Here is a 71,735-nt window from a genome sequence, read left to right as displayed (position 1 = left end):
TGGAACACTGTTAATGTTCACATTACTACCTATTTTTAAATGTTTTAATATTAAAGAGATGTATACATTGTGTGCATATGAAAATTAGTGATTATAATTAACTCAAGGAAAGTGTGAAGGATGACTTCAAACACAGTTTTCCCTATGGCTACTTTTCAACATTCGCATCAGGGTCTTGATAAGAATTCAGTAATTTCCAAGCTAACAAATTATTCCATTTTCATTTCTTTAATCACAATGTGTATAATCAAATGTGAACATGAAATATTAGCAAGAATAATGTCTGTTGTCTCCAGTGAATTTTCCAACCTAAATTTCTACTTAGAGAAGATGGAGGTAAAGACCAATAAATTGAACTTAAGGCTATGACCTGGAAAGAACCAACCAGCTTTGTTCCCACAGTAACTGTACTTATCTTCTTTCCTAATTGGTCTCATTTTGTAAGATGTAAAGGTAGCATCTTGAATATTCTATATTATCCTAGGTGCTTCAAATATCAGGAGAGGCAGGGATGACATGGAGTAGACACGCTCCTTCCTATTCATTCTGCTAAGTACAGCTAAAAAAAACTCTGGATATTATACATAAAACAAAGATAAGAAGACTCTGAAAGGTGGAGAGAAGAGCATAGACAGTTAGGGACCTCACAACCCAAAGAATGACACAGCAGTAAATCCCCTTGTTTTCTTTTTGCCTCACCTATACCAGCCTGGGTACTGGTGAAGCTTGCAACCCGGAAACATCAAAGGTCACAGACCAAAAAGAACAAAAGCCTTTTTTCTCTAGCTAAGGACCAGAAAAGGGGCAGCAAGACAGAAAACTTTTAGACAATAACTGCTCTACTTCAAACGCCACAGAAAAAAAGCAGCCCCACCCAGAGCCGTCAGCAAAGGCAGAGTAGGGAGTTTAAACTTCCACTCTTGCCCAGCTGTAACGAGGTGCAGCCATCCCCACAATGTCACTGGAGGCCACCTGGGATGCCTGGACTCGTCCCCCCAGCCCAGCTATGATGAGGCATCCCCACCAGCCACTAGGGTTGTGTCAGAGAAGACCAAGACCTTCATTCCTGCTGGGTGATATTGAGACCTCCCCCTGCAGTGTCCGTGGGGGCCATGTGAGAAGGAGTTACAAGGTCCCCTTCCCTGCGTCAACCAGCGCGATGTCAGTGGAAGCCGGGTGGGGGGCCTGAACCCCTACCCTACCCAACTGTCACGAGAAGACCCTCCTTCCCTGGGCTGTCAACAGAGGCTGAGCCAGAAATAAGGCCTGGAAACCTTGGCAATAGCAAGTGGGTACTTTCACTTTCCCCTACTGGCCCTGTGTCAGAGGAGACCTACTAAAATAGAAGATTTAGACAAGATCCAGAGTCTCATAATAACCAAAATGTCCAGGATGCAATTGAAAATCATTTGTTATACCAAGAACCAGGAAAATCTCTACTTGAATGAGAAAAGACAATTGACACCAACACAGAGATGACTAAGAGGTTGGAATTATCTGACAAGAATCTAGCCTTCATAAAACTGCTTTAATGAGCAATTAAGCAAGCAATTTAACAGGTGCTTTAAACAAATGAAAAAATAGAAAGTCTCAGCAAAGAAATAGAAGATATAAAGAAGAACCAAATGGATATTTTATAACTGAAAATACAATAACCAAAATAAAAAGTTCAATGGATAGGCTTGTTATGGACTGAATTATGTCCCCCCTAAAATTTTGAAGTCCTAACTCCCAGCACTTCAGCATGTGACCTTATTTGGAAATAGAGTCATTGCAGATATAATTAGTTAAGATGAGATCATACTGTAGTAGGATGGGCCCCTAATCCAATATGACTGATGTACTTATAAGAAAAGGACAAAGATAGACAGAAAGACAGCCATATGAGAACAGAGGCAGAGACTGGAGTGATGCATCTACAAGCCAAGGAACACCAAGGATTATTGGCAAACACCAGAAGCTAGAAGAGACAAGGAAGAAATTCTCCCCTACAAGTTTCAGAGGTAGTATGGCTCTATCAACACCTTGATTTCAAACTTCTAGCCCAACTTCAAACTTAGGACAATAAATTTCTGTTATTTTAAACTACCCAGTTCATGGTAGTTTGTTATGGCAGCCCTAGGACACTAGTGCAGGGCTCAACAGTAGAACGGAAATGAGAAAGGAAAGAATCAGTGAACTTGAAGATAGAACAATAGAAATAACCCAATTTGAACAACAGAGAGAAAACAGTCAATTCAAATGTAAGTGGATTTCTTGTCAGAAACCATGGAGGCCAGAAGGAAGAGGCCTGAAAGAAAAGTGCTAAAAGAAAAGAACCATCAACTCAGAATCCCATACCCAGTGATAATATTCTTCAGGAAATAAAGGGAAAATCAAAACATTCTCAGATGAAAAAAAACTAAGATAACATATCACCAGCAAAACTACCCTAAAAGGATGGCTAAAGGAAGTTTTGAAATAGAAAGGAAATGATAAAAAGGAGGAATATCAGGAAGAAAGAAGAATGAAAAGTAAAAATATATGTAAATATAGTAGACTTTTCTTCTTTTGAGTTTGCTAGTGTGTTTGACAGTTGAAGCAAAAATTGTAATATTGCCTCATGTGGTTCTCAAATTCTATTGTCAGTGGGGGAGGATAAAGGAAAACACGGTTTCTTCAATTCACTGGAACTGGTAAAAATGTTGACTATGATAAGTTCTGCGTGTATAATGTAATACCTAGAGCAACCACTAAAAAAACGCTACACAAAGAAATACATTCAAAAATACTATAGATAAATCAAAATGGCATTCTAAAAAAAGGTATAAGTAACCAACAGGAAGGCAGAAAAAAAGAAAAAGAAAAGAGAAATAAAGAACAGAGGGGACAAACAGAAACCAAAAAGGCACAAACCAGTGTTGGCAAGAATGTGAAGAAAGTGTAAAATGGTGCAGCTACTTGGAAAACAGTTTGGCAGTTTCTTGAAAAGTTAAGTATAAATTTACCGTATGACCCAGCTATTCCACTCATACCCAAGAGAAATGAAAATATATGTTGACACAAATACCTGAACATGAATGTTTGTAGCAGAGCTATTGATGATAGTGAAAAAGTGGGGAAAACCCAAATGTCCACCAAGGGATGAATGGGTAAATAAAATGAGGTATAGGGACTTCCCTGGTGGCACAGTGGTTAAGAATCTGCCTGCCAATGCAGCGGACACGGGTTCGAGCCCTGGTCTGGGAAGATCCCACATGCCGCAGAACAACTAAGCCCGTGCGCCACAGCTACTGAAGCCCACGCGCCTAGAACCTGTGCTCCGCAACAAGAGAAGCCACCGCAATGAGAAGCCCACGCACCGCAACGCAGAGTAGCCCCTGCTCACCGCAACTAGAGAAAGCCCACATGCAGCAACGAAGACCCAACGCAGCCAAAAATAAATAAATAAATAAATTTATTTTAAAAAAATGTGATATAGCCATACAATGGAATACTATTTGACAATAAAAAGGAATGAAGTATTGATACATGCATGAACCTGGATGAACAACATGGATGAACCTCAAAAACATACTAAGTGAAAGAAGCCAGAGACAAAATGCCTATATTATAAAATTCTATTTTTATGAAATATCCAGAAAAGGCAAATATACATAGAAATTAGATTAGTGGTTTCCTGGGGCTGGGATGAGAACAAGGAGTGACTGAAAATGGGCTTGCAGGAGCTTTTGGGGGAGACGGAAATGTTCTAAAATTGATTGTGGTGATGGCGGTACAATTCTGTGACTATACCGAAAACCATTAAATCGTACACTTAAAACAGGTGAATTTTATGATATATAAATTAATCCTCAACAAAGCTGTTGAAAGGTATCAGGGGAGGCTCTCTTCTTTAGGTTGGAACTAATTTCTTTTTAATTGTGGTAAAATACACATAAAATTTGCCATCTTAACATTTTTAAGTATACAGTTCAGTGGCATTAAGTACATTCACATTGCTGTGCAGCCATCACCACCATCCATCTCCATAACTGTTTTCATCTTGCCAAAGTGAAACTCTGTACCCATAAAACAATAACTCCCCATTTTAATTTAAGGTTACATTTTATCCTTATGTGGACAGGTCAAGGAAATTAAGTATGTGGTCTCGTTTCAAGTGCAGGAAAAAACCTTCTGCAGCTACAGAATGGTTCCAGAATACTTTTAACAAAAGACAGATACTCTCATTTCACAACCAGAAATAACACTTTACTGGATTTTGAGTATTAAATGAAAAAACTCGATCCGTAGCACACCGTAGGAGCTAAAAGGCTAAAGGTTCTTCTTCACTTTCAGCAGCTTTCACAAACAAATTTAAACCAAATTTTAAAATAGACATTTTAATCTTTTCAACCCCTTGAAAATATGTGTGTTTATCAAGAAAAAGTGTATTTGTAATTATAAGTGTGATAGATTTTATATTTCTTGAGGACTGAGGCTATTACTCATCATTATATGCCCCCTGAGTTCCTAGCATAGTACCTCCAATATGGAAAGCATTCATTAAATGTTACTGATTTGGAAGGGTAAGCTGGGATGAAGAGAGTGGCATGGACTTATATATACTACCAAATGTAAAATAGATAGCTAGTGGGAAGCAGCCACATAGCACAGGGAGATCAGCTCGGTGCTTTGTGACCACCTAGAGGGATGGGATAGGGAGGGTGGGAGGGAGACGCAAGAGGGAGGAGATATGGGGATATATGTATATGTATAGCTGATTCACTTTGTTATAAAGCAGAAGCTAACACCATTGTAAAGCAATTCTATTCCAATAAAGATGTTAAAAAAATGTTATTGATTTGAATATACTGTTAAACTACTGTAAAATGGAATTTCTAGCCTGTTTGTTGGGAAAAATTAGGGACTAAATTGCAACTATCTTTAGGAGAAGTGGTGCATAGATCTAAATTCATCCTATCATTCATTCATTCAAAATTTTTTATCCAACATATCGATCATAAGCTCTGGCTAAGCTTATGATTAATTGACATTGATGCCACCATCACCTACCACCACCCCTGTATTTGGGCCTCTTCCCCAAAAATGGGAAATCACTGTGGACAGAGCCACCCCAATCGAAATCCTAGTTGGGGAGGAGGGGGAAGAGATATACACAAGCATCTACAATATAATGGGATTAGTACTAAAAATTATTTATGAGGAGCAACTAACCTGAATGGGGGTAGTCAGGGAAGGCTTCCTGGAGTAGGATGCCTAAACTTTGATCTGTGGAATGAGTAAGGGACAAAGGAAGGGGGCAAGGAAGGGTGTTCCAGGGAGAGGGCACTGTACAAGCCAAAGCTTGGGGTGTCTACACCCCTAGGGAACGCAGTGGGTTTGAGGAAATGACAGCAGTTTGGTTTGGCCAGAGGATAGAGAACAGGGAAATCTTGGCAAAGCTAAGGCTGGCTGGTAAGTAAGGGCCAGATCACATGTTCTCCACTGACTACAGCATGGAGGTAGATTGGAGGATGACCACACAGGAAGCAGAGAAGCAGTTAGAAGTCTGTGGGGTAAGGAAAAATGAGCAGCTCTGTTTGAAAAGCCTGCAGCAGAAGCAATTTCCCTGGAGAACAACAAGATCTAAGTTACCAATGTGTAGCCTTTCCTGGCAGTCAATCATATAAGGCAAAGAGGAAGAGAGGGGGAAGACTCCAAGAGACTTTAAGGGAAGGGGATGGAGCATCCACTTATGGGGGGAAAGGTAATAAAAAGGTGACAAACATCATCTAGTTCACAATTTTATCCAAGGCCACTTCTGGTTCCAGTGTAAGTTTAATATAGAATTTGTCCTTTTCCACAATGAGTACTTAGCAAAGCCTTTGAAAAGTATTTCAATGTCTCAAAATAATCCACTGGAGAGGCAGGCTCTTGGCATTTAACAATGCCACCGTTCAAAGATGCTCTTTCCTTGTCCTTTTCATGGCACTTGAGGACCTTTGGGTGGAATTCTCTCTGAGCAGTGTGAAAATATCAAAACAAAGCCCTACAGAAAAGGACAAGCGCTTCAACTGGGTGCCATCTCCCACCCCCACGCAGCCACTCTCAGATCTGCACCATCTTTCTCAGAGATGAGAAGCAGAAAGAGACTAAATTCTACAGTGATCACAATTGGGTTTCCCCAATCAGAACATTTATTCTCTGTTAGAGGGAATGCATAGTCTCAGTTCCAAAAATCACAAAAATGTGCCCGTTGGGTCAGCATAGTTGATATTCAAGCATTAATACCAGTAAAGAGCAAATAAATTGAAGGACATGACCAAAGTACTCAAGAAAATAAAATCAAAGTTGGTCATAAAGGGTCCTTAAAGGGAATTCATAGACACCCACCCTCTATGGGAGGGTGGAAGGTCTCTGAATCCAATTCCACTTCTGTAAAAGAAACTAAGAAATAATACCTTGGATATATAGGCCTGCCTGCATCTGTACCCGTAAACTCTGCCTTGCCTCCAACTGCAGTGTGTGAACTGTTTACGCCCTTATCTAAATCAGCCCTCTGCTGGCTAATCTCATCCACTCTGATCTACTCAGAGATACGGCCCTAGCAATTTTCTCCCTCTCTGTCTTCTGCATCATCAGTTTTCCTTTCACAACTGGATCACTGCTAGCCTGCAGAGATATCCACCACCTGAGGTATACCAAGGACGGGGGAGAGGGCAGTCAGTCCTGGGCACAGGCAATAATGGTACACACTGTCTGTAGAGAATTTAAATACATAAGGAAATTGACTAAAAGTCTCTCTCTCTCTCTCTCTCTCTCTCTCTCTTTTTTTTGACCATGCCACTTGCAGGATCTCAGTTCCCCAACCAGGGATTGAACCCATGCTCCCTGCAGTAGAAGCGCAGAGCCCTAACCACTGGACTGCCAGGGAATTCCCATAAAAATCTGCTTTCTATTATCACCATGTGTTGACAGTTCTAAGCAACGTCTGAGCTAAAATGCCCCCCTCCTCAATTTTTTTATTGGCATAGTGTTCTAAACAGTTGCTACAATTACTGTTGTTTTAATAATGCATATGTAAGCTTCAAATTGGCACAGTTTTTTTCCATTGGCACATTTTAATTTCTTAACATTTAATAAACACATTTAATAAACTTAACATTTAATAAACACTGTGTTCTACATAGAAGTTAATTTGGAAAACTCCCAGTTACACAGTTGGACCAGGACACATGTGGACTTAGATACACATATTTGTTTTGGGAATACATAATGGTCCAGAATTGTTCAAACTTGTTTCAGGCACAATTCTTGTCTCCATCCCGTTTGGTACTGCGTATTCCTGGGTTTGAACCATAGATTCAAAGTAAACAATGATCGTAAATATGAAGAAATAGAACTTGAGTTACTTCAGTTTTGTCATTCTATGTGACCACTTGGAGTTGCTATTTGTGTCTTTAAAAGAGTGTAGCAGAGTATGAATGGCAAGATGTAATAGTTTTGTTTGGTAAGTTTTGTTTGGTTACTTTACACATGAAATACTGTATTTGAATAATAATATTTTTTAAATTGACATTTATTCTTCTATTTTAATCATTAATTGTTTTAACACTAAAGAAGGAATCAAGAAAATAAAACATTACATCAACAGCTACTTATATTGTACTTTTTCCAAATGTTTTAATTTTATTAAAGTTCACTTATTAGTTACTAGAAAACTATTGACATAGAGTATTATTATACCAGACTATAACAAAGAATCAAAGTACAAACTCTTAGGTAAATATAAAAACTACTAAATAAATAGTTGTGTATGGGACTTCCCTGGTGGTCCAGTGGTAAAGAAACCACCTTCCAATGCAGGGGACGCAGATTCGATCTCTCGTTGGGGAACTAAGATCCCACATGCCACGGGGCAACTAAGCCTGTGCGCCACAACTACTGAGCCCGTGCTCCTCAACTAGAGAGCCTGCATGCCGCAAACTACAGAGCCCACACAGCACAACTAGAGAGACACCAGCACGTCGCAACCTAAGAACCCACATGCCGCAACAAAGGCCCGACGCAGCCAAAAACAAACAAACAAAAAATAGTTATGTATATTTTGTTCTCTAGGAACTTGGAGGAATTTGCAGGTGTTCACCACATCAACATGAAATGACATTGACCAGTAGAGTTCAATCAAGAAAATATTTAAAAGCAAAACAAGAGACAATTGAAGCAATGGCTGAATTTATATTGAAGTATATAATACCTTCAACACCACACATACAGTTAATGAAAACTGAAGAAATAGGCACACCTGAAGATATAGATGACACAAGATTCAGATGACATGGGATTGAAAGATGACAAGGAATCATTTTCTGTAAGTGCTGACAGTGAGAAAGAGGAGGAAATTTTTAGCAAGAGTCAACATCAGTAAGGTTAAAAAATAATAATAATGAAGGAGAGACACTAGTAAAGACCAAAGCCAAGACTTAGGTCTCAAGGGTGGAAGGGATGTTAAAAAAGATCTCATCCTCACCAGCTACTGTCCCAAAGTTCATATTTGCAGCAAAGCTCCCCCCAGAAGCCATCTACTCACGGTCTCCACATGCACTTGAGTTGTCTGTCAAGTTCACCGATGTTCTCCATGTTGCTAAATTCAATGGTCAACTCTTAGTCCTCATCTTATCCTATAAGCAGCATTTGAGGCAGCTGATTACACTTACTCTAGTGAGCTACTCTTCCCAAGTCTCCTTTATGGGATCATCCTCACTTTCCTGACCTCTGAACTTTAGAGAATCCAAAGGGTCAGTTCTCAGACCACTTCTACTCTTTATATTCACTCCTAGGTGATCTCATCCAGTCTCACATCTTTAAGTACTGATATCTCTAAAAGTCACATCCCTAGCCCAGACCTCTGTTCTTCCTTATATAGCCAGTTGTTACTTACTGTCTCCAACTGGGTATCTAATAGGCATCCCAGAGTTAACACATCCAAACCTGAATTTCTGACCTTTCTCCTCAAACTTTCTCCTAACAGTCTTCCCCTTCTCCGTAAAAGACAGCTCCATTTTGTAGCTGCTCAGCCAAAACTCTGGGAGTCATTTTTGGTTCCCTTCTTTCCCCCACTCTGGGAATCCAATCCAATCCATCAGCACACACTATTAGCTCTGTATTTCAAACGTGTTCTAAGTCCAACCATTTTTCATCTCCCATACTAGTCACCATCACCTCTCACCTGGGTTACTGCAGTAGCCTCCTAAGTGCTCTCTCTGCTTCTCTCATTGCCCCGCTTCTATGTCCATGGAACCATCTTAACATGTAATTCAGTTTATGTCACTCCTCCGCACAAACCCTTCTAGTGGTTTGCGTTTCACACAAAGTCCTTCCCATAGCCCATGGAGGCCTACTGATCTGCTTCCCTCACCTACCCACAACCTCTCTGATTCCTCCCCCAGCCATCCTCCTAGCTCACTCTGCCCTGGCCACCTTATAGCCACCTGCCTCCTTGGTGTTCCTCTGACAGGCTAAGCACACCTTGACTGCAGTGCCTTTGCACTAGGAGTTCCCTCTGCTGGACACACTCTTCTCACTTCTTTCAGACCTGAAAAGAATGTCATCTCATCAGACAGGACCTTCCTGACCAACCTATCTAAAAGGGCATTCTCTGCCACTCTGTTGCTTTTTTTTTTTTCCTACATAGCAATGATCACAGCCTGATACCTGTTTATTGTCTGACTTCCCCCACTATTACATATCCTTTACAAGAACAAGAACTTACTGTTTTTGTGATTATTTATCCCCAGTGCCTAGAAAAATGCAGGTACCTAGTAGACACGCAGTAAACATTAGAATTAGCAAGACAATTAATTGGAGCAATGGTCACATAACATTTTGAGGTGATTCAAAGTCACCACTTAAGGCACCCAATGTCTTAAACAAGCCTTCTGTACTTCAGAGTGTGGAAGACAGCTTCAAGAATGCCTCAAATGTTTAGCCACATTTTTGGAAACACATTGTTCTAACAGGCTTTATAAGGGAATGACATCATATACCCAGAAAGATTTCTGAGAGAAAGATAGAGCCCATCTTGAAAAGACAATGCTTATTACTGATTTCAGAGAACTAAACAGGGTAAAGTCTTATCCCTGAGACAAGGTGGCATGGAATATTCTCCTGAAAGCACATATTTGCTTGTTCTTACCTCAGAACCTGAAAGTACAATCCTGGGCTGGAGCTCTTTAGAGACCACATCGATCTTGATATATGTACCTGAAAGCTCAGAAGCTGAACGTGATAGATTCATTGTAATATGTTATACATCTTTCAAAGTAAGCAGATTTAGAGTTCATTAATTCTCATTAGAAAAAGTTTGTTTGACATGTGTTGAGAAGGAAGGCACTATTTTTCTATCTCTTTAGTACTTACAAATGTTTAGAGATAAGTATGGTATTTAAATCTTCGGGATGTGTAAAATTGTATTCAACAGCCTTTTTAGACAAGGCATTAGGAATACTTTAAAGTGTTTGTCTATTGCATTAATTTTAATTATACTCCACTGGATTCACAATGCTTTGAAAATGCTTTACAAAATGCCCCCAAGATCTTTTATTAATCATAATACAAGCACCATCAAATTCAAATGCTGTTTATCATTCTGGGTAGCAGCAGCTTGCCTGCGAGCGCCCTCTTCTGTTTCAAGATAATACCGCAAATTGTATTACAGGGAATTCACAGCAATTCTGGATAGTACAAAAATGGGCTTTTCAGGAAAATGTCAACACACACAATCATATTATTTAAATATGCTATCCTCCCACCTGAGGTTTGTACGGCTCTTCTGGAGCAGATAGATGAGGCAAAGATGAGGGAAATGTTGCAGTCCCCGAAGTAGAGTGGTGATTTGCATTTCTTCCCTAGGCAGTCTCATAGAAATGAACTTTAATCTTTTAAAACATGGGGCAACTCGTCTAATCTGTTCTCCTTACAGAAAGGACATGATTTTAAGGCATAAAATCACCTGGAGCTTTTATCTAAGGTAGTTTCTGTAACTCAACTATTTGCTTTCTGGCTAGCAATTCTGTCTTGCTTTAAAAATTGACAAATTCGTATTTAGATGCCAGGTCTAAGCAGGATCTTATTAACAATTATAGCAAAAATCTTTTGTTTCAGTATAAACTGGGGAAATATGCAGGCAATCAGGTTGAGCGCCATGAAATTGCCATCAAGAATGGTTAAATATTGTCAATTTCACGTGGTTCAATTAAATACACCCAGCCTTGTCCGTTAGGACCCTGGGTAAGAGCACAAAAGGTCCTGGGAGTAGAGTAGCTGCTGAGAATGGGGAGGGGCTGGAAGAGACCCAGCAAAATGTAGTGAAATCACCTTGTGTCTACACAAAGAGGGCGGGCAAGTCTACGTGAAGTTGAGACAAAACAGGAAAGAAATGATTGATGGAATTTGAGAAATTTTGTTATAAATAGGATTGGTTTGTTACTTAATCTTTTTGTTGTTCCTGCCCAATGAGACTCAAGCCCTGTTAATTTCAGTAGTGGCTGAAACAGTTCCAAATGATCTGGCCTCTATGAAGTTTCATTTCCTGATGCAGTTTTGAAATTTAACTTTAATATAGCTAGATAAGAATTGAATTTCAACACATGGCAGCTTCCTCATGCAAAGGGCAGGTGGAGAGGTTGTTAGGTTGGTTTTTATTAGAGCTGATTTATCTTCATATCTTTAATACCCCCCCAAAACACACACACTTTATCTGAAATAGATTCTGTAAAATTGCATAAAAATAATTTTCTAAACTTAATAAAATTTCTTTACATGCATATCATTTCTAGTTGCCAAAGTTTGAAAGTTCCTTAGAATTCTCCTGGTGATAAAGTTCGTCCCGTTGGGAAGAATTGTGAAAGACTAACTAGTTCATTTATCCAGGTTATCAACACCTTCATTGTCTTTAAGTTATTTTACAACTCTTTAAATTTTAGAAAACTGATAATAACATACATGATCTTTGTCCATACAAATGCAAATTAATTAGGGGAAACTGATTATTGATATTGGCCTATGTATAGATCCATTTTGCATCTATTTGTAAATTCTTTTCAGAATTCCTTATTTCCTGTATGTGTCTCTGCTCTTTGAATTCTCCTTAGAACCACTTGTAACATCTTACCAGTTTCCTCGTTAGTTAATGAGTTAAGTAAGATCTTGGGCACATACTCATATCATTTCTTTATGAGAGTAATGATTATATCCTCTTTTAAAAATCATCCTTTAACATCACAAATTGTAGTTTGATTGTGTTATTTTTCCAGGATGTGCCAAGACGCCATGTACACTGAGTCCTTAATAGTGAAGCAGGTATACATTTGCCTGACAGAGTCAATTGGTTAAAGTTATTGAAATTGATTTCATACCTTAAAAAAAATTGCCCCAGACCTTGCAAAAGAAGATATAAGTCCATTGCACAGCAAGAATCATTTGAAATACATCTTTAATTTTAAAAAATCAATATGCAATCTATAAAATACTTCGTTACATGATTATTAAGGCTCAATCTGTTTTATATTTGTATTGATGACATAAAATCATATTTTGAATAAGATATAATAATACTTAGTCATTATTAAGGAAGGCCTTCTGACCTAATTTATAAGAGAAAAAGGGCTATATCAAAAGCACAGACCCAGAATGAAGGGAACTAAAACCCTAGAACTGTTTAATATATAAATCAGGTCAAAAAATGCCAGCCTTTATTCATGCTAGGAAGGGTTTTTTTCCATACTTTTTTTAATGGATACACTATTTCTATCCCCATAAAAAAAGAAAATGTCCTTAAATTCAGATCTGTAAATTGATCAGGTAACCATCAAGCCATGAATTCATTTATGCAGTTAATAGGATCCTTTGACTGGTAAGGCAACCAGACCAAACCAATTAGAGCAGAACAATTCATCCCAAACTGGCCAACTCCTTGGAAGTCTGCCATTGTGTCAATTAAACAAACGACCCCCAAGGGAGACAAACTCATTAAGCATTGATCTAAATTACCTAAATTAAAATGCTAGAAAGGAGTAGTTCCTCCTTCATTCACTTCCTTCCTCCATTCCCTACCTTAAAAGCAGGAGTTTTTATTGTTGTGTTTCGAAGATCATCATTTACTTTCTGGCAAAGGATATTCTACTTCTTAATTTGTAAGTCTAAGTGGACCCTACCTGATTTTTCACTTAGAGCATCAGGATCACATTTGACCTTCTGCCATTTCTGAGGTCAGAAGAATTGTATTAAAAAGCCTCTCCACCTGACACAGAATGTTAATTTAACGTTAAGTAATGAATATTTAAGGATCCTAATAGATGTGCAAATGAACAATTATGCTGCAGCACCCCGCTGTTCCTGCCATCAACCTTTGCATTGCTGCAGAAACTCACCTGGGCTTCAGTCAGCCTTTTGTTACATTTCCAGCACTGAATCTTGAGATGTTCCTGAAGGCTGGAGGGCTGGTGAATAAATGACCCCAGCAGTGAGGTACCCACACATACTGGCAACCTGTGAAGCCTAAGGGGTGACTAATTGAACCCTGGGCTGAAATTACTTTGAGGTGTAAATATTCATCAAGTTCATCTGAATCAGACTCTGAGTTCTTTATGGACAGGATGCCATAAAACAGATCTGAAAGGACCAGCGGTAATTAACCCAGCTACCGTCCCTGGTATCATGGAGCAGCATCAGGTTCGGCCCGCCTCCATATTTGTTCTGAGCAGATTGAAGTCACTCCAGAATGTGCCACACCAGACGATGAGGCAGGATGGTGGAATTTTTTTTAAATGACGCGCACATAGATTTGCCCTTCTGTACATCAACAGTGAGTCTCAAGCATATGATATTATGAGCAATACATCAGCTGAAGTTAAAAAGAGCAATACCAATTCATTTTAACAGTCAACTTTTGCATTCTTTGCCTTTACAGTAAAATAATGAAAAGCATTAAATCTGCTGATTGATGCAGATCATAAATGTTTGTTTTAATCTGCATTTTTAACAGATTAAAATGAATGTGATGTAACATTAAATAAAATGTATGAGACAAACTCTGTGGGCCAACAAATAATGTTGTTTGGAAGAACAGTATTATATCAGTTTTGACTCAAAACAAATCTAGTAAATAAAGAAAAATACCTCCTAATCATATTTAAGGATCAACATAAATTGAAGGTACATTAATACCACATGTTTTTTCCACATGTTTTTCTGACTAAAAAAATACCTAGAATATAGATTTCCTAAATTTAAAAGTCTGACCTTTCACTGTGAACACTGAAAGGAAATTATAAACAGAATTATAACTGCTAATGCCATTGGCTTTTCATTAAAAAACAAACATTTACCTGACTTTGAAGAATGGAAATATCACATCTTAGAAACATAGATAAAATAATCTAGTGTCTTTCACTTCGCTCATCTTTTAAAGAAAATTACTCTAAATTAAGCAGAATTAGCATAAATAGCATGATAGCAGAACTAACATAAAATAATCGTAATATGATTTAGACTTCTACTCAAGAGAAGCTTGTGTTAATTACAAAAAAAAAAAATACTTTATCAAAATACATTCTTAGAGTCTGCACTTCTGGGAAACAATATTCATGAACTTTAAAAATTCATTTTTAACATACATAAATATTTTAACTAGTGTCCAATAATACTGGGATTCCATTTTGAAAGGAATCTCTCCAAGCAAAGGGCAATATGTCTTAGTGACTTGTACTAAAATATGTATATCAACAGAACTAGCTTCTTTGCAGCACACACCAGAATACAAATGTATTTTGAAACTAATGATACCGTGGGTGAAAGACAGGTACCAAATACAGCTGATGGTTACTCACCAGTGTGGTAATAGGACAGGAAGATAAATAATTCAGAGTCAGAGACAGTCCCACATCTCCATGTTAGCCTGTGGTTTCAACATCATCCTACAACTAGCCACGTTTCAGAGAAGAGCAAGAGGGAAAATTAAGTAATTTGGTTTATGTCTCCTTTGATTGCCTCGTCCTCTAGTACTAGTGCTAGCTCAATAAGAAGAGGTAGGGGCTGGAGGATAATAAATATGGCCCCAGGTAACCCAGAGGGCAAAACAATCAGCCACCAAGTAATCAAAAATCAAAAATGCTTTGGCCAAGTGGCTGTCAGGTCACAATGACAGCGCCTTTGAGTTTCACTAGGAAACAAAAACATCATGAAAATTATAGACACAGTTTAGATCACACCCCCAGGGCACAAACATATCAAAAGCATAAAGTACAGACGGTTCGGTTGCAGGTCTAAACTTCTCTAAACGTAACCACTGGACCTGTCATTTCCACTCTACAGTAGCAGAACTTGGTGTGGTTTCTGTGAATTCCATATTTGGAAAGTGGGTCGTCATCACTGACTCTTGCTACTCCTACTGAGTTACGCAGTCACCAGCTTTATCTGGGTCTTCTCCATCAATTTTAATCCACTTCTTTTCTATTTCAACCTGTCACGCAAAAGCAAAACAGGGGCAGCATTAACAAATGCAACACAGCATAACATCGCTTCAGTCCTCGTTTGTAAATGAGGCAAGGACTGCAGCCACCACATCCTCTGGACACAAACACAGCCCGTCTACCCTGTCATGCCCGTTCCCAAGTGAAGCACACTGCTCTCCTTTGGGACAACAGAGTCTCCCAAATCCTTCCCTTCTAGGGTCACATCTTGAAGAGGACAAACTTTCTTCTAAGTCAGACACAGGTTTTATAAAATGTATACAGACTACATATACTGATAAGACATTTACAAATCTGGCTAGACATGTGATCAAAGATGCCCCCGAGTATCATATATCCAGCCTCTGGCCCACCTGAGATTTAGAGCACACCCCAAATCATCTCTCTAACTAAAACTAGTTTACAACAGTAAACCAGCTGGGCCAAACCATCTGCCTGCCCCTCATCTTTTTCATCTCACCTCAAACGGTACCTCCTCACAGAGGCCCTCCAGGACCACTCTAGATAAGGAAGCCCTCCATCCCTCTCTATCCTGTGACCCTCTTTTACTCTCTTCTTAGAATTTGTCACTACTTAAAATTATGTTATTTGCTTGTTTACTAATTATTTTTTGTTCCACCACTAGAAGGTAGGCTTTATGAGGACAGGGAGTTGTCTTTTTTTTTTTTTTTTTTTTTTTAATGAGGACAGGGAGTTGTCTTTTGTTCACCTTCGTGTTCCCAGCATCTACAGCAGCAGCTGGCACTTTGAAATTGCTCAATAAATACTTATTAAATGGAAGATAACATTTTGAAACTGACTGCCACCAATGCTATTAAAGCTAAAGAGACTTTGGTATATAATTTTGAGCGGTCCTCTACAACTATGTGAAACTGGCACACCCCATGAACAGCAAACAGTATAAATGACATCTCCATGTGCACCTGACACACATTTCAGTCACACATAATACTTAGATGCCTAGTGTTACAGGTCAGGTTCCCCAAGAAGCAGATGCTGAGATGGAGACTGGTGTGCAGAAAGTTTACTGGGGAGGGCTGCTGGGGTGGACACCTGACGAGGAGGGGAGGGGGCAGAACAGGAAGAGGGAGAGGTCGGGCCGCAAAACAGTCACAGTAAAGGCTTCAGCCCATCCCCAGGGAGGGCTGAAGCTAGCAAGGCCCTGCAGGCTTATTCCAACTTGAGGTAAAAGGGTCTTTAGACCCCTGATCCACCAGTTACTGGACACAGGCTGCCCCAGGAAGGGGGTGTGACCTGGAGCATGGCATCCTTCTTCATCCAGGGCAATTCCCAGCTGCCGAGGGAATAAGTCCTTCAGTTCTGAAGGGGCTGCACAGAACAGCACCCATTCGTCATTCATCTTACCAATAGAATAAAAATCACTGGACCCAAACATACAGGTTTCTGAACAGATAGTCCAAAATAAAGAAAAATCCAGACTTGGTTACTATATTATAGAACCACCAGTTGGTGCTAATGATGTCTTATATAATCACACCATTTCAAGATACTATGGGGGACTTCCCTTGTGGCGCAGTAGTTAAGAATCTGCCTGCTCATGCAGGGGACATGGGTTCGAGCCCTGGTCCGGGAAAGATCCCACATGCCACGGAGCAACTAAGCCCGTGCGCCACAACTACTGAGCCTGCACTCTAGAGCCCGCGAGCCACAACTACTGAGCCTGCGGGCCTAGAGGCCGTGCTCCGCAACAAGAGAAGCCACCGCAGTGAGAAGCCTGCGCACCGCAACGAAGAGGAGCCCCCGCTCGCCGCAACTAGAGAAAGCCCACGCGCAGCAACAAAGACCCAATGCAGCCAAAAATAAATAAATTAATTTTTAAAAAAAAGATACTATTGGAAATGTGTGGCAGAGGTTATCTCTATATCTAAGTCTGAAGACGAGAAGGAAAAGCAAGTTTAGGAACAAACTTGTGCAAGTGTATGTCACTCTTTAATTCATCTGGCACAAGAATGCAGATGAGCTGATGGTGAACGTTTAAAATTGTGGTGATAGAGTAACTCAGTATTTCCCAAAGAGTGCTCCACAGAATACTATTCCAGAAGATATTGATAGGTGTTTTACAGGAGACAAGATTCCATAATTGATGAGTTGTGAGAAACTGAGTTAAGTTTAACAAGTTTCTTTATTGCAGAAGTTCTCAGAGCCTTTGTTCAACATTAATTTAGTGTACGATGTTCCCCAACTTATTTTTTTCTTGGATCATTATATGGGACATATGTTCCATAGAACACATCTTGGGAAATGCTGTTCTAACAAAATCCTTATTATAAATATGCTTCTGAAATGTGAACTTATTTTTAATGCTCCGTTTTTCATTGAGAGCTAAGTACCCAGCACTGTGTCCTCAGGCTCCCAATGTTCTCTAGAACTGAGGGGAAGAATTAGGCTCACTGGTGACCATCACTCTTTTCTAGGTCAAATACACACATACACACACACAGTCACTTAAGAGGGCAAAGCAAATATCTAAAGCCAAATCAGGTCAAAGCTTCGGAAGCCCCAACTTGAACTCCAGGGCTTTGGGATGTACCTGGATGTTGTAGCAGGCTCGCTGATGAACATGTTTCTGTGGCTGGACATCACTCTCCACCCCCAGAGACCTGACCTCTGTCCTTGAGGCACAGGTGTCAAGAATCCCAAACTGAACAGTAGCAAATGGATACCAATCAGAGGGAATTTCTTGGTCTGATCCAAGTTCTAGTTTGTATGACAAACAATGGGGATGATCAGGACCTTGAAGAAAAAAATCAAATGGTCAGTCAAAGTATTTCAACGGCCATTGAACATTTCTCTTGAGCATAAGAGGCATGCATCCCTCTCTTTAATAAGCATTTCCATTAGCACTATGGTTGTGTGAATTCCATTAAATGACATACCATCAAAATTCACAATTTTGCACTAACTGGAGGGAAGTCTACCTGCATTTTTTAAGTACTGGCTTTAAAATGAAGTACAACTTCATCATTATATAGTTATATATGTTAACTCCCAAAATGTTTTCAATGAGAAGTATGCTGTTGCTTTCTTTAAAAAGAAAGTTTAATATTTCATTTAATTATTCAAATAAAACAATGACCAACAATACAGCGATCAGAAAAATTTAGAATTATATCAAGTTCATATGTGAGTGCCTTCTATTGGGTGATTCTAATTCAGAATAATAAAAGTATGCTAAGTTTTTTAAATTAAAAGGTGAGTAATATTTATATTAAGCATCATTATTTGGCTATAATGTGCATAAGATCTGTAGAGAAAGAAAACTTTCTCTTAAGTAGACTGAATAAGATCTTACAATAATTCTTAATTTATTCATTTTCTTACCACTCTATTTATTGATAGATAATGCAAAGGTAAATTTCAGCCTAAATTAGGTCACATTATAAAGAATTATGATTTTTTTAAAAAGTTAAACTTAATGAATTTTTTTACATTTCAGAAAATATTCTAGGCTAAGAATTCTTTTTTTAGTAGAATGGATTATTTTTTAGTACACTAATTCCCACTCACCCTCCTTAAAGCTTTGACTGGCACAAATGTACCGTGTAAATATGGGCATACTTTCAATGTTTCAATGAAATATCTGTTTTCACTTCACTTTGCCATATATTGAGCATCTACTCTATGCCAAGCCAGGCTCTGTGCCAGACCTAGGGATATCAGATATACACAAAAGCTTTAAGAGGGGTCAGGTACTGTGTGTGTGTGTTTATGTGTGTGGGTTACAATGGAGTAAAAAATATTTTCAATGTAAACACTGTAGTAACTCTATAAATGTTCCATGATTCTGTTGCCTTAGTCCACAGCATCTACATATCCCATGCAGCTATCTTTACTTAAATTAAATGTATGAGATGACAATAATGTCAAAAGCCAGATTAAATTACTACACCACTGACACGACTCAAGAAAGAACATTTCCATCAGAATATAGCTTTAGGCACAAAAACAAGAGTTTAAAGGATTTCACTTAATTCTTAAAAGATAAATTGCCTTTCATTCCTTACAACCTGTTTCTTGTAGAGAGACTAATAGAATTCTAAGGCTGTAAAAGGACTTGAGAACTCATCCATCAATTAACCAACAGATGCTCATTAGCGTTTCCTCTCACTTGTAGGGGAGGACAACAGCGGCCTCAGAGGTGCTCTAAGCTACCCAGATCACTGCAGGCAAGTGATAACTTTATTCACACACACACAAAGCCAGGGGAGATTCCACAATCCATTAGCCTTTCTGGCCTTCTGTCTGTAGGATACCTAAGTTTATTTAAACTTAATTCAGGCACTCTTCAGTCCTTTACGGCATAGTGGTTAAGCACATAAACACTGGACTCAGATGGCCCAGGGTCAGATCCCAGCTCTGCTACTTAAAAGGTGGGTGACCCTTGGCAAGTTATTTGATCTCTCTGAGCCTCAGTTTCCCCATCTGAAAACGGGGGTGATGATGATGATAACAACACAAACCTTATGGGATTGCTGTGAGGATTAAGCTAGTTGGCACACATAAGCGCTCTAGGGACGTGGTATACTGTAGTGGTATAGATAGAAGTGCACAGTGCTATTCAATTATAAATTCAGTATTGTTATTTAATTACCATAATTTTGCTAATGAAAGCACCATGAATTCTACACTTTTAGAGCTGAAAATGATATTGCAGATGATCTAATTGATATTAGATGTGAATATTGATATGCACATTTTAAAGAAAAACTCTTTTGGAACTTTTGCAATGAAAATCACCCAAGCTGAAGACCTAGTACTCCAAAAATAGGTTTAGAAACAAAACCTTTCTACCCACTTTTCTAAAAAACTGGTAAAAGAAGAACGTTTTTCCTTTCAAGTTTTCTGGCATATTTTTCCTGGCTTTTAAAACTCTAAATACTCTACAACGTTCAATAACTCACACTCCCTTTGGACTTTGATATCCATGAAGAGAAGTATCATGTCCGTCCTTAGCACAAGCCTGGCACATTTGGGGCTCAAAGGCTATTTGTGGAATTTACAAGTGAATGAATAAAAGATAGAGGAAAATCATGTTCTTTATCTCAGTACTGACCACCAGGGGGCACTCTCGGGCTTCGGTAATTAGTCCCTCATCACTTTCTAAGGACCAGGAATGCAATCACGAAATCTATTTAGGTCTAGTAGACACCGGCTCCCTCTTGCACCAAAATATTTCACATCTGAAACTGAATTGGTGAGAGCTGGAGGGAATGAATGGTAGAAGGATGACACAAGTAGCGGAGGAGGAGAGAACAACCAATGTGAAGAGAGTGCAAAGAAAAAAGTAAAGGCGAGTCATATTTAAAAATTGGTAAAATTGGGAAAGTGGAGATAGATACATTTGTTAATTGACCCTCCACCATGCTCACTTCTCTAATTCTACGCTACCATATGTACCCTCTATGGCTAATCGGTGTTTTCAAATGTCCTCATTCTCTCGTCCCTCTCCTTCCTCCCTTTTCCTCTCTCCCCCTCCCCTTCCTTTTCCACCACCTTCCCTTCCTCCTCCTCCCCCCCTCATTTTCCTCCTCCTCCCTCCCCTCCTCCTCCTCCTCCTCTTTCCCACCCCCAGCAAAATCTGTGCACAAGAAACTGTCCTCTGTTGTCATTCACACCTCAGCCTGAATGAACTATCTGGGGCCAACCTTTGTTGTAAAACGAAAGGCTCACCCACTGTTAAAGGAATATTAAGCATTGACGTGCTGGTAGAAGAGACATTTAAGGAGCCAGCATCCCTTCCCACCTCCCCTGAAATCACATATAAGTTATTTCACCAATAGGAAAATTCAATTCCGATCTCACAAATCCCTAGGAAAGGGGCATAAAAAAATTTTTTTTAATTAGTACATATACTTCATATATTTTTTTAGTTTCCTTTTTAAAAAAAATTTTTTTTCTAACAGGTTTTTCAGAAACTAGCTTGAAAGGGTAACGTGTTAAAGACCCTCTTTTAAAATCCTCTGTTCTCTAAATACCCGTGATTTTAAAATCATATAGAAACATCGAGATACTCTAAGTCCTTGCTCCTCTACGTGAGGTCCGTGGCCAGCCGCGCTGGCATCACCGGAGCACGTGTGGGTGACACAGTACGGGGGAGCCCCACCTGCTGATTCAGAGTCCATATTTTAACAAGGTGATTCATATGCACACAAAAGTTTGAGAAGCACTGCCTTAGGATAAAGATTTCCGCTCTGCCCCAACCTTACTCTTTCTGTGCTTCTTCTCAAGAAGCAAAATGCCAGGCAGCCTCTTACTCTTTGCATTATCCTCCCCCCACCCCTATCGTGGAGAAGCCTCGGTGACGGGGCCACGTGATCCCAGAAGTGTCTGGGCCCCAGCCTGGCTCAGAGCTTCCCCCTGCCTCCCCAGACTCCAGACACAGCCTCACTGCCTTTTCCCGGGCCTCCTCTTGGTGCACAGACCTGATTTGAACAAAGCAGCTTTGATCCCAAAGAATTTGGTCAGTGAATTCTCACCATGTAATTGTCTGGAATGCTTGTAAAATGCCATTCTGTGTGAGCCTGGTGCTATGACAGTCTTCCACAAGAATTCCCAAAGGCCAAGACCAAGTCCAGCCAGCCTCTCTGGGAATGCACACTCTTCGAATTGTTCTCAGTGAGCTCAACTGTTGGTAAATATGGATGGGAGGGCAATAACAGGGCTCTAGAAGACACAGGGATACACAGAGCAGGGAGGAATGATGCCTAGGAGGCCGTGACAGGTCTCCCAGCAGAGGTACGAGGCCAGCTTCATGGGAGAGCCTCTTACAAGCACCAATAGCTGGGCCTCACCCCCGGAGTCTGATTGGTAGGGATGATGCCTAAATATGGGTATTTTAAATATTAAAGCTCTAACGATTTTAAGGACTCTAACATGCAGCCAGGGCTGGGAAACAGATTTTAAAAGGAGTGAGGAGAGGTTATCTCAGCTAATGGCACCATCGCCCACCCAGACCTGCTCCCAGCCCCTCCCTTTCCCCCAGGCCCACAGACCATCTGTCACTGTCTCGGGGTCACCTCTTCTGAATTCACTCACCCACCGCTCACCTCTGTCTCAGTGCTCCCACTGCCCTCCACCTTGCTCAGCCTCTCTCCCCTCCTACCAGCCTCCCTGTACTATAATCTACTCCTGAATCTTTCCTCTGCAACGTACGCCTGACTTTCTAAAACAAGGTAGGATTCTGTCACAGTCATGCCTGAAAACATTCCGGAGGCCCTGCTGACAAACTCCACACCCCACAGCATGGCTCACGACCCTCTTGGCAGGCTGGTTTCTTTTCCAACTATCCCCTCGGTCCCATAACTCAGGTAAGATCCCCCATTGACACGCCTGTGTTTCTGCTGTTTCTATCCTTGATGGAGTCCCACTGATTCTCACAGGCCAAGCTGAAGCATCACCTCTCCAGCAGAGCCTTCCCTACTGCCCCCTGCAGTTGAGGACTCCTTTCTCTGGGACCCCTATTAGATAACATCTGTACACGTTCCAGAATAGGAGAGAGCAGATTTCCACAGCTCATTTGGATAGTTGCTTCTGCGTCTGCCTCGCCTACTAGACTTATGTTTCCAGACAGCAGGGATCATGTTTGCATCTGTATCCCCCAAGCACCCAGCACGGAGCCTGTACCTAGAGGAAATTCAGTGGGTGTTTGTGGAATGGACGTGTGAATGAGTGAGCCCTCTTACTAAATTCTTGTTGACTGAATCAATTAACTCTACCATTAATTCTGAGAAAATGCACTGTTATGAACAGGATTATTTTCACAAGAAGCTTTGTATGTTGTTCTCCTTCCAAAATTAGAAAAGAAGGATTGGTATGGGTTCTCAGTTTGAAAATAAAAAAAAAAAGTGTGGTTGCCCCGGAGGGTCTAGCTGGAGTGCCTGCTCCGAGGTAGAGCTGGAGTGGGCTCCTTGCGAACCTGTCCCCCTGGCCCTCTGACCCCAGCTGGACAAGCCAGCAGGCTGAGCCCTCTGTGCTCCTCTCTCAGAGGCATAAGCATTGCTGCAAATCCATGCAAAAGGTGCATCTGACCTTTTGTTCTGGGCCCAGAACAGGAGTCAGGTTATCACCCAGACCTCAGAGGACATCTGGGGACCAAGGAGGTTACAGTTCGCGTTCCAGCCTGCCTCCCCCTTTCCCTTTGTGTTCAGCAAAATGAAAGGCAACAATATTCTGATTTTTATAACGTCTCTCACCTAAAAGTAGCACAAATAACTTTGAGAATAGATCCCTTGGAACCACACACTCAAAACCTCAAAATCTGTTTTCCTGGGGGGAGATAATCTGAGACTGGTTTGAACTTGCTCCTCCAGCAACGTTATCAAGAAGGCAGGAAGCATTACCGCTGTGGATGATATCCTGGAAGATATTCCCATCATGCTAGAGTTGACCAGGAGGTGCCGTTAGAAGTCACGCCTGTGACCACGCTATCCTATCACTGCCTCTCCCCGCCCTGGGCCTGGGCTCTCCTGGCTGTTCCTTGGAACTAGAAGGTAACCACCAACTACCGTGAGTCAGGAGAACACTGTGGAGGGGAATTTGGCATGAATGGAGAAAAGCAGGGAGTGTCAGGAAAGGCTACTGAATGGGGGCTTCCCTTCAGCACAGGGGCCTAGGACTCCTTAGCTGCCAGCTGTGTCTCTCACCTGCTGGGCCCTGTCTGTAGCTCAAGATACAATCAGTCGACAGATGTTAAGCCAGAAAATTGCAGGGCACAGACAAGGTGGCATGCTGCCCCTTAGGTCCACTGTAGTCTGGGGCTAGCTCTTCCTGCCCCAAAACATCACGAGACCTGCAGAGCAGTTTCCCTCAACCTGGGTCATACATTAGGTTCACCTGGGGAGCTCTCAAAACATATGGGTGCCTGGGGCCCTCCCCCAGAGATTCTGATTTAATTGGCATAGAGTAGAGCTTGAACATCAAGCTTATTTAAAAGCTCTCAGGCTATTCTGACGGCCAGTTTTGAGAAACACTGCTGTAGGTCCACCCTGAATAAAAATGCTTCCTCTGCAGTCCACAGCGTGGAGGGCCCTAGGATGTAATTAAATTCTCCTGAAGGATTAGACCAGCTGTGAGCTATTTGGAAACAGGGATCAATCTTACTTCTCTTTAGCCCCAGCATCTGATGTGGCACTTGGAATACAGTAAGTGCTCAATAAAGGTTTGCCTAAATGATGAATGCATCAACTCAGATGCCCCAAATCTGCCCCCAACTTAGCTCCATAGCCCAGTGTTCTGCCAGAAATAACTGAACTAAAACAGGCAGCAGCCCTAATTTCAAATTTTGTTTTTTTGCTTTATTATGTTACACCCACTACTAACTTACTACTTTAAAATAAATGCAAAAAAAATAAAAATAAAAATAAATGCAGTGCTAGGGCTGTCTCTTCAAAGTTCTAAACTTCTAGATTCATTGTTTGCTTTGCAAAATAAAAAAAAGTAACTGAATTTTAATGCTTAATTAAAATTAAAACAACTTGTCAAGATGGTCAAATTGGTCAATTCAGCAAAAGAAATTAACTTGGGTAAAAATGAAAGGTAGTCTTATTTCAAGAAGCAGGGAACAAAACCTAAGGAGGAAGTGGTACTGGCTGAGAATACAAAAAAGTTCAGGTATATTCAAGGATGACAGATCTTAAAAGGTCAGTTAGGGAATCTAAGCTATATGAACAATAATTTTAATATTTGAGGCTGACGGTTGATGTCAAGAGGTCCAACTAGAAATTTTCCCTTGGTACCGCCATCCATAATAAAATCCTAGCCTCAGATGGTATTTCTTATGATATCTTAAAAAAATTTTAGGCTAAACTTATCTGGTAGAAATAGGCATAAGGGGACAAAATAAACCAGCTGTTTGACTAAATGTTCCATCTCCCACCCAGCGATGTAAGCATGGCCTCAGCTGACTGACTTTACCCCATCTGCCTCAGCCTGGTTTCAACCCAAGGAGGAGAGTGAAAACATTTAAGTGACTTCACATGAAAATCAGCTTGGCGTGTTGAATATTTACTTGAATTTTTATCAGGAAGCCGGTCTATCTTCCATACGACGGCCCGGTAGGCACTCTCATATTTTGCTGACCCCACAGTGACCTGTATGACAGGTTCAGATTCAGGTTCATGTAAACTCCCCAGACACGCCCGGCGGTTCATTTTGGCTTTCAGGGACTTCTGCCTCTGGAGGTTCATGGTCCAGAGGGCCTTGATCCACTGCGATGGAACAGGAAAGTGTATCATTATGTTGTCACAGGACCTCAAGGATGGTCTCTGGACCAACGGGGCCATGTTGACAAAGGCCTGAAGCTCCACATACGCCCCCTGGACAACCACTACAGACTTCAGGGAAAAGGGAAGATCTTCCCCGCTATACAAAGTCTTGAAACGCATCAGCTCAAACCGGCAGGCATCCAGAGGTACAAACTTAATGATTCTTGATTGCTCAAATTCTTGTGCTTTCACACACTTATGAAAATGATAGTCAAGAATATCAATCCCCTTCTTTTCTGGGTCTTTTTCAAAATAGCATTCATTTCGTTTCTGCAGCTCAAGGTCATTCAAGGTTAAAAAGCATTCTGTGTTCCCATTCACAAAGCAGAGGCAACAGATTTGAGTTATCACAGCACTTTCAACCAATTTTCCTTCTTCTTTAGTGATTTTACCCCAAAAGTTGTCCACAATTTCAAGGAAAATTTCTTGTTCCTCATAGTTCTTCTTTGGTTTTGAAACAGCTGGCAGCTTCATCAGCTCCTCCTCCACACTGGTCAGAAAGTCAAGGAAGTCATGGTACTCTGTGGATCCCAACTTCAGCATTTGTTCTATGTCTGGTTCGTGAACTACTTCTGTCTTAGAATGGTATTTCCTTTTTTCTGTGTAAGACACATGTTCAATCTTCACAGTATGGATTTTTCCTGTCACACTAAAGTTCTCAACTTTGGGTTCAGAAAGCCTGCAGTATGGATTGAGCTGTAACTCTTTAAATGGTTTTTCTAACCCCTTCTCATAATACATTTGCAAAATTCCTCCAGGTAAGACTTTTAGAAAAATTGGCCCCCACTGACGGGAAGACATCATGTTCTTCTTCTCAGGAATTCTCAACATGAAAGACCATCCGGCTTTTGGCTGACTCCTGAAGAGCATGTGGGGGACAAAGGAAGAGGCAGCATCTTCAGCATACAGATACTGCGTAGACAAATTTCCAAATGAGTCTTGGTTCTCAGCTGATTGGAGATGTTCAAGTTTCTCACAGATGTAGTTGAGTGAACATTGATTTAAGCCTTTTTGATCAATAGGCATCTCTTTGTCTCTTGATGGGACCATCTTTCTGCTTCCTGGAGGGTCAAAGGTGAGCTGGGAAGCACTGCCTTCATCTTTCCAAAATGGACTTGAAAAGGCACAGTCCTCCTGAAAATACTGAAACTGGGGAGTATCACTTTGGAACCCTAGGCCTTCAGCCTGGTGAGGGCTCATTTCATCTGGAAGACCCATTTTGGGAGCTGGATGTATACATGAGTGGTCACTGAGTAAGGAAGCATGGGATAAACAGGTTGGTTTAGTAGGCAATAAGGAAGATCCTGCTCCAGGTATAAGTGGACTGTTTGAAGATGATTCTGGAATAGGATAAAGCACATGAGTCCCTGCCTTGGGGATGCCAGGAAAACCTGGGAAGTCTTTGGTAGGTGTAGAAAGAGGAGAGTTACTTGGAGGTCCTGGACTGAAATAAAAGTCTATGATTGGAGAGGAGAGAGGGGTACTGCTGGTGGAGGAATATCCACTGGGAAATTCCTTAGTACCAGAAAGGTTCAGTTTAAGTCCATTTGGCCTACAAATGCCTTGATTCTCCAGAGGGAAATTCTTTGACTTTTGAGAAGACTGAAAAGCAGGGTCATCATCAAATGTGACCCAATTGCCTGGGTTTGTGGAGCACATCTTTGGGATCAGATTGTGGTCTTGCCAATGAATCAGATATGTTGTCTCTGTTAAAGGAGAAAGAGAAAATAAGAATATAAAATGAGGGGGAAAAATTCAAGTTACTAGAGGTCATTTGTTCTGAGAAACACTTGGATTTAAAAGTATCCAGATTTATAAATTAACTGAGTTTAAAGAAATGCTTAAAAACTGTAACACTTTTGATGGCTGAATGGATTACAAAAACAAGATCTAACCATATGCTGGTTATAAGAGACCCATTTTAGATTTAAGGACACACATAGACTGAATGTGAAAAGATGGAAAAAGATATTCTATACAAATAGAAACCAAAAGAGAGCAGGGGTAGCCATGCTAATACAGGACAAAATAGACTTTAAGTCAAAAACTGTCACAAGAGACAAAAAAGGGCATTATATAATAAAAAAAGGGTCAACTCATCAGCAAGATATAACAATTATGAGTATCAGAGCACCCAAATATATGAAGCAAACATTAAAAAACTGAACAGAGAAAAAGATAGCAACACAATACTAGTAGGAGATTTCAATACCCCAATTTCAATAATGGATAGGACATCCAGATGGAAGATCAATAAGGAAACAGAGGACTTTTACAACATTATAGATCAAATGAACCTACCAGACATATACAAAATATTCCACACAACAGCATCAGAATACATTCTTCTCAAGCACATGCATAACATTCTTCAGGATAGATCATATGTTAGTTTACAAAAAAAGTATCAAAAATTTAAGAAGACTGAAATCATATCAAGTATCTTTTCCAACCACAATAGAATGAAACTGGAAATCAGGAGCAGAAAAAAACTGGAAAATTCACAAGCATGTGGAAATTAAGCAATACACTCTTCAACAACCAATGGGTCAAAGAAGAAACCAAAAAGGAAATTAGAAAATATCTTAATACAGAGAGGGCAGACAGCAGAAGCAAGAAGAACCACAATCCTTCAGCCTGTGGAACAAAAACGACATTCACAGAAAGACAGACAAAATGAAAAGGCAGAGGGCTATGTACCAAATGAAGGAACAAGATAAAACCCCAGAAAAGCAATTAAATGAAGTGGAGATAGGCAACCTACCAGAAAAAGAATTCAGAATAATGATAGTGAAGATGATCCAGGACCTCAGAAAAAGAATGGAGGCAAAGATCAAGAAGATGCAAGAAATGTTTAACAAAGACCTAGAAGAATTAAAGAACAAACACACAGAGATGAACAATACAATAACTGAAATGAAAACTACACTAGAAGCAATCACTAGCAGAATAACAGAGGCAGAAGAACGGATAAGTGACCTGGAAGACAGAATGGTGGAATTCACTGCTGTGGAACAGAATAAAGAAAAAACAATGAAAAGAAATGAAGACAGCCTAAGAGGCCTCTGGGACAACAGTAAACGCACCAACATTCACATTATAGGGGTCCAAGAAGGAGAAGAGAGACAGAAAGGCCCCAAGAAAATATTTGAAGAGATTATAGTCAAAAACTTCCCTAACATGAGAAAGGAAATAGTCACCCAAGTCCAGGAAGCGCAGACAATTCCAGGCAGGATAAACCCAAGGAGAAACATGCTGAGACAGACAGTAATCAAAGTGACAAAAATTAAAGACAAAGAAAAATTATTAAAAGCAACAAGGAAAAACTGACAAATAACATAAAAGGGAACTCCCAAAAGGTTAACAGCTGATTTCTCAGCAGAAACTCTACAAGCCAGAATGGAGTGGCACGATATATTTAAAGTGATGAAAGGGAAGAACTTACAACCAAGATTACTCTACCCAGCAAGGATCTCATTCAGACTTGATGGAGAAATCAAAAGCTTTACAGACAAGCAAAAGCTAAGAGAATTCAGCACCACCAAACCAGTTCTACAACAAATGCTAAAGGAACTTCTCTAAGTGGGAAACACAGGAGAAGAAAAGGACCTACAAAAACAAATCCAAAACAATTAAGACAATGGTAATAGGAACATACATATCAATAATTACTGTAAATGTGAATGGAGTAAATTCTCCAACCAAAAGACACAGTCTCACTGAAGGGATACAAAAACAAGACCCATATATATGCTGTCTACAAGAGGCTCACTTCAAACCTAGGAACACATACAGACTGAAAGTGAGGGGATGTAAAAAGATTTTCCATGCAAATGAAAATCAAAAGAAAGATGGAATAGCAATACTCATGTCAGATGAAATAGACTTTAAAATAAAGAATGTTACAAGAGACAAGGAAGGACACTACACAATGATCAAGGGATCAATCCAAGAAGAAGATATAACAATTATAAATATATATGTACCAAACATAGGAGCACCTCAATACATGAGACAAATGCTAATAGCTATAAAAGAGGAAATCTTTTATAATAATAGTGGGGGACTTTAACACCTCACTTACACCAATGGACAGATCATCCAGACAGAAAATTAATAAGGAAACACAAGCTTTAAAAGACACAATAGACCAGATAGATTTAATTGATATTTATAGGACATTCCATCTGAAAACAGTAGATTACACTTTCTTCTCAAGTGCACAAGGAACATTCTCCAGGATAGATCACATCTTGGGTCACAAATCAAGCCACAGTAAATTTAAGAAAATTGAAATCGTATCAAACATCTTTTCCGACCACAACGCTATGAGATTAGAAATCAATTACAGGGAAAAAAACGTAAAAAAACACAAACACATGGAGGCTAAACAATACGTTACTAAATAACCAAAAGATCACTGAAGAAATCAAAGAGGAAATCAAAAAATACCTAGAGACAAATGGCAACGAAAACACAATGATCCAAAACTTATGGGATGCAGCAAAAGCAGTTCTAAGAGGGAAGTTTATAGCAATAAATCCTACCTCAAGACACAAGAAAAATCTCAAATAAACAATCTAACCTTACACCTAAAGGAACTAGAGAAAGAAGAACAAACAAAACCCAAAGTTAGCAGAAGGAAAGAAATCATAAAGATCAGAGCAGAAATAAATGAAATAGAAACAAAGAAAACAGTAGCAAAGATCAATAAAACTAAAAGCTGGTTCTTTGAGTAGATAAACAAAGTTGTTAAACCTTTAGCGAGACTCATCAAGAAAAAGAGGGAGAGGACTCAAATCAATAAAATTAGAAATGAAAAAGGAGAAGTTACAACAGACACCGCAGAAATATAAAGCATCCTGAGAGACTACCACAAGCAACTCTATGCCAATCAAATGGACAACGTGGAAGAAATGGACAAATTCTTAGAAAGGTATAACCTTCCAAGACTGAACCAGGAAGAAATAGAAAATATGAACAGACCAATCACAAGTAATGAAATTGAAAGTGTGATTAAAAATTTTCCAACAAACGGAAGTCCACGACCAGATGGCTTCACAGGTGAATTTTATCAAACATTTAGAGAAGAGCTAACACCCATCCTTCTCAAACTCTTCCAAAAAATTGCAAAGGAAGGAACACTCCAAAACTCATTCTACGAGGTCACCATCACCCTGATACCAAAACCAGACAAAGATACTACAGAAAAAAGGAAAATTACAGACCAATTCTACAAAAAAAGAAAATTACAGACCAATGTCACTGATGAATATAGATGCAAAAATCCTCAACAAAATACTAGCAAACAGAACCCAACAACACATTAAAACTATCATACTCCATGATCAAGTGGGATTTATCCCAGGGATGCAAGGATTCTTCAATATACGCAAATCAATCAATGTGATACACCATATTAACAAACTGAAGAATAAAAACCATATGATCATCTCAATAGATGCAGAAAAAGCTTTTGACGGGAGGCCTTCAAGATGGTGGAGGAGTAAGACGTGGAGATCACCTTCCTCCCCACAAATACATCAGAAATACATCTACATGTGGAACAACTCCTACAGAACACCTACTGAACACTGGCAGAAGACCTCAGACTTCACAAAAGGCAAGAAACTCCCCATGTACCTGGGTAGGGCAAAAGAAAAAAGGGAAAACAGAGACAAAAGAATAGGGACAGGACCTGCACCTCTGGGAGGGAGCTGTGAAGGAGGAAAAGTTTCCACACACTAGGAAGCCCTTTCACTAGTGGAGACGGCGGGTGGCAGGGGGGAAGCTTTGGAGCCACAGAGGAGAGCGCAGCAACAGGGGTGCAGAGGGCAAAGCAGAGAGATTCCCGCACAGAGGATCAATGCCGACCAGCACTCACCAGCCTGAGAGGCTTGTCTGCTCACTCGCCAGGGCGGGTGGGGGCTGGGAGCTGAGGCTCTGGCTTCGGAGGTCAGATCCCAGGGAGAGGACTGGGGTTGGCTGCATGAACACAGCCTGAAGGCGGCTGGTGTGCCACACCTAGCCAAGAGGGAGTCCGGGAAAAAGTCTGGAACTGCATAAGAGGCAAGAGACCATTGTTTTGGGGGGTGTGAGGAGAGGGGATTCAGAGCGCTGCCTAATCGAGCTCTAGAGATGGATGCGAGCCGTGGCTATCAGTGCGGACACCAGAGACGGGAATGAAACGCTAAGGCTGCTGCTGCAGCCACCAAGAAGCCTGTGTGCAAGCACAGGTCGCTATCCACACCGCCCCTCCCGGGAGCCTGTGCAGCCCGCCACTGCCAGGGTCCCGTGATCCAGGGACAACTTCCCCAAGAGAACACACAGCGCGTCTCAGGCTGTTGCAATGTTACGCAGGCTTCTGCCAGCGCAGGCTCGCCCCGCATTCTGTACCCCTCCTTCCCCCAGCCTGAGTGAGCCAGAGCCCCCTAATCAGCTGCTATTTTAACCCCGTCCTGTCTGAGAGAAGAACAGATGCCATCAGGCAACCCAAATGCAAAGGCGGGGCCAAATCCAAAGCTGAACCCCAGGAGCTGTGCGAACAAAGAAGAGAAAGGGAAATTTTCCCCAGCAGCAGCAGGAGCAGCAGATTACATCTCCACAATCAACTTGATGTACCCTGCATCTCTGGAATACCTGAATAGACAACGAATCATCCCAAAATTGAGGCGGTGGACTTCGGGAGCAACTGTAGACTTGGAGTTTGCTATCTGCATCTAATTTGTTTTTGGTTTTATGTTTATTGTAGTTTAGTATTTAGAGTTTATCATTAGTAGATTTGTTTATGGATTTGGTTGCTCTCTTCCTTTTTTTTTTTATAAATAGATATATATTTTTTTCCTTTTTCTCTTTTTGTGACTGTGTATGTGTCTGCTTCTTTGTGTGATTTTGTCTGTATAGCTTTGCTTTTACCATTTGTCCAAGGGTTCTGTCTGTCCGTTTTTTTTGTTTGTTTTTGTTTTTTTGTATAGTTTTTAGCGCTTGTTATCATTGGTGGACTTGTTTTTTGGTTTGGTTGCTCTCTTCTTTCTTTCTTTCTTTTTATTACTTTAAAATTTTTTTATTTTTAATAATTCTTTTATTTTTTATTTTAATAACTTTATTTTATTCTATTTATTATTTTTTCCTCTCTTCCTTTCTTTTTTTTCTCTCTTTTCTTCTGAGCCGTGTGGCTGACAGGGTCTTGAGGCTCTGGCCAGGTGTCAGGCCTGTGCCTCTGAGGTGGGAGAGCCGAGTTCAGGATATTGGTCCATCAGAGATCTCCTGGCTCCACGTAATATGAAATGGCCAAAGTTCTCCCAGAGATCTCCATCTTAACGTTAAGACCCAGCTCCACTCAACGACCAGCAAGCTACAGTGCTGCACACCCTATGCCAAACAACTAGCAAGACAGGAACACAATCCCACTCATTAGAAGAGAGACTGCCTAAAATCATAATAAGGTCACAGACACCCCAAAACACACCACCGGATGCGATCCTGCCCACCAGGAAGACAAGATCCAGCCCCATCCACCAGAACACAGGTACCAGTCCCCCCCACCAGGAAGCCTCCACAACCCATTGAACCAACCTTAGGCACTGGGGGCAGACACCAAAAACAACGGGAACTACAAACTGGCAGCCTGCGAAACACAGTAAGTTAAGCAAAATGAGAAGACAGAGAAACACATAGCAGATGAAGGAGCAAGGTAAAAACCCACCAGACCAAACAAATGAAGAGGAAACAGGCAGTCTACCTGAAAAAGAATTCAGAATAATGATAGTAAAGATGATCCAAAATCTTGGAAATAGAATGGAGAAAATACAAGAAACGTTTAACAAGGACCTAGAAGAACTAAAGAGCAAACAAACAACGATGAACAAGACAATAAATGAAATTAAAAATTCTCTAGAAGGAATCAATAGCAGAATGACTGAGGCAGAAGAACAGATAAGTGACCGGGAAGATAAAATAGTGGAGATAACTACCACAGAGCAGAATAAAGAAAAAAGAAAGAAAAGGATTGAGGACAGTCTCAGAGACCTCTGGGACAACATTAAACACACCAACATGTGAATTATAGAGGTCCCATAAGAAGAGGAGAAAAAGAAAGGGACTGAGAAAATATTTGAAGAGATTATAGTTGAAAACTTCCCTAATATGGGAAAGGAAATAGTCAATCAAGTCCAGGAAGCACAGAGAGTTCCATACAGGATAAATCCATGGAGAAACACACCAAGACACATATTACTCAAACTATGAAAAATTAAATACAAAGAAAAAATATTAAAAGCAGCAAGGGAAAAGCAACAAATAACATTCAAGGGAATCTCCATAAGGTTAACAGCAGATCTTTCAGCAGAAACTCTGCAAGCCAGAAGGGAGTGGCAGGACATATTTAAAGTGATGAAAGGGTAAAAGCTACAACCAAGATCATGCTACCCAGCAAGGATCTCATTCAGATTCGACGGAGAAATTAAAACCTTTAGAGACAAGCAAAAGCTAACAGAATTCAGCACCACCAAGCCAGCTTTACAACAAATGCTAAACGAACTTCTCTAGGCAGAAAACACGAGAGAAGGAAAAGACCTACAATAACAAACCCAAAACAGTTAAGAAAATGATAATAGGAACATACATACCAATAATTACCTTAAATGTAAATGGATTAAATGCTCCCACCAAAAGATATAGACTGGCTGAATGGATACAAAACAAGACCCGTATATATGCTGTCTACAAGAGACCCACTTCAGGCCTAGGGACACATACAGACTGGGAGTGAGGGGATGGAAAAAGATATTCCATGCAAATGGAAATCAAAAGAAAGCTGGAGTAGCAATTCTCATATCAGAAAAAATGGACTTTAAAATAAAGACTATTACAAGGGACAAAGAAGGACACTACATAATGATCAAGGGATCAATCCAAGGAGAAGATAAAACAATTGTAAATATTTCTGCACTCAACATAGGAGCACTTCAATATATAAGGCAAATGCTAACAGCCATAAAAGGGGAAATCGACAGTAACACAATCATAGTAGCGGACTTTAACACCCCACTTTCACCAATGGACAGATCATCCAAAATGAAAATAAATAAGGAAACACAAGCTTTAAATGATACATTATACAAGATGGACTTAATTGATATTTATAGGACATTCCATCCAAAAACAACAGAATACACTTTCTTCTCAAGTGCTCATGGAACATTCTCCAGGATAGATCATATCCTGGGTCACAAATCAAGCCTTGGTAAATTTAAGAAAATTGAAATCGTATAAAGCATCCTTTCCGACCACAACGCTATGAGACTAGATATCAATTACAAGAAAAATCTGTTAAAAATACAAACACATGGAGGCTAAACAATACACTACTAAATAACCAAGAGATCACTGAAGAAATCAAAGAGGAAATCAAAAAATACCTACAAACAAATGGCAATGAAAACACGACAACCCAAAACCTATGGGATGAGGAAAAAGCAGTTCTAAGAGGGCAGTTTAGAGCAATACAATCCTACCTGAAGAAACAAGAAACATCTCAAATAAACAACCTAACATTACACCTAAAGCAATTAGAGAAAGAAGAACAAAACAACCCCAAAGTTAGCAGAAGGAAAGAAATCATAAAGATAAGATCAGAAATAAAGGAAAAAAATTGAAGGAAAGAATAGCAAAGATCAATAAAACTAAAAGCTGGTTCTTTGAGAAGATAAACAAAATTGATAAACCATTAGCCAGACTCATCAAGAAAAAAAGGGAGAAGACTCAAATCAATAGAATTAGAAGTGAAAAAGGAGAAGTAACAACTGACACTGCAGAAATATAAAGGATCATGAGAGATTACTACAAGCAACTATATGTCAATAAAATGGACAACCTGGAAGAAATGGAAAAATTCTTAGAAAAGCACAATCTTCCGAGACTGAACCAGAAAGAAATAGAAAATGTAAACAGATCAATCACAAGAACTGCAATTGAGACTGTGATTAAAAATCTTCCAACAAACAAAAGCCCAGAACCAAATGGCTTCACAGGCGAATTCTATCAAACATTTAGAGAAGAGCTAACACCTATCCTTCTCAAACTCTTCCAAAATATAGCAGAGGGAGGAATACTCCCAAAGTCATTCTACGAGGCCACCATCACCCTGATATCAAAACCAGACAAAGATGTCACAAAGAAAGAAAACTACAGGCCAATATCACTGATGAACATAGATGCAAAAATCCTCAACAAAATACTATCAAACAGAATCCAACAGCATATTAAAAGGATCATACACCATGATCAAGTGGGGTTTATCCCAGGAATGCAAGGATTCTTCAATATATGCAAATCAATCAATGTGATACACCATATTAACAAACTGAAGGAGAAAAACCATATGATCGTCTCAATAGATGCAGAAAAAGCTTTCGACAAAGTTCAACACCTATTTATGATAAAAACCCTCCAGAAAGTAGGCGTAGAGGGAACTTACCGCAACATAATAAAGGCCATATATGACAAACCCACAACCAACATCGTTCTCAATGGTGAAAAACTGAAACCATTTCCAATAAGATCAAGAACAAGACAAGGTTGCCCACTCTCACCACTATTATTCAACATAGTTTTGGAAGTTTTAGCCACAGCAATCAGAGAAGAAAAAGAAATAAAAAGAATCCAAATCGGAAAAGAAGAAGTAAAGCTGTCACTGTTTGCAGATGACATGATACTATCCATCGAGAATCCTAAAGATGCTACCAGAAAACTACTAGTGCTAATCAATGAATTTGGTAAAGTTGCAGGATACAAAATTAATGCACAGAAATCTCCTGCATTCCTATACACTAGTGATGAAAAATCTGAAAGAGAAATTAAGGAAACACTCCCATTTACCATTGCAACAAAAAGAATAAAATACCTAGGAATAAACCTACCTAGGGAGACAAAAGACCTGTATGCAGAAAACTATAAGACACTGTTGAAAGAAATTAAAGATGATACCAAGAGATGGAGAGATATACCATGTTCTTGGATTGGAAGAATCAATATTGTGAAAATGACTATACTACCCAAAGCAATCTACAGATTCAATGCAATCCCTATCAAATTACCAACAGCATTTTTCACAGAACTAGAACAAAAAATTGCACAATTTGTATGGAAACACAAAACACCCCGAATAGCCAAAGCAATCCTGAGGGAAAAAAACGAGCTGGAAGAATCAGACTGCCTTACTTCACACTGTACTACAAAGCTACAGTAATCAAGACAATATGGTACTGGCACAAAAACAGAAATATAGATCAATGGAACAGGATAGAAAGCCCAGAGATCAATCCACACACCTATGGTCAACTAATCTATGACAAAGGAGGCAAGGATATACAATGAAGAAAAGACAGTCTCTTCAATAAGTGGTGCTGGGAAAACTGGACAGCTACATGAGAAAAAATGAAATTAGAACACTCCTGAACACCATACACAAAAATAAACTCAAAATGGATTAGAGACCTAAATGTAAGACCAGACACTATAAAACTCTTAGAGGAAAACATAGGAAGAACACTCTTTGACATAAATCACAGCAAGATCTTTTTTGACCCTCCTCCTAGAGTAATGGAAATAAAAACAAAAATAAACAAATGGGACCTAATGAAACTTCAAAGCTTTTGCACAGCAAAGGAAACTATAAACAAGACGAAAAGACAACCCTCAGAATGGGAGAAAATATTTGCAAACGAATCAATGGACAAATGATTACTCTACAAAATATATAAACAGCTCATGCAACTCAATATTACAGAAACAACGCAATCAAAAAATGGGCAGAAGACCTAAATAGACATTTCTCCAATGAAGACATACAGACAGCCAAGAAGCACATGAAAAGCTGCTCAACATCACTAATTATTAGAGAAATGCTAATCAAAACTACAATGAGGTATCACCTCACACCGGTTAGAATGGGCATCATCAGAAAATCTACAAAAAACAAATGCTGGAGAGGGTGTGGAGAAAAGGGAACCCTCTTGCACTGTTGTTGGGAATGTAAAGTGATACAGCCACTATGGAGAATATGGAGGTTCCTTAAAAAACTAAAAATAGAATTACCATATGACCCATCAATCCCACTACTGGGCATATACCCAGAGAAAACCATAATTCAAAAAAGACACATGCACCCCAATGTTCATTGCAGCACTATTTACAATAGCCAGGTCATGGAAGCAACCTAAATGCCCATCGACAGACGAATGGATAAAGAAGATGTGGTACATATATACAATGGAATATTACTCAGCCATAAAAAGGAACGAAACTGGGTCATTTGTTGAGACGTGGATGGACCTAGAGACTGTCATACAGAGTGAAATAAGTCAGAAGGAGAAAAATAAATATCGTATATTAAGACATATATGTGGAATCTAGAAAAATGGTACAGATGAACCAGTTTGCAAGGCAGAAATAGACAGACAGATGTAGAGAACAAATGTAGGGACACCAAGGAGGGAAGGAGGAGTGGGATGAATTGGGAGATTGGGATTGATATATATACACTAATATGTATAAAATAGATAACTAATGAGAGCCTGCTGTATAGCACAGGGAACTCCACTTCTCTGTACAGCACAGGGAACTCCACTTCGCTGTACAGTAGAAACTAACACAACATTGTAAAACAACTATATTCCAATTTATAAATTTTTTTTTTAAATTGCAGTGTTTTTGAATCAATTCAAAAAGTCTTTATTTGAATGACTATTATGTAGTTAGACCTCGTTAGTGCTATAGAAAAATACAGGAGGAGAAGATAAAAACCCAATTTATAATGAACTTATAACCCATTGACAGCCCCAAAGGTTAACAGTTTAGAAGCATTTCCAAATTCATGATCTCACTTATCAAAACAACCCTGGGAGGTATATATCATTATTCCCATTTCATAGCTGAGATTACTTGGGTTTAGAGTCATTACCTAAAGTCACCCAACTGGTAAGAGGCAGAACTAGGATTTTTTTTTTTATAATAGGTTTATTGATATATAATTCACATATATAGGGACTTCTCTGGTGGTCCAGTGGGTAAGACTCCACACTCCCAATGTAGCGGGCTCGAGTTCAATTCCTGGTCGGGGAACTAGATCCTGCATGCATGCCGCAACTAAGAGTTCGCATGCCACAACTAAAGATCCTGCATGCCACAATGAAGATCCCGAGTGCTGCAACTAAGACCCAGTGCAGCCAAAATAAATAAATAAATAAATAATTTGAAAAATACACATACATAAAATGACAATTCACTGATGTTTCATTCAGTGATATTCAGAGTTGTGCAACCATCACTACTATCTAATTCCAGAACATTCTTATCAATTTAAAAATAAACTTTGTACCTATTAGCAGTCACTTCCCATTTTCCTCCTCCCCCAGGCCCTGACAATCTCCTTTCTTTTCCTATGAATTTGCCTAGTCTGGACATTTCATTTAAATAGAATCTACAACATATGGCCTTTTGTGCCTGGCTTCTTTCACTTAGCATAATGTTTTCAAAGTTCATCCATGTTGTGGCATGTATCAGAACTTCATTCCTCTTTGTGGCTGAGTAATATTTCATCGTGAGAGTATCTCACATTTTGTTTACCCACTCATCGGTTGAGGGACATTTGGTTTGCTTCTATTTTTTGGCCATTATGAATACTCCTGCTATGAGCATTTGTGTAGAAGTCTCAGTGTGATCATTTCTCTTGGGTATATACCTAGGCTAGGAAAGAACCAGATTTTGAACACAGGTCACTTCATCCTGATCTAGTACAACATATATTATTGGAAGTATTCTAATGATATCAGAGGCAATGAGCTGTACAGATCCCAGCACTGACCTAGGGGCTGGGTACCCGAATGCTGGTCACTGCTCTGCCACTTACAAGCTGTGTGCTAAGCCCCTCCGGACATTCACTGATTAGAGTAGAATAATCTCTGAGGTCATTTCCAACTCTAAAATAATTCTATTGTGGTTGACATCCAACTGAATTTTTTTTCCAAAGCAGAAATTGTGTTACCACTGGGATTTTTAACCAAACTTCCAAACTGACAGAAAGTAAAACTCCATGAGATCTACTGACGTGAAAATTCAAAATCTGTTGGAATAAAGCCCATGAGAAAGGCATATTTTTCTCCCTCTGACCCGCTTGCTCACCTCCCCTTGTGGATAATGAAGGCTCAACCAATGCAGTCATTCAAGCTTGGAAAAGAGCCAACACAAAGAGAGAGAGGGCCTGGGGCTCCACTGGGGACCGTTGTCATTTGCTAAATCCATACATTCCTGAGGGCACAAAAACACACAGTGCAGCAGTAGCCCAGGCCAGCTGGCTCTCTCTGGAGGGCATTTCACTGTCACTGCCCTTGGGCTAGAGTTGCCATAAAGCACTTTCCCTTCGAAGCAGGAAGGGCAGTGTTTCCATGGGACACAGCCAGGAGGTTCAGAGGCAGGAAATCAGGAACAATATTCTTGATCCATCCCATCCCACCATCTTCAGAAGGAATCCAGCCAAAATAATTCTTCGTATAGGGTGAGAGGTTGTGTTAATATTTGCTTTAGGTGGGTTTATAAAAAAGAAAGAGAAAGAGAAGACCAAGAGAAGAAATAATTCAGCTTCAGACTGAATTCTATTCTGCTCTACACCAAACATTTCACTTCATCCATTTTCCATTGGGAGCTTCAAAATTTGGAAGTGATACTGGTTTCTTCAGAGTTTTTGCTTATTATGAGAAAAAAAGTGACTTCCATAAGCCAAATAAAGAAATCAATCTCACTACTTTTTAAGTGACCCTTGAACTTTTTAAAAGCACACCTTGCAAAAAAATCTCCTACCTTGAAGGCAAAATCTATGCAAAGCGCACTCTTTGCCCTGTGTAAAACTCTTCCACAGGGAGGCACTCAGCAAATATAACCGAAGTTTAATTCAACCAAACAGAATTGTGCCCAATAGGAACCCAAACCTTTGTCCTTGTTGAAAAGGCGGCACTTAGATGTTGCTCTGAGGTGAGCGGCTAAGACTCCAGCTCTCTGTGGTCAGGGACAGGTTTGCTTCCCACTGTGCTCCTCTTTCTCCTCTTCTGTACCCCTCTTGTGCCCTTCCTTATCAATCTTTATACACGTATTTCCAGTTCTCTCTTACCTCTTTTGCCCCTTCCCTCTCTATATGACCTCATCTTTCTATTTTAGTCTCGAAGCACCCCCAACCCCAAGCCGTTCTCCCAAAGTCAACAACTAGAATCAATTCCAACCAGCACTTTCCTTCCCTCCTGACCCATCCCCACCCCAAGCAGGGAAGGGGGGGGGGCCACATCCTGTCCAGAACATTGGTCTGTCCAAGGCCCACTGGGTCTCAGGGAGGGATGAGAAAGCTCAGAGTCAAGGGATCTAGAATGTGTCTTCTTTTAATCATCTGCAACTTCACGCCATCTACTTCAGGACACTGGAATCCAAAAGTATTCAAGCAATAACATCTATTTAACCTCAGTATTTTTTTTCTGCATTGCAAATGGAATAGGATTTAAATCTATGCCTCCCAGAGGGCCCTGAATTCTACCATTCCAGAGCCCTTTCAAGGCAACATCTCATTTAAACTTTACAACAATCCAGATGTGACGAGAGCCTTGGAATGCCATCTCCAAAGTCTGGATCCGGTTAGTGGAGAGCTGGGAACCCAGGACTCCTGGGACCAAGTCCCCAGCTGCCTTCCTCTGAAGCAAAGATTCCCCTGGTTCAACTCCCTGGCTTTCTCCTCAGCTGTGGATTCCATCCTACCTTACATACCCTAATCCTTTCAGAGGTCTGTTTTCAGTCAATCTGGATTATCCTGAAACTCCTAGAAGACAATTCCAGACAAACTTCACAGACAGGGCAAGACACCAAGACTCCAAATGAGGCACAGAGAGAAAAGCAAAATGTATTATGGTGGAAATTTCTAGAAGTCAATCTCTGAGGTTTGAAGGTTTCTAGGGGAGCGTGTTTGCTTCCCCTTAAGACTATCAGACATTCTTTTCAGCTGCCTATTTTCAAAGCAGCATCAGGGTCCAGTAAACTTAAGAACAAATTAAAAGTCAATGCACATGCTTACACTGGGAATAACAAGGTTGTAGGTAGACAGTGGTTTTTCAACCTTTCACCTCAACACCTGTGACAGTGGCATTCAGAAGCATTTAACAACCTCTCAAAATATTTAGGGAAGCCCTAAAATAATTAATTACCACCACCATTCTAAGTGTTGGGTCAGCAAAGGAGTGCCCCAGGTCACGACAAACGTGAGAAAGGCTGTACTTACACACAATTCCTGCACCTGACCCCCTTCTTCCACTGAAGAAATCATACCAGGAGAAAGACAAATATTATATGATACCACATATCTAAAAAAGTAGTACAAATGAACTTATTTGCAAAACAGAAACAGACTCACAGACATAGAAAACAAACTTATGGTTACCAAAGGGGAGGGGTGGGGGAAGGATAAATTGGGAGTATGGGATTAACAGATGGACACTAACACATATAAAATAGATAAACAACAAGGATTTACTGTATAGCACAGGGAACTATATTCAATATTTTGTAATAAACCATAATGGAAAAGAATCGACAAAATATATATAGATATATACATACATATGTATAAACTAATTACTTTGCTATACACCTGAAACTACCACAATATTGTAAATCAACTACACTTCAATTAAAAAAATAAAAATAAATCATACTGGAATTCTTATAAAAGTATTATGGAGATTGTCATAAATTTATTCAAATTATTTTAAAAAGTAAACCTTTCACCAATAGAAATACCTTAAATATTATTAATAATATTGCAAATTATTTACAATAAGCCTTATGAATAAGGAGCACTGGTATGGAAAAATGACCTCACCAAAAAGAATTTTGGGATACAAGTTTTCAAGATATTGTAGGAAAAATTCATATATTCTTTGAGAGTCAGAAGGAGGGGTCATGTCTCATCCATTAGGGCATTTTCCACATTGCCTGCAAATGTCTGACATAAATATGCACCTCAATAAATTTTTGATTGAATAATTTTAAACGGTCTTTTCAGTTTTCCATAAAGTAAATCTCTGTACTGCCCTCCCCAGTTCAAAGAATCACTGAATTTAGAGTTTGTTGTTGTGTTAACCTAACACAACAACAAACATTTATCAAGTACTAGGTGTTCCTGGTCTGCTAAGGACTGTATGTGCATAATCTCATTTAATCCTTACAACCCTATGAGGGGTTGATATAATAATATGACATAATATAAATTTATATATTATTATCATTTTTTTAGAAAAGGAAAATAAGGCTCAGAGAGGTTTATGCACTTGCCTAAAGTCACCCAGCCAGTAAGAGGCAGACCTGGGCTATGACCTGGTCTGTCTGATCCCAAAGTCTATGACTGACAGCATCCACCACCCCAGAGGTACCGACAGATCCAAGGACTTGCCGGTGTCACCATGCCACCTTTCACTAAGGGGAAAGCTCCAGCGCAGGAGCCACCACTTCCTGGAGCCAGGAACTCTCTAAACTGAAGGATGCTGTTCTCACCTGAGAAGAGCCTGTTTCTCCACAAAGCCCAGCCCAAGTGTCTGCCTTGGGACATCAGGCTGTGGGTAAGACAAACTCTGAGACAGTTGTTCTCAAGAACAACAACTCAGGAGCAATTTGGGTCAATTCCGAGAGTAGCTTTCACATCTCAGCCTGCCCTACTTCCCATCCCTTTTCGACTGCATCAACTGGCCATCCCACCCTTAGTGATGAACAATTATTCAGACTTGCTGCCCAACACATACATTTAGGTCCACCCTCTCTTCTGGTGACCATCTTGGTATACTGTCTAAGTCCCCAAACTCTGAGTAACCCCCTGCATCCGTCCTTCCTCCCATGCCATCCCCCTCCCGCCTCTATTCTCCAGTGTCTACTTCTGCTGTTCTTGGCAGTTTTCCTTTGCTTTTCTGGAGAAACCATGCAAACAAAGTGTAGATATGAAGTTCTACCTTTCCCCGTAGATCGTCAAACAAAATCAGATTAGAGGCATTTGGTTGTTAAATCAGCATTCCAGGTGGTCTGCAGCTGCAGACTCTGTCCCCACTTCAGTGAGTCATCTGTGGAGACCCCCACCCTCTAGGATGATCTCTACGCTCTTGCTTCTCTGTCTCTGCCAGGTGCTGGGGGAGGACTGATGCTGAAGAGGTATCCAGCAGAGCTCAGGGAAGTGCCACCGACACCTAACAGCAGCTTCTTGCTCTCAGCCCCGCCCAAACTGTCACTGTCGGGCTGACTCCTACTCAAGCTCCATGAACACATCTGGACCCTGAGCAACGCCCTCGCCTCTCCAGAGGGCTGAATTTAGTCCTTTATGCCTGTGACTTTATTGCTCTACAGCAACGCTGCATAATCTAGAGAAAGAATGTCTTCATGTCAGTTTCTGTGTGGTTTCATTGACTGCCCCCCAAAGAAGGAATTCTCTGACTCTCCCCAATGCCTGACTCCTCAACTGCAATAGTGGAACCAGGCTGGAGCTGCGTTTGAAAAAAACAACCTCCCTCTCATTTTGTGTGGTTGGGAGTCTGTAATACCCTCTTTGCATTCCGGGATATATTGAGATACCCCAGAAACAAAGCCAAAGTCAGGGATAGCCCAGTGTGCAAAATGCATCCTTGAAGAATTTTCTTAAAGGTTTGCTATGAAAGTATTTAAAATATTCCTCTAGAATTTTTCCCTTTAAAGGGGAAACTGAAAGTTTGAAACAGACAACACAAAACCCTAAGTGGAGGGAAAACCCTTGCAGAGCACACTCTCAACCTAAGTCGTAGGAGAGGTGCCCACTGCATGTACTGCATGTATTATTAACACATACGTTCTGCAGCCCATAATATTTCATCACAAACACATGTGGCATTTAGTTCAGCTCTGTGACAGGAAATACCATTTGTAAAATATTAAACCACAGCAAAACCTATCCGTGCCTTCCAATATTATCCTTGCTGGTTCCCTTCCTACATGTGGCTGGTGGCTGTAAACTTAAAACCTGAAAACCTGGGACCCACAACCCAAGACTCAGCATCACTCCAAACGAGTGGTTCTCGAGCGATTTAATTTCGCAGCGCACATGTGGCAGAGTCTGGAGACATTTTTGGTCATTACAACTAGCGGTGGGCAGGTGCTACTGTCATCTAGTGAGTAGATGCTGCTGAATGGATCCTATATTGCACAGGATGGCCCCACAGCAAAGAATTATCCAGCCCAACGTATCAGTAGTGCCCAGGCTGAGAAATCCTGCCCTATATTGAGGTCAGTGAGCTGAGTGTGGTGAGCGGGTGTCCACCCCCCTGCATGTGTCTACTTTGTGGACGGTGAATAGGAAGCTTCAACTTGGCGATTTGCCTGAAGTTGCACAACCAGAACATGGTCAGAATCGAACCCTGTGTCGGTCCGCAAATCTCCTGCTCTTTCCACTACATCACATTGTCTACCAGAGCAGGAATCAGAATAGGAGAGAGGGATTCACAATAGCCAAGACATGGAAGCAACCTAAGTGTCCATCAACAGATGAATGGATAAAGAAGATGTGGTATACATACACAATGGAATACTACTCAGCCATAAAAAAGAATGAAATAATGCCATTTGCAGCAACATGGATGGACCTAGAGATTATCATACTAAGTGAAGTAAGTCAGACAAATATCCAATGTTATCACTTGTATGTGGAATCTAAAAAAATGATACAAATGAACTTATTTACAAAACAGAAATAGACGTACATAGAAAACAAACTTATGTTTACCAAAGGGGAAAGGGGGGAGGGAAAGGGATAAATTCGGAGTTTGGGATTAGCAGATACAAACTACTATTATAAAATAGATAAACAACAAGGTTGTACTGTATAGCACAGGGAACTACATTCAATACCTTGTAATAAACTATAATGGAAAAGAAAAAATATAAACAGAAGTTATACATATGTTTCATTTCAACAAATGAAACAATCCAAAAATGCATAAAGTTAATCCTTTTCCGTTTATTTTCATCCCACTATGGTAATTCTGTTAAAAGCACAGTATGTTTTTCCACACTGTTTCCATGTTCGTATAAATACAAACAAATATATGTACACATATGGAAGTTTTGCTTTAGGATGATACTATACATGATGCTTGCTTTTTAAAATATCTGCTTAATAATATATTATGGATATCCCTCCAGTTTGATAAATATAGATCTAACTCAAAAAAAAAAAACAAAAAAAGAATAGGAGAGAGGGCAATAAAGGAATATTTTAAAAGAAGACCTGACAGGACTCGGACACCAAATGTGATCTAGAAAACACGGGAAAGGGGAAGTCTGGCACTTAGAAAAGTAGAGACATAGGAAAGGCAGGAAGAGGAGCCGTGTTTACACACGTCAGTCAAGTCTGAAGTACATCCAAGTGGAAACACCTAGCAAGGAGCTTGAAACACGGGATGGTACCTGGAGAGAAAACAGGGGGCAGTACATGTAGAATTGGGGGTCTTTTTTGGGTGAGAGTTGAACGCAGGAGAGAAAGGGAGAGGCCACAGGGTGCCCAAAGCTGAGGACTGGGTCGCTTTACAGGAGGAGGAAAAGAAAAGGAGAAAGGAAGACACGCCCAAGAGGCCAAGGTAAAAGCAGGAGGTGCAGGGACCCCAAAGGCAGAAAGCGTGTCCTCATGGGACCTTGAAGAGCTGCAAGGGGCAGGAAAATAGAGACGGACAGACGACCTTCAGGTTTGGTGATTAGGTCAACGGTGACAGGGGTGGGAGTGAGGCCAGTCTGGAAGCAAAGGGAGCACGGATCCTGGGGGTCCATGGGCAGAGTCTGGGCTATATCTTGGCCACCTCCCCCGCCCCGCCCCGCCCCTCCAGTTCCTGGGTTTCTGCAGCTCTGGGGCTGTGTTGTTTCCTGGGTGGACTGATTTCTGGCAGCCTTATAACTGCCCGCCTCTTCATACCTTACCTACCTCCTGGTCTCTGGAGCACAAAAGGGCCCCAGGGCCTCCCACTCTCTGAAAAATCCAGCCCACCCGGGGCCAGGGACAGCGCGCAGGCAAGGGCCTGCGCAAATAAAGCCCGCTTTCAGGGTTGCCTTCTGGTATTTATATCCCGTGGGTTCCTCAGTGGGAAGAGCAAGGCTCAGGAGCGAGGGCATGATCTCCATAGGGGCCCCCAGGGCAGGGCTGGGTGGGGGGCCCTGTGGTTATTAGATAGCAGCTCCTGGATTTGGATTCTGAGTTCTCAAAGGAAACCATGAAAAAGATGTGGGATATAGTTAGCTGTAGTTGCAGGGGGGTTGGCTCAGATCACACATCTTAAGTATACAAATCTCCTCCTTTTTCTCTCCCCGCCCCCCGCCCCAGGCCCACGGGACCTCCTGAAGATAAGCAGAAAGTCCTGGTAGTTTAAAGAACTATAAAGAGAGTCTCTCTCTGGACTTCAATATTTAGTGGGGGGAAAACCAAAGTCAACCACTTTGCTATGAGAATTGGTCAAGTAATTTTTCTTAATTACCATGTAATTGCTTTTAGTGTTTTGAAAGGAGGCAGTAGCTAAATGGCCCAGAAAGGCTATTTAACGCTTTAAAATGTGATTCCTTCCCACACACTAATCGCACTGCGTTCAGATTGGAATAGCATGTATGAGAAGTTAAGGACCATCATCTACCAAAAGAGATGCAGGATCTCGACCCCTGGATGCTGGACTTTGGGGAACGTCTGCCAAACATTCTGGTACAAATTCTTGTCCCACACACCCTGCTCATTCATTCAGTGAATAAGTTACTATGCCTTCTGAGAGCTGGGTCCTGGGTGGAGCACACTGCAGACCACAGATTAAGACCTGAGTCACTGGTCGTCTGGTGGGGCAAGAAGGGTTTAGACTGTGAATCCCAGTCCTGCCACTGACTACCTGTGTGACCTGGGGCAAGTTACTTTAACTCCCTGAGCCTCAGTTTCCCCAGGCTTGAAACAGGGATGATAATAGTTAACTTTTAGGATTTGTTTGGGGCTGAACTATATCCCCCCCATAGTCATCCCTAACCCCCAGTACCTCCCAATGTGACTGTATTTGGAGACACGGTTTTTACAGAGGTAATTAAGTTAAAGTGAGGCCATTGGGGTAAGCCCTGAGGCAGTCTGAATGGTGTCCTTACAGGAAGTGATCAGGACAGACAGACATCAGGGATTCGAACACACAAAGAAAAAGCCATAAGAGGACACAGAGAGAAGGCAGCTGTCCACAAGCCAAGGAGAAAGGCCTCAGAGGAAACCCAACCTGCCGACACCTTGCTCTTGGACTTCAGCCTCCAGAACTGTAAGAAATACACTTCTGTTGTTGAAGCCACCCAGTGTGTAGTGTAGTGTCCTGTTATGGCAGCCAGAACAAACTAAGTATGTGCATCTATAACATGGTAGGTGCGTGGGGGAGATCATAAGTAGAGGCTGTTATTACTATGGATTCCTGCTCCTAATGTAACCTATGGGGCCTTCCTGCAACCGACCCCTCCTGCCATGTCCTCTGCCCGCCTCTTGTTTGTATAAAAGCTGTAGTCTCCCAGGCCTCCCTAGAGTCACAGAAGTCTGGTTCAATAATTAATGATTGAAAGGATGTGAACAGGTAGTGACAAAAGTTGCAGTTGGGCCAGAAGAACTGGTAACAATTTAAACAGTAAATCAGTCATATGGCAGTCACAGAATCTCTAGTTCCTCCCTGAAGTACCTAGATAACTGTATCTAATGCACATTTCCTGAGTTGTTTTACAGTTACTAAAACCCCCACCAAATGGAAGAAGTTAACTACTTAATAACCATGAGCACATAGTCCCCAGACCTACTAGAGCTTGAGGATTAATAATGTTAACCCCTATGACACTGTCCTGTTACTTCATCAACAACCAAAGAGAGAACTGTGCAGGAGCTGATCACACACCCTGTGACTCCCTTCCCTCACCTCGCCTTTAAAAATGTTTCCCTGAAACCCATCGGGGAGTTCAGGTCTTTTGAGCATGAGCCGCCCCGTTCTCCTTGTATGGCCCTTGCAATAAACCTTTCTCCCCTCCAAACTCCAATGTTTTGGTTTGTTTGGCTTCACTGTGTGTTGGGCACATGAACTTGTGTTCAACAACACTAAGGTACTTATAACCTGGAAGGAAAGACCAGAGAAAGCCACAAATGACAGGCAGAATGTGCCCACTCTCCTGCACTAATGTGCACCGGGAGGTTTGGAGAGGAAAGTCCCAGCTCAAGGGCAAGAGGCTTCCTGGGGAGGGGGCATCTGCTTGGGCAGAGACAAGGGGCAGCAGATCAGGCAACAGTGTTCATACCCTCTGCCCATGTGTCTGTGCATTTGCATCACAGGCCGGTTGACACCAGCATAAGGGAATTTCTCCCGCCTGATTGCATTCACTCCACTATGCAGACACAAAATCCAGTCACACACACCCTGAACATCGCTGTGGCAGGTCTCTCTGGCTGCCCAAACTGGGCCACAAGCCACGGAGATGACCTCAGAGGTGATCAGGGATGTTTGCGTTCTCCAAATCAAATGCATTTTGCTTTATCCATGGCTAGTCCGAGGCTACTGCTGACCACCAAGCTCACCTGGCAATGTCCACATCAGTGGGAATACAGAGGCAGGAAGCACTGACGTAGAGGGCACAGCATGTTTGTTTCGATTCTCACCACTGTCGGGAATTCCATGAATGTACATGTGTATAAATACGCAAAACTTGAGCAATTCCAAGAATAGGGAAAGATTTTTAAAAATCATTTAGTAAGGTCCTATTTACAAACCAAGTATAGATCAACATTTACTTGGGCTCTTAGTCTCAAATGCAGATATCACACACAAAACTAATACTTGTGTCTCTAAGTCCAAAGGGAGTGTGTGCAAAATATTTGTTAATTTTATCACAGTTCGAAGGCCATTAAAGGCTTTACAAAGAATTTTGCACTTAGAGCAAAGTCTGATCAGAAATGTGTAAGTGGATATGAATGAATGGAATTGCCATATGACACTCTCAGCCATGGGTGTTGGCTTATATTTAAACTTAGGGATCTCTAAGTCTCAACCTGGGCACTTGAGCCTATAGCAGAGTGACATCCTTCATCCTGACTCAGAGTCTTCATGTAAATGAGTAACTTCCAGCATCCTCACAAAGCGCCCCAGGTGCCTCTGCATAGCCTTGCCCGGCGAGGCCCATGTGCTCCTGCGAGAACCAGCCAGCACAGCAAGGGGCTCACCCGGCCTCTAAGACGTTGGGTCTCCAATGGACGCCACCCAGGGCTCCGCTCTCCCGCCACACCCATCGCTCCACCAGATCTCTGTACTACTGCTTACAGTCCCCACAGCTGCTTGCCCAGCCTGGGAGCCAGGGGGCCAGTGTTTGGGAGGTTTGGTTCCAGCTCTGCTTCCCTCTGCTCTGTAATTTAAAACAAGTCCCTGCTAGCAAGTGGTTTCAAGGGCCCTTCAGACTCTAGCAATTTATGAAGATGAATTCTCCTAAAAAGGAGTCTGCAGAGAAGTATGTGCCTCCCTGAAGACCCCTTCCTACCTAAATACCTTAGGACTCCTGCAACCATGCCCAGGCTGGAAGTTTTCCAAAGATGGTCACAGCAAGATCACCCATCTAATGCCCTTCTGAAAGGTCACCTTGTCCCTCCCCCACTGAGAGGGGGCTCTCTTTCCCCTCCCCATGAATCTGGGTGGGCCTTTTGCTCCTCTAACCAATACAATGTGGCAGAAGTGACATTGTGACAACTCTGGGCCTGAGCTGACCCAGAAGCTGCCATTTCCTGTTTGTTGGAGCCCTGAGCCACCACATAAGAAGCCCAGGCCATGGAGGAGCCACACTGAGGTGCCATCTTGGACATCCCGCCCCCTGGGCTTTCAGTGATTCCAGCCCCCATCACCATCTACCACAACAACATGACAGACCCATGACAGACAACAACAAAAACCACCCAGCTGAGCCCAGGCAACCCACAAACCAGGAGAGAGAATACTAAATTGTGGTTTTAAGCCTCTACATTTTTTTGTGGTAAAATATACATAAACATAAAATTTACCCTTTTAACCATTTCTAAGTGTACAGTTCTGTGACACTAAGTACACTGACATTGTTGTGCAACCACCATCCATCTCCAGAATGTTTTCATCTTCCCAAACTGAAACTCTGTACCCATTAAACACTAACTTCCCATGCCCCCCACCCCAGCCCCTGGCAACCACCATTCTACTTTCTGCTTCTATGGATCTGATGATTCTAAGTACCTCATATAAGTGGAATCATACATTTGTCCTCTTGTCACAAAAGGCTTATTTCACTTAGCATTATGCCTTCAAGGTTTATCCATGTTGAAGCATGTGCCAGAACTTCCTTCCTTTTTCGGGCTGAAAAATATTCCATTGTATGTGTATACCAAATTCTGTTTATCCATTCAGCCATCGATGAAAACCTCTACGCTTTGGAGTGATTTTCTGCAGCTGTAGACAATTGGAGCAAGGACGATGCGGCTCTAGGGCAGCAGAGCAAGGCTCCCAAGGTAGATGTCAGGGTCCGGAGAGTGTGACAGAAACACAGAGCACCAGGACACTAACCCCACAGAGTAGGTGACTGGCCAGGAGCTCGCAACAGCACTTGTCACAGCGGGCTGGGTATCTCCCGGGGTCTCCATTCTAGGCTGGGGCAACCCCAGGGCAGGGACCGGCAGGATCTTATTCAGGGCTGGGTGCCTTGCCCTGGCACAGACTGATAGGTCCAATAAATGTTCGGTGAATGAGTGAAGAATGTACCTGACGCTGAAGCCAGGTTCTGACTCATCCCAGAGTTTCTTATAGGCTACCCGTAGGGCAAGAACTGTGCCAATGAAAGCACAGGAGAACAGCTGCTTCTGGCTGGAAAGGAAAAGGGGTGGGGAGGTGGGGCAGAAGAACATTCTGACAGGGGAAAGAAAATTCATGGCCAGGCCCAGGCTTCCCAGGAAGCTCAGTCTCCAGCGAAGCACCCACCTGACCTAGGCAGCCTTAGCAGGGGCTTCACCATCTGGAGTCAGCCTTGCTCAGCTTGTTGGGCCCAAATCCCAGGGCTCAGGGCAGTAGAACTTCATGTGCCCTTTACAGGGGCAGGCGCAGGGCTTAGAGGGGCTCAGCCCATGGTCATGGAGCAGGCCATGGGGGTAGGGAAGGAGACCTGAGCTGTGAGCTGAGTTGCATATTCCAGCCCTGGGAGCTTTGGGATAGGGAACTTCCTTCACTGCAGGAGGACCCAGATTAGTGGCACGATGACCCCAGCCCTCTCACCCGTAACCACTTCACCAAGGAAACCAGTCCATTCTTCCTGCTGCACTGCTCCATTTGGCCATTCAACTAGGGAGCCCGACACAGGTCATGATGCGCCAGAGCACAGACATTAACTCCAAATCGAAGAAGAGGACTTGTACCTGGCTGACTTAAAGAGTGAATGCCACCTCTACAAATGCCCATTTGAGGGTTTAATAAGAAGGGCTCAGATTGCATTTCAACTCTGCATTTAGGTTTTCCAGCCTCTAAAGATAAAATGAAACCCTGGGTAATAACCACGAAGGTGTTTTTCTCTATTTCTCTTCAAAGCATACTTACACCTTGAAGGTTAGGAACTGCTTACCATGTGGAAAGCAGTTATAAGTACCAGTAAAAGAACTCAGAAAACATGGATTTGGGACTTGGCTCAGTTTCTAAGTCACTATAGGAATTTGGACAAACCAATTACCCTGTTTGGGCCCTAGTTTCCTAATCCATGAATGGAGGAAAATAGTATGTATCCCCATGGTTTGTTTATGTGCATTAATAAGAATAAATATATATGAGATCTAGAGAGATATGTAGATAGCTATAGATACAGATACAAACGCACACATATATGAGGTCTTCATAAGAAAAGCCCTAACTATGTAAGAGATTTACTTACGTTCAGTAGGTGCTTGCTGATACTGCTGAATAAATGGCCGAATAACACAAGATTGCAACAAGACTCACATTTGGTGCAAGCGGGTCGCTCTTCACACTTTGGAACCCCCAGCTAGCATATCTACCAGATCCTAAAAAGCCACCCCTTTCCCCACATCTTAACAACCGACACCCCAACCTGCACACTTCCTCCCACCTGGCCTTATATTCTCCCAATCCACTCGGATGGAGTTGGCCTGACCTCCAGGGCCACGGCCTGACCCCCTGCCCCTGCCCTAGCCCCCTGGCCCAGATCCCACCTCCAAACATAGCATGAGGCCACTTCTTGGGCCAACTGCCAAGCCCAGAACCCTAGGTTGCCCCCAGCGTCTCCACTGCCTTTGGTACCAGATGGAAACAACTCATCCCCTTGCCCTGATTTTCCAGAAGCGCAAACACATGGAAGATTTGTGGACCAGGAGCCAGGGTGTCTGCTCAGGGGCTCCTCCCCACACCTCACGCCTGGACTCTACCTGTGACCTTGGCCTGCAAAATGAGGCTCACCTGGGGTCTTCCACCTCAAGGGGCTTTGGGGAGCATCACATAAGGTGACAGACCTGAAAGTTTCTTTGAAAAATATGAAGCACTCCATAAGTTCTTTAGCTCTTGTCATTCTTGTTAGTTTATTTCAGTGTGCTCACAGACTGAGTCTCTAAAGCCTGGGATTGGTCCCTGGGTGAATTCTTTTGGTACAGTGAGCACACACACAGAGAAATACTTGATGCTCTTTGTGACTACAGTGCTATTAGCACGTGCAGTGTGATCTCTGGGACAGGACAGCGGCTGGGACCGAAGTCAGGAAACCCGGTTCCAGCCTCTTTGCCTCTGCCAGTAAATTAAGCACATCACTTAACTTGTCTGGGCATTTTTCTTCCTATGCACAATGGAGCTGACAAGCCACCCACATTCTTATTCACCAGGATACAAGGAGGGCAAAGAATTTGAAAAGAAAAACATTGCGCAAGTAGAAATGTCATAGTCCTCAGCGGGAAAGAAGAAATGAAGAAGAAAAAAGAAAGGGGAAAAGAAACAAACACCAGAGAGAGAAAGCATTTGGGGTGAAATGTGAGGCTTTTGAGAATGTAGGAATGGAATGCCATGGAAGATCCCAGTACAGAAAGTTTCCCCCAAGCCTAAGAGTCAGTGTCAAGATGAGCAGATTTACCACAGAGACATCTGAAATCCACCTCTGAGGCAGAAGGAAATGAAGTCTGTGCATCACCTGAGGTGGCGCAGGACACACCAGAAGCCAAGGCTCGCTGCTGTTCACTCTTACAGCTCAGCACAGAGCGAGAAGGTAGATGAGAAATTAAGAGGTCCACTACTTGTCATAATTGTGGAATGTCCCTGGAGAGGCCCTGGCCAAGCCACGTCCTGGCACAGGAGGTCCCATTCAGGGTGCCCCACTTTAAGTGGGACATTCAAACACCAAAGAGTTCCCAAAAAAGGCTGGTCACAAGCTGATCACAGTGGGGTGTGCTGAGATCACATCACAAAAGGAAGGGCTATGAAATCCGGAAGTGTTTCCCTAAACAAGATTTGGGGAAGACATGAGAAGCAAAGCCTCTCTTAGAATCAGAAAAAGAAAAACTTTAAACATCCTCCAGTCCGATCTTCACAAATGGGGAATCTTTAATACCACATCTCGGCTGAGGAATTATGTAGCTGCTGTGGAAACTCTTGCAGTAATGGAGACCTCATTACTTTATAAGTGAGTTCATCTCACTACCACTTGGACAGAATTAAACTTTTCTCCCTCCTATTAACCCCAAATTAACCTCCTCCTGGCTTCCATCCATGCTCTGGCAGGGACACAGGCTAAGTCTAAACACTTTTTCACCTACTCATTCTTCAGACAACTTAAGACAGCTGGTCTTGATGACTTACACTGGGTTTTCCTGACTCTCCAGCGAGGGGCACATTTTCAGCACACCCCTGAAAGCACGCTATCCATTCCCTGTCAGTGCTTCTTTCCTGGTTATCTCCAGCCAGCTCGGACCTCAGACTGCCATCAGACGCTGACGGCTGCCCCTGCCTTGCTCAGGGCATCCCATCCCGGCCACAACCCCTAGCTCTGTGTTTGCTTTATAACTAGGTCTTGGCCTTCTGCCATAGTTTGGGCAAACTCTGGTCCATCTCATGGTCTCAGTTTTGCTGCTCTGCTCGGTTCCCAGGGCTTATCATGAACATGCTCCATGATGAGGCCAAAAAAATATGTCCCAAATTCATGCCACTTAATGGAAAGCAGCTGGTCATTTGACTTTAAGCCTTCTGATAAATATTGAATCTAGAATGTTCAATAAGCATTAAATATCTTTTCTAACAACTCATTTGACAGATGAGGAAACAGAGGTCCAACTAGGTAAAGTGATGCACACAGCTAACGTAGTCAAGAAGATGAACATGAACTCTAATCTCTGGTTTTCCTGTCCCACGTTCTCTCTACTGCAGTTGAGAGGAAGCGAGGCTACACTGCAGCTCAGGGTACATTTTGGAGTAAATTTTCCATAGTCTGTGTGTATGTGCATTCATTCTTTCTTTGACTCAACAGATATTCACTGAGCACCTACTATGTGCTTTGTAAATATCCCAGTAAGAGTTGAAGTAAGTTTCCATATGGATCTACATCCTGCTGTTGTGTGTGCACACGCAGTGTGTGTGTGTGTGTGTGTGTGTGAATTAGTTAATTCTTTCATGCATGCTCACATTCACTCAACAATATGATAACTGAGCACCCTTAACACCATGCTGTGCACTGGTGCAAGTGAAAAAGTCACAGTCTGTTACCCCAGGGCAGTCTCTGTCTAGCAGGGACAATTCTCAAATGTTATGTTAATGTGATAAAGCCCAATGCAGGGTATTGCAATACTTAATTAAGCCAGATGCTTCATTAAGATTGGTGCCAGAGATGGTGGTAATGTCCATAATTTTGATAGGAATAAAGCTGCTGGCTCTGGTGGTTTGAAAAGGCCTCAGGAAGAGTGGGCTTCTGAGATGACTCTTGAAGGATGATGTAAGTTGATCAGGCAGAACAGAGTGGAGAGAGGCGAGTGTGTGTGTAAACCCAGGGAGGCGGCAGAGAAGCTGATGCTGCAGGTAGGTGGGCGTGGCTGCGGCCAGGAGTTCGTGCAGGTGACACAGCAAAAGAGGCAGATATGTGAGTAAGGTGCAGAAGCCCTGCTGTAGCATGCTGAGGAGTTTGATTTTATCCTAAAGGCAACAGGATGCAGTGAAAGAATTTTAGAGAAAGAATAAACAGGATCAGATACGAATTTTAGAAAGTTCTGACAGGGGAGGATGGAGTGGAAGGGGTGAGGCCAGAGGCAGGGAAACCAGACAGGAAGCTCTGGCAGGAATCCAAGAAAGAAACCAGGGTTGAACCTGATGGTTCCTGCCTATACACACGTAGTTTTAAAGGCTGAAATATTAGAAGAGAGAAGAGATTGTTTTCCCGTACATCTCTCGTGGCCTGGGGCAATTTCCGCAAAACTGTGCAGAACCACAACACCTTCGTCATTCTCCACAGTGACGTGGTGGCACCAGAAAAGTGATGTTGGCCGTCGCATCACCACCAGTCGTGGTGTGCAGGAGCCTCAAACAGAGCAGCTGCTCCATAAGTGATGGCTGCTTGCATGAGCCACATCTACCAAAAGGGGATGGGGATGGACAAGCCCTACACAAAGTAAGGTCGGGTCCCAGAAGCATGAATAAGTCAGGTCGGAGCAAGGCAACAAGTCAGAAATAGGACAAAGAGAAAAGTTCCAGGAGGGATGGGATTAAAGGAACCAGCTCTCCACAGGAACAGAGGATGAAGAGCACAGACAGACTAGGAAACCAATGAAAGAGCCAGCACCTGTCTCAGGTGGTGAGATTCTACGGGTCTCTGTAGGCACGATGCAGTTCGGGGGCCCACACAGTGCCCTTGTGAGGATCTGGGAAAGGCGTCCCCTCCGGCCAGACCAACAGCAAGCAGGCCACAAGCGGGGGACTTTGCAGCCGGGTTCCACCCAGAGCTGGTGAGAGCCTACGTGTGCATGCGGATGGGCACGTGTGAGTGGATAAGTAGGAGCATCTGGCTGGAGAGGGGAACGTGTGGGTGGGGATGAGGCGCATCTCGACAAGCAGGGGGCTGTCTCAAGCCGGGTGCCCCATCAGGTGCGGTATAGGGCCATTCTCACTGGGAGTTTAGAGTCAAAGACGAATGAAGGGAGGATGAGGTGGAAACCCTAAAATAATTTCCTTCCTTATGAGGGAAAAATGTTCATCTAGGCAGGTCTGAGCCTTCTTGGAATTGGAAGATTCTCAGATTATCACCCAGTTCCTAGGAAAGCCTGACTGCTATTCCCCACCCTCCCCCGCGATAATTTTTCTGAGAATCAGGAACACCTGACCACCCGTGTGCTACCTAGAATGACCCCAACTAGGCACCTTCCACTGCAGCCACGACTAGCAGCGACACCAGGGACTTTCACAAAGTTTACAAGGTTCTGCTTCAAGCCACAAACTAGCAACAGGCCTGGAGCTGCACAGCGGGAGGAGGGGGGCGGGGTTCTCAGTTGTAAAGATCTGAGATTAAAACATTTCTCTATGTTTGTATTAACAGTAAACTGAGGCCAACAAAAGCAAGGTTGATGGCATCAATTACCATTTTCTAAGGCCTCCAAATTGGCCTGAATATGAGTTATCATGAGCTAGGGGAAAAAAAAAACAAAAAACATTCAAAGGGATGAACAGAGGCCAATGTGTCAGCCCCAACTCTGAATTTCTGGGCCACGGCTGTTTTAAATTAGATTCTCAATGCCACTTCCATGAAACTCTTGGCTTAGCTCTGCAGGAAAAGTTATTTTTGTGCTCTGAGCCACAGACATTTATATGGAAGCATATCCATAATTCCAATTATGTTCTGTTTTCATGATGTCCTTTTCCTTTACTTAAGAACAGTCATAACTATCATTATTATTATTTCTGATAAGACACATAAAAAAGCTCTGGGCCTAGTACAGATTCCACAGGCCTGGATAAATGATTGTTGTAAAATAGGCAGATTTTACGTCTTGTGAAATTCTTAAGAAATACCTTCAGTTTTTCTATCCACTATGGCTGCCTCTTCTTTGTCAATTCCCTAACCCCACCTACCCCTCAATCACTCAGGACCTTCATGATCCCTCTTGGGAAAACCTAGTCCCAGAAGTAGTTCTGTTATTTATGTACACTCTCTGAGGTCTTTGCATTTAAAAGGTTATATTCAAAAATGAAATGAAAGGTTTTTATCTCCTTAAAGAACAGAAGCACCAACAAATAAAGCAAAGAGATATTTCTGGTTAAGAGAGGCATGGTTCTTAAGTAATAACATAGTTATTCTATAGAAAGGTTGATCTGTAGGCTGGGAGGGCTATGAAGAAGTGGTACAGATGCAAAATAAAAATGGTGGAAATTCATCCAAGAGAAACCTAAACTGATTACCAAGAAAACATAATATATTGGGAGACGTACCCATGGCCTCTCCCCAGAGGTCTCTCTGATTAGAACTTCTGAAGCACAATCCTGGTTCAGAAGAACCAATGCAAGGGAAGGGAGATGATGGGAGGAAACTAACATTTGTGAGCATTAACATATGCCAAGCACGTGGCCCATGTTATTCCCTGTTATCTCACTTAATCTTCAGAACAACTTTTGAGGTAGGTTTTATTATCACTGTTTTATGGAAAAGGAAACTTGGCCCCAGAGATGTTAAGTAACTTGCCCAAAGCCACTGCTATGGTCTGAATGTTTGTGTCTCCCCAAAATTCATATGTCAAAATCCTAACCTCCAAGGTGATGGTATTAGGAGGTGGGGCCTTTGGGAGGTGATTAGGTCATGAAAGTGGAGCCCTCATGATAGGGATTCTTATAAAAGAAGCCTCAGAGAGCTAGCTCACCCCTTCTACCATGCAATCACACAGACAGAAGTTGGCCATCTGCAACCTGGAAGAGGGTTCTCACCAGAACCATGCCAGCACCCTGATCTTGGACTTCAGTCTCTAGAACTGTGAGAAATAAATCTCTATTGTTAATAAGCCACCTGGTCTGCGGTATTTTGTTATAGCAGCCTGAACACAGTGAGCCACACATCTAAGTTAGTGGCAAAGCTTGGATTCAACCCCAGATCTGCTTGACTCCTAAGTCCATTTCTTTTCCATTATCACATAAATGTGAGGGCCAGAGAAGACGGCCAAAGATGACTGCTGGTTTGGTTTCCTTAAATTAATAGAATTTGTTGGGAGGGTATGGGAAAGATATGTCTATATAGATTTCTTTAAACATTATAAACAGGCTCTGCTGATCTCGATCAACATTCCCAGAGATGCTATCAGCCACAAGTAAAGAATCAATTGTTCAATGTAAACCTCTCTGCACTGTTAGAGACACAAGTAAACACACATGCCAGGGGAGAGAGAACATCATCTCCATGACCAAAGGGAACAGGAACCTCTCCATAAAGGCTTTTCTTCTCAACATTGGTATGAGTTAGGATGCTGGTTGATTGTGAGAAGGTTTTAATCTACTATAAAGAATCTAAAGGACAGCATTTGGGGACTGGAACAGTGTTTAGGAAATTCAGATCTCTTCTGGACTAAGAACATGTGGCCAGATGTTGAGTGAGACACCATACCACAGTGCAGAGTCCCCCTGTGATGCTGGTGTTAGCCTACTGTACTGTTAGGGCCTCTTCTCCGCTGCATTCATTCAGTAGCAGCGGATTTCACATCCAGGGGCTAATGTAGATGCATTTACTTACTTGTATTCTACTTTACATGTAAACTTTAAAATCAGTAGTTAAAAACTTCAGTCAATATGACAGGTTGAGTTGACATAAGAAATTACCCCTTCCAATCCAAACACTTCAAAACACTGAACAAAACTATAACAACAAATATTACCACATAAAACATAGATAAAACAGAAATCTCCAGATACCAGAAATAAAGAGGGAAGTCAAAGCAGATCAATCAGTGGAAGCTGAAGCTAAGGGCCTCATGGAACCATCCAGGCCAGTTAGAGGCCTAATGGCTGGCGGCTGAGACTTTAATGACATGCATGCAGTGAGGGGAGTCCAGTAATGGCCACCTGATGCCAGGAGCTGTCAGTAAAGCAATTACATAAAGCTGGAGGTCATAAAGGCCTACTTCATAAGTGAAAGAGTTCTAGAGGAACATCACTTGCCAATCTGAGGAAACCATAAGAAAGCTTGTCATCTGCTTGAGCAAAGAGTAGGAAATGAGTGACCTAAAAAAATCTGAAATCCAGGCTTACACCACAATGCAGGAACAAGGTTTAAATGCATACTTTCAGGTTATACAGGGCCTATATGCCAAGACATTAACAAAAAGGCTAATTTGGAATGGGTAAAACCCAGAGAGGATCAGCAGGAGCAAATGTGAAATCACTTTATAGTGATATGCTAGCAATCCTGAGGTAGATAGGATTTCTACGGAAAACAACTCCTAATGAAGATGCAAGACACAAGAGAAAATGAATCGTAATTAAAAAATTCAAAAGCAGAAATAACAAATAATCTAAAACTACAATATGTTTAAAATACTGAAAGATATAAAAAGGGCTAGAAATTAAAAGGCAAAGAGATAATATTAAAAAAAAAAAAGAACAGGTAGATATCAAGTACCAAATAGAAATTCTAGAAATAAAAATATATAGACATTAAATTAAAAAAAAAAATGGATGGGTTGAATAGTAGACCAAATGCAGTAGAAAAAAATTAATAAACTGGAAAATAGAATAAAAAAACCACTCAGAATATAGCTGAGAGATAAAGAGATATATATAGTTGACCCTTGAACAATATGGGTTTGAACCATGAGGGTCCACTTATACGCAGATTTTTTTCAACAGTAAATACTACAGTACTACACGGTCCTCAGGTGGTTGAATCTGGGAGATGTGGAACCACAGACTTGGAGGAACTGCAGATACAAAAGAACTGCATATATGAAGGGCCAACTATAAGTTATACACAGATTTTCAGTTGCACAGAGGGTCATCACTCCTACCTCGTGCATTGTTCAAGCGTCAATTGTAGTATGAAAGAGAAATCTCAGACGAAGAAGACATAGAAGATAAAATGAGAAGGTTCAACATTTGCCTAATGGGTATTTCAAAAGGAGAGAACACAGAGTATGAGGGACTCAATAATCAGGGTAGGGGATTTTGTCTCTTATGCTCATTTCTATATCTCTAGCACCTGGAAGCATTCCTGATACACAATAAGTGCTCAATAATTACTTTAAAATAGATTTGTGGAGAAAACAACTGAAACCTTTAGGTATGAAAACAGAGATGAGTATTCAGATTAATGAGCACACTGAATTCCAAGTAGGATATATAAAAACAGACTATCCCTGGACACATTATAATGAAAAGGCACAACATGAAAGACAAAAAGATCAGACTGAAAGTCTCCAAGAGAGAAAATAAATTACCTGCAAAAGAATGGCAGACTGAAAAGAGACTTCCCATAAGGAACAATTGAGATGAAAAGACAGTGGAGTAATAATTTACAAAACGCTGAGGGGAAAATATCGACTTAGAATTCTATACCTTGATAAATTATCTCTCAAGTGGGACATGAATAAAGACACTTTCAAAACAAAACCAAAACTACCCACAAGATTGGAGTATTACAACTCTAGACCTTCCGTGAAAAAATTATCAGTACAAAGAAAATGAACACAGAAGTATAGAATGGTATGCAAGAGGCAACGTTGAGATAAGAAATTGGTAAAGTTAAACAAATTTTGACTGTAAAAAAGAAAAAAAAAGTGGAAATAACAATGATGACTAATTGCAGGGGTGGGGAGAGGACTATACACACTGTGGGATTAAACCACTAGACCACAATAACCAGGAAGATGGGAAGAGGGGCAGATTAGATTTAAAGCCATCTAAGGCCACTGCATTGTTGAGAGGAAATAGAGAAATTGATTAACTTTAGATTAAATGGATGCACATGTTAAAAATTTAAGAATACTAAAAGGTAATACAAATAGAATTTTGTCTTTCAAAACAGTGGACAGAAGTAGGAATATATAAAACTTGATCAATCCAAAGAAAACTATGCAAAGAAGTATAAAAGAAGCAAACAAAAAATGCTAAATAGGAAAAACAAAAACTTAAGATGGCAGAAAGAGGTCAAATGCATATAAATTACAAAGAATGTAAAAGTTTAAACTCAACTATTAAAAAGACAGATTTTCAAGTTATAATAAAAATGAAAATGAAGCTACACATAAAAACTGTTTCTAAGATTAACAATTAAGGCAAAATTATAGAGAGAAGTTAATATAAAAGGATATACAAAGACATACAAAAAATAATAACCAAGAGGAAGTAGGTATAGCAACATTAATATCAGACAAAATAGAATTTATACCAAAAGCATCAACAGAAATAACAGAGGACAGTACATAACATAATAAATTCACCCCAGAGAAATAACAATCATGAACTTGCATAAACACTGATGGATTACAAGGAGAAATTGACAAATCCACAGAGTGGAAGATTTTAACATTCCTTTCTCAAGAAACTGAAGAGAACTCAGAAAGCAGGCAAAAGAAAATCAGGAAGAACATGAGAAATTTGAAAAACACAGTTAATAAGTTTGACCTGTTAGACTGATACAGAATGCTGCAGCCACCAAGCAGAGAATATATTTTTCTTTTAAACCACACATGAAATATTTGGAAAAACTGTTTATGTAATCGGACACAGAGGATTGCTATTATACAAACCATGCTGTCTTTCCATAATGCAACTAAATTAGAAATCAACAATAATTTAAACAAAGTTAAGAAAAAGTTTTTTTAAAAGTTGAAAATGGAAAATTAAATCCATGGGTTAAAAAGAAAATAAAAGAAATATGAAAATGGGATTGACATATATACGCTAATATGTATAAAATAGATAACTAATGAGAACCTGCTGTATAGCACAGGGAACTCCACTTCACTGTACAGTAGAAACTAACACAACATTGCAAAACAACTATACCCCAATTTAAAAAAAAGTTATAATAGAAAAAAAAATCTAGAGCCAAGTGGTAATGAAAGTACACATATCAAAACTTGTATGATGTGGCTAAAGCAATATGTAGAGCTAACTTTATAGCTTTAAAATGCATTTATTTTTTTGGCCGTGCCACACATCTTGCGGGATCTTAGTTCCCTGACCAGGGATTGAACCCGGGCCACGGCAGTGAAAGTGCCAAGTCCTAACCATTGGCCTGCCAGTGAATTCTCTAAACTGCATTTATTGAAAAACAAAAAATAAATGAGCTAGGAGTCAACTCAAGTAGCTAGAAATGGAAAGAAAAAATAATAAAAATAAGAGGAAAAAAAAGAAATGAAAAGCAAAAAGTATAGATAAGAAGCTGGTTCTATCAAAAGACTAATTAAGTAGACTTCTATATTAATTTTTAAAAAGAGATGGCACAAATAAACAATATTAAGGGGCTTCCCTGGTGGCGCAATGGTTAAGAATCCTCCTGCCAATGCAGGGGACACGGGTTCGAGCCCTGGTCCAGGAAGATCCCACATGCCGCCGAGCAACTAAGCCTGTGCACCACCACTACTGAGCCCGCGTGCTGCAACTACTGAAGCTTGTGCGCCTAGAGCCCATGCTCAGCAACAAGAGAAGCCACTGCAATGAGAAGCCCGCGCACCGCAACAAAGAGTAGCCCCCACTTGCCACAACTAGAGAAAGCCCGCGCGCAGCAACGAAGAACCAACACAACCAAAAATACAATAAATAAAATAAATAAATTAAAACAAAAAAAAAAAACAATATTAAGAACTAAAAAGGGAACATATCTTAAAACATAGTCAATATTTATAAAAACCATAAAAGAAAATTATGAATAAATTTATGCTAATAAATTTGAGAACACATGAAATGGATAATCTAAACAAACAAATTATCAAAACTGGATCAAAAAGAAATAGATCAAATTTATCAATAATCATTTATGAAACTGAATTGTCAAAAACTTGACACACATACTCTGACTAAGCAGTTCAGATGATTTTACAATGAATTTTACCAAACTTCTAAGAAATAGTCTTTATCTCTCACAAACTGCTTAAGAAAAATAAATATGAAAGAGAAAAAGTTTCCCAACTTATTTCATGGAACTAATATAAACTTGATACCAAACAATATAAGAATATTTTTTAAAAATAGAAAATTATAGACCAATTGTTTCACTTATGAACATTTGCAAAAATCCTAAACAAAATACTAGCAAATGATATTCCATAGAATAAAAGAACATATCTGTATATGTGAGTATGTCTCAAAGTAATTACATATACTCATATTATCACTTTATAATATTAAGAAAGAAAATTATGTCACCTCATATAATTTACATAAAAACATTAAGGCATTACATAAAATCAATATTCAGTCATGATAAAATGTTTGTTATTAAAAAATATTAATAGAGGGAACATCCTTAATTTAATAAAGAATATCTACTGAAACCTTAAGCAAACTTCACGATTAATGGAGAAATTTTAAGAGCACTTGTTAAAGACAGTACGAAGACAAGGATGTTCGCCATCACTGTTACTATTAAATACTGTACTGAGGGTCTACCCAATGCAATAAGATAAGAAAAAGATATGGTCATAAGGAATTAAAAAGAAAAGACAAATATTATTTTGTGATTGTCTACTTAGAGAATTCAAGAATATCTACATACAGACTCTTAGCACTAATAAGAGAAGTCAACTGGGATGCTTGATACAAAATCAAAATTCAAAAATCAGGAACGTTTCTATGGGCCAGCAAATAACCAATTTGAAATTATAATAAGAAAAACAGATATTTATAATATCAACAAAACCTATACAAAATAAATATAGCAAGAGCTGTGTAAACAGTTATGGGGGAAATCACCAGTCATCTTTCACCTGAATAAAAGGAAAAGATGGGAAGACCTGATATTGTAAAGGTGTCAGTTCTCTGGAATATAAATTGAATGAAATCAATAAAAATACCAACATGATTTTTTGCCTGGGTGCAACTAGACAAACTAACATTTATATGAAGTAGTAAAATCCAAGAAAGCCAAGAAATTCTGAAAAAATATAAAAGTAATTGTAATAGCTAACAATTATTGTGTGCTTCCTTATATGGCAGGCACTATTCTAACATTCTGCATACATTATCCTTAAAGTGGATACTATTATCTATTTTATAGACAAGGAGACTGAGAGAAATTAGGAAACGTGCCCAAGGTTACTTGGTATTCTTACGAGTAGCAATAGACGAAAGAAGACAATTATGTAATATGTTCCAAATACTGAAGGAAAATAATTATGAGTCCAGAATTCCACACTCAGTCAAACTCTCATTTGTAAGAGCAAAATAAAGACATTTTCAGCAATATAAATATTTTAAAGTTTACCAAAGGCCTTCTGTGAAAGAACTTCTAAATTTCCATTGACATGAACTCAGAAGGAAGGAGTGGGGTATCAGAAGTAGCAGCCTCCAAAATGCATTGGACAAATAAAACAAAACAAGGTAAAGTAGGTGAGAAAGGTGGAACCAAGTATACATAGGAAATAGAAGGTATATAATAATGTTATTAGTTATTCAAAGTACAGGCCATAAAGTCCTATGCATATGCTAGAAGTAGGCCACTAAGTTGGCTCTGTGCTTCCTTTTGGCCAAATAAGAAATGGGAAACATCAATTAAAGGATTCACAGCACCCACAAGACAAGACAGACAAGTTGTTCACAAGAACTATTCCTGGCACTGAGACCACAAAGACATTTCTCATATGGTCAAACGGATACAAGATCTGGGATTTTGTTCCAAGTGTGATAATTTGGGAAAGAGATCCTTGACTCTTACAATTTTTTTTCAACAAGAAGGTGATTTAGAAGCATCAGCCTTTCAGAAAACTTTTCCTTGAAGAATAAAAGAGATAAAGCCTCCTACTTAAGGTGTGTTATTTGAATGACCAAGTGTTTTAGAAAAGCCCATCTTTAGGTATATTCCAGGAAGAGGATGGATAAGGTGACCTCTAGGGGCCTGGCTGCCTGTGAGGACACATGGTGGTACAGGATGTGGGCTTCTTCCCCAGAGCTATCCCCAGACTATCTCCATCTCTGGTTCATCTTGCCAATGCGTGGGATCACCCACATAGCCAGGCTTCCAAAAAATAGTTTATTATTGTGTTTTCACAGTAATAAACATCGAGAAGCAATACACTTTTGTCTTCCTTTCCTGTTTCATGGTAAATCCTTGACCTACCTATCCTGAAATTCCATGTAACACGTAGATAAGATAAATGGGAGACTGGCAGCTTTCCCTGGGCCTTCCTACCCATCTCACTCCCCTGACAATGCCAAGAAAAATGAACACCCATACTGGTAGGGCTCTGAAGACATAATTTGCTGATCTTTAAAAATCCTGCCTTTTACCAGGACTGTTCCAGAATCCCATGGGGTTCCTGGAATTCCAGGCTGTCCAGGAAGCGTCTGAGGAATTCTGGATTATTTCTCATGGGTATAGCTGGCTCCCAAGGGAAGGTGAGCTACCTCTGGCTAAGTCTGGAGCAATTCCCAAGGACTTCCAATGAGAAGTGACAGTGGGAGATGGAAGAGATGGGAGATAGAGGTATTTTACAATTAATCAAAATATCAGTTCTTTTTGAACCACAAATTACTTTCCCTTCCTTTTCTATTTTTTCTTATAATTAAAATAACAATAATACATTTTGGACTTCCCTGGTGGCACAGTGGTTAAGAATCTGCCTGTGAATGCAGGGGCCACGGGTTCAAGCCCTGGTCCGGGAAGATCCCACATGCCGCGGAGCAACTAAGCCCACATGCCACAACTATTGAGCCTGTGCTCTAGAGCCCATGAGCCACAACTACTGAGCCCACATGCCACAACTACTGAAGCCTGTGCGCCTACAGTCCATGCTCCTCAACAAGAGAAGCCACCGCAATGAGAAACCCACGCACCGCAACAAAGAATAGCCCCCGCTCACCGCAACTAGAGAAAGCCCGTGCACAGCAACCAAGACCCAACACAGCCATAAATAAATAAATAAATAAATAAATAAATAAATAAATAAAATTTATAAAAAAAAAATAATAATAATACATGTGCAGGGAGATGGTAGACAGCAGTGATTGATATGAATAGACTTTGGCCACTGAGCTGATTTCAAGATTTGATTCTAGCACATAGTGGCTATGCAACCCTCTGATTCTACTTTCTGAATCTTATATCATGAGAATAATACTGGTACTTACCTCAAAGAGTTTTAAAATGAAATACTGTATGTATGTGCTTTATACTCAATAAATGTTAGCTATTACTATTGTAAAAACATTGAGAAATACAGGCAAGCACAAAGAAAATCAAAAGTACCTGTAATCCCACCATCCATTTCCATGCATACAATTCCAGCATTTTGGGGGTGTATTTTCAAAGAGTGAGATACAATGCTTTCTATTTCATAACCTGCTTTTAAAATTTAACAAAATACCCTAAGCATGTCTATATAATTTGGTATCCTTGTACAACATGATTTTAAAGGGCCACATCATATTCCCTTAGGTTATTTTACTTCTTAAAGTAAATAAGAAGTAAAAATAACCCCTTCCCTCCTTTCTCCTCTGCAGGTTCCACTGTTCGTCTGTTTCCGACTCATCTGACCCGTCAGATGATAGTTGGCTACTTTCTATTGGCTAACTGGGGATGCAGCCTTCATCTCACCATCCAGACGACCTGCTCCATCAGCCAGCCTTCATTACATCCCCAGAATCCAGAGCAGCCATTTGGGGCTGCACAGCAAACCCTTGTGCATGATGGCAAACCACCCAGTTTAACAAGATTCCATGAGGTGGCACAAAAGCTGAACATGGCAGAAAGGCAATTTCTTTGCAAATAGTATGAGGCTGACTTCTGGGACATTAAATACACTATTAAAAATTCTCAGGAAGAGGAAGAGACTGAAGATTTTTATCTGAGTGCATTGTTTTTCTAAGCACCAGGGCCAAACAAGTTCAAAACTTTTAAGGGCTTTCTTTTTGAATGGAAGTCACAACACTTTCTTACCAATGACATTTTGAATCCACAGTAAAACCTTACTAATTCACACTAATGGGGAACTACCACACTCAATCAGCAGAGAAAAATGAATTCCATCCTTTTTAAAATAAAGAAGTTTCTTTCCAATGAAATTCATTTTTTTTAAAATCTTTATTTCGGAATAGTTCAATACCTTGACCTGTTTTGATGGGTTGTTCTGAAGCTGATCTAAGACATATGTTACAACCACATTTATTGTTTATACAGAAGCAGGAATGGCTTAAGTTCTTGAGAAGGGCATTCTCCCTAAAAACAATAAAAGTTCAACACTCCCCACAGTCCTGTTCATACGGCTCACTCCTTAGGAAAGCTTTTTCTTCCTTCGTCATGCGGAAGCAAACCCCAGTTCAGGCTGCCCCCCGCTGCTCCAGTTCTGAGTGAGTGGGCAGAAGTTTGTAATATCAACCCAGATCAACCCCTTAAAAAAAAAAATCCAAAAACTTCCAGATTCCAGGCTTGACCAGACCCATCTGAGAATTAACAAGCTCCTTCTAAGCACCCAGAGAACTAAGCCTGTCATGGAAACACTGATTCAACCCTAATGAGAACAGACATAAAAACCACACAAGTGAACTAAACATTCCTCTACCCAAATGGAGTCAAGTTGAAGCAACAGCCTCAGGATTAAAATAAGTGAAGCTGTTTCTTTCTTCGCGATCCTGCTCAGTTTTGCCTCTTCCATTGCCTTGTTTTCACAACTCCTGTTTATGAGAAAGTGGGAGTCGGGGCGTTGGGAGAGGGATGGAGAGGAGGGCTAGTAGGAGGGAAGAGAAATGCAGGGTGAGTAGCCAGGCTGGGGAATGCCAACAAACACTGCGGTTTATGTCAGGCAAATGAAAACTTCTAGCCTGGGGGAGGCTGTAATAATCTGTTTGGGGTAGTCCGAAAATAAGCTGCAGTGAACTCTCATCTCCCACTAAAATAGTTAAGTATGGAATGAAGTCTTTACTTTCCAAAGATCAGGTTCTGCACAGTATTTTTAGCAAGCACTCTTTTTCTCTATTTTCTTTTTCTTTATTATTTTTTCCTGTTTCTTTCAGAATTAGAAAGGCTAATTAAATGACGTATCATTATTATTGGAAGAAAGCAGTCAGAGAGGTTGAAAAAAAAAAAAGATGTCCAACAGAAATAGTAAAATCCCAAGGAGGAATATATTTTAATTTCCCCTTGGACACACAAGGCATGATTTGTGCGGCCAGGGGATCGAACATCAACTCCTAGTTAAAGTCCTTCCTGCAGGAAATCTTTGGGCAAGTGTGCAGACCCCGGTGGCTACGGCTCCCTGGCCTGGGTCATCGCCTTCTAGGGCTGGAGGGGGCACCAGGCTGGAGATATCAGCCAGTGGGACAGGAGCCTCCCGGAGAAAGATGGGGGGGACGGGGGAGAGAAGGTAGCAGCATGAGTAACAGGAGCCAGGAAAAAACAAGGAAAGTGAGAGAGTGAGAGTCCTGGGGGTGGGGGGATGCTGAGCCCCCCGGGGGAGGGATGGAGGACCGGGGCTGGTGACCCTGGTCCGGGAGGCCAGGGCCGCACGGGTTGGAACGAGTCCCCGCCCCCCACCCCCCCTTGGAGCTGAGTCTAGATTCTTTTCTTTCCTGCTTGAGTTTTCTTTCTCTTGAGAGCGGGACCCAGGTCACAGCAGCAGCCCCAGAGCTGTGGTGTAGAGTAGAAGCCGGGTGGGGCTCACCCCGTGCGGGCCCTGCCCTCTGGGGGCTGCGAGGGCGGCGAGGGGGAGAAGGGGCACCGCGCAGGGCACCCAGCCTGCCCGGGAGATGCCCGCGTCCCGCGACGTCGGCTGCGCCCCACCCCCCTTCTGAAACTTTCCCAGCAAACCGCGGGTAACCCACCCCGGAGAGGGGGCTCCCCATGCCTCCCCGTCTGTCCCCTGGGGGCGGTCACTCACGGGCAGCGCGGCTGGGGCTCCGACTCTGGCCGCCGCCATCCACCCGGGGAGGAGGTGGAGGAGAGACGGAGGGGGAGGAGAGGGAGGGCCCCGAGCTACGCGAGCGGAGGGGCGGGGAGGGCGTGGCCACTCCGAGAGGCTCTCCCGCCCCTGCCCCACCCCACCCCCTGCTTCGTCCCCGCTTCTCTCCTCACTTTTTCCCGCCCTGGATCCCCCAAAGTTTTTCTGGTGTCTGATTCTCCATTCTCTTCTCTCCTCGTATCTTCCTTCGGAGTCTCCGGCCCCCAAGTGGGGGGAGAGGGTGCTCCCTCCAGCAGAAGTGGGGCGGGGTGGGGGCAGGTATGGGAGTTACGTTTAGATGCCCCTGGAAGCAGACGGCTGGGGCCTTTGGCAGGTCTGAAACCACCCTCCCCTTCTAGGACCTTGTCTTTTCTGGGTGGTGGGATGATTGGGGCGGGACGCTGGGGGTGCGGCGGGAGGCTGAGGCGACTTGCGGTCATGTTTCCACGTTGTTTCATTGAGCTTTTGGGCTTGGCTTTCTCTTGTGATTAGAACGAAAGAATTTTTTTTTGCCTTTTTAAAAACTTGAAGTACAGTATAGCTGATTTACAATCTTATATTAGTTTCAGGTGTACAGCATAGTGATTCAGTATTTTTACAGATTATACCCCATTAAAAGTTATTACAAGATAATGGCTGTAAGTCCCTGTGCTATACAGTATAACCTTGTTGCTTATCTATTTTTTACATAGTAGTTTGTATCTCTTAATCCCACACCTTTAATTTTCCCCTCCCCCCTCCCCCTCCCCCGCCCCCTCCCCCGCCCCTCTGGTAACCACTAGTTTGTTTTCATGCGTCTGTTTCTGTTTTGCTATATACATTCATTTGCATTATTTTTTAGATTCCACATATAAGTGATATCATACAGTATTTGTCTTTCTCTCTGCCTTATTTCACTAAACAATATTCTGTAGGTCCATCCACATTGCTGCAAATGGCAGAATTTCATTCTATTTTATGGATGAGTAATATTCCATTGTGTGTATACACACACACACACACAGACACACACACACACACACACCCCATATCTCCTTTATCCATTCGTCTGTTGATAGACACTTGGTTTGCTTCTATATCTTGGCTAAGAATTATTTTTGAAGCCTCTGTTGAGTGCCTCCTCTTTTCCCCTAAGGTGAGACCAGCCCTGGTCACAGGGTAAGATGAAAGGTAAAGATGGAACCCCACCTTCCAGGGCCCATCAGTACTCAAGAGGAGGAGGACAGGGATAGCCTAGTGAAGGGCCAGGCTGTGTGGATGGGGCAGGAGGCCGCCCGCAGAATGTAGAAGAGAAGGGGAGCTGTCCTCTGAGGAGAGGTTAGAGGGTGACATCTAGTCCCTAATCCATCACTTGCTAGCAGGTAACTCTGGGCAAGTCACTTGACATCTGAGCCTCTTCCACAAGCAGGGCTGCCTCACTGGGAGTCAGAATGAAAGGAGAAGATTCACTGGAGGGATACCCAACCCCAGGATGGGAGGCTTGAGTAGAGTTTGAACAAACTCAGAGGAGAGAAAAGAGGATATTCCAGGTCCTGGCACACAGAGCTTTGGAGGCTGGCAAGACTGGAAGGCTTAGGAGAGGTGGGAAGTGTTTGGATGAGAAGGTGGAACTAGACATAAAGCAGGAAATGGGAAATTCATGAAAGTTTTTAAGCAAAAGAATATTTTGATGCAAGTGGTATCCTATTCACTTTTGTATTCCCAGAGCCTGGCATACATTTGGCACTCAGTAAATCTCTGTGGACTCAAAATGGTGACTGAGGAATATTGATTTAATGGTCTGAAAGATGGACT

General features: G+C 41.4%; 1 protein-coding gene across 1 annotated transcript; it reads right to left on the bottom strand.

The window, feature by feature from the left end:
• Nucleotides 1-14,492: 14,492 nt before the first annotated feature.
• STON1 (stonin 1) lies at nt 14,493-69,958 on the bottom strand. The gene is made up of 4 exons (XM_061210431.1): nt 69,882-69,958; nt 25,519-27,480; nt 18,043-18,245; nt 14,493-15,481 (listed from the first exon to the last, which is right to left on the bottom strand). Exons 2-4 carry the CDS (start codon nt 27,431-27,433, stop codon nt 15,407-15,409), a joined length of 2,193 nt encoding a protein of 730 aa, XP_061066414.1. The 5' UTR covers nt 27,434-27,480; nt 69,882-69,958; the 3' UTR covers nt 14,493-15,406.
• Nucleotides 69,959-71,735: the final 1,777 nt, after the last annotated feature.

This window comes from Eubalaena glacialis, chromosome 14, assembly GCF_028564815.1.
Source record: "Eubalaena glacialis isolate mEubGla1 chromosome 14, mEubGla1.1.hap2.+ XY, whole genome shotgun sequence".
NCBI classification, from domain to species: domain Eukaryota; kingdom Metazoa; phylum Chordata; class Mammalia; order Artiodactyla; family Balaenidae; genus Eubalaena; species Eubalaena glacialis.
This window is presented reverse-complemented; position numbering and strand designations above follow the sequence as displayed.

Bases quoted from the DNA above. Each gene is read 5' to 3' on its own strand.
- STON1 (XM_061210431.1), bottom strand. From the start codon at position 27,433: ATGTGCTCCACAAACCCAGGCAATTGGGTCACATTTGATGATGACCCT. The intron at 18,246-25,518 runs GTAAATATTCAA...TTTTTCTTCAAG, and splicing joins GCTTCCTGATAAAAATTCAA to GTCCTGATCATCCCCATTGT. The intron at 15,482-18,042 runs GTACATCCCAAA...TTTGCGTGACAG, and splicing joins GAGCCTGCTACAACATCCAG to GTTGAAATAGAAAAGAAGTG.